This window comes from Chenopodium quinoa, unplaced genomic scaffold (genome assembly GCF_001683475.1).
Source record: "Chenopodium quinoa cultivar QQ74 unplaced genomic scaffold, ASM168347v1, whole genome shotgun sequence".
Taxonomy (NCBI): Eukaryota; Viridiplantae; Streptophyta; class Magnoliopsida; order Caryophyllales; family Amaranthaceae; genus Chenopodium; species Chenopodium quinoa.
In genome coordinates this window covers 1,750,541-1,822,629 of record NW_018742345.1, presented here as the reverse complement: position 1 = coordinate 1,822,629, position 72,089 = coordinate 1,750,541, and the positions used below count along the sequence as shown (strand labels likewise).

Genomic DNA, 72,089 nt, shown 5'->3' with positions numbered 1-72,089 from the left:
CTTGGAAGCGGTGATCTTGCTCATGGCGTCCGCTACAAAGACAAGATACCAAGTTAATAAAAAGATAAACAGTAACTCATGGCAAAAAAGAGTATTCGACAGACCGGCTACCTCTTGAACACCGACTGCTAAGGCCACAGGCGGCCAGAAAGTACTCATCATAGAGCCATTTGAAGCTCGGGACGCAGTGCAGGGGTACTTGCTCTCGTACCCCTGTAGTAGAGTCGATCCTCGACTCTACTTTAAAGAGTCCTTTATCCAGGATCTCTTTCTTGGCTTTGGGGGGAACAGGCGACATGCTGCGGCCGCCTGCAAGAAGAGGCGGATTCCTGTTCCACCTGTTGAAGCGTTTGTTCAGCTCTATGTCTGAACTTTCAATGATAAGGAAGGTGCTTCGCCAATCCTTCCACTTGTTTGCTTTACCTCTTGTCATGAGGTAGCCTCTGTGGCTCGTCAATTGATACCAGTCGGTACCGCCTGCCTTAGAGGTCCGGCAAAGGTAGTTCATGTGGGCGAAAGCCTCGAAGTTTGGCTCCACCCCGTGCAGTTCGCACCCGGCCACATAGCCGAGTACGTTGACCCAGGAGTTTGGGGCTAACTGCCATAACCCCAACTCATACCCATCCTAGATCCGCTGAACAGCCGGATGTAGTGGGAAGCGCAGCCCAGCCCTGATGGCCGCCTCGTAGCAGCCAAAGCAGGCGCTATCATAACTAGTACCAGCCGGCCAAACGACTGTGTCTTCTGGATCCGGCACGAAAACTAAAAAGTCGGGGCCCATTGTGTGGTTCGCAATAAAGCTCCCCGCTCTCTTTTGCATGGCCGTGATCCGGCCCCGTGGGACAGTGCAGTAGTAAGGGGTATTTTGCTCTCGGTAAGAGGCGAATGGCTCCGCCCAATTGTCCCCCTTCTCAACTGCGTGAGAAAGCCTCGCCTCTTGTAGGCGGTTGTATCTCTCTTCCGTGTCCAGAGAAGCATGACCAGAAGAACTAGACTCGGATTCGTCCTCTGACGAGTCCGAAGAGGACGACTCCTCCTCTCTCCCAGAGGGGCCCGCCTTCTCTCCTTCAAAAGGAGTAGGAGAGAATGTAGACATGTCAACTGTAAAATGGGAAGGGGTCACCTTGACCCCTCTCTCAGAACTGTCGGATGTCAAGCCGCCTTGGTTCACTTCCACATCTGGCGCCTGGTCAGATGATTCACTAATCGGCACCCTATGGGAGGAGCCGTCTGAGTTCGAGATCCTAGCAGTTCTTTTTGTTATGGCCATCATGTTCTGCATAGACACGGAGACAGTCGGACTTTGTATAAAGGGCAAAGATGGGTCCAGAAAAGGGCAGGCGGCACTCCTAGTCCTAGATTCAGCCGTCCCCGGTGACTGGGTGATCACTAACCTAGGTCGTGTCGTGTGCTTCCGTGGTGCCATTTCAAAAAAGAATAAAATAAAGAGAAAATTAAGAGTAAGAGAACCGACGGTTACCTGAACGAGTGAGGTTGACGGAGTTCTGAAAATCCTGAGTAGCCGGCTTGTCAGAGCAGGCGGTAGGCAGAAAGAGTCCAGAATGTCAGAGCAAATTCAGGGGTCCGAATGTTCTCTCTAAAAATTTCTCAAGTGTGAAAATGACTGAAGTCAACACACCCTTATATAGGCAAAGTGAGAAGGCGAAGGGTCACTTCCAAAATTCAAAATTTGGGTGGGAGAATCTCTCGGCCTTTCACCGAGTGACACCTGTAGCAGGCCGTCGCCTGTCACGGTGCGACACCTGTCACAGGTAACACGTGACCAGTCACGTGCCACCTGTAAGGGGCAAATGATTAGGGGATTTTTATCCACCAATCAGCATCCGACACGTGGGCCAGCCAGGTTTCGCCACGTGTCCTTCATGTAGGCCAATAGGAGCCTGCCACGTGTCATCAAGAGATTCGTCCTCCTTAGACCAATTGCAATGTGACACGTGTCCACCCATGCCAAATGGGAAAACCGGCCAACAAGGCCCAATCATTGTGGGAGGCCCAGTCAGCCTTAGGTTTAACCAAAACCTAGTACTGGCACGCATCCCAAGGCATATAAATATGCCCATTAATCCTCATTAGGGGGGATTACGCACATTTAACACTCTCACCTAGAGAGACCCAATTACTTTTATTTCCGCATTAATTACTCCTTAATCAAGTACTAACTTGACCGTCGGAGGCGGATCTCCAATCGTCCGGAGCATCCGTTTGTTTTGCAGGTACAGGCGTCCGGTTCCAGTCTCAGAATTGTAACTCTCCCGCAGGACATCAGAAAACCCCGAAACAGATTGTATATTTGAATGGTGAAAGGAGATATGATGTGGCTACAAAGGGGTGCCTCAAATCATTGGTATACCTTGTGCTTAATTCGACATGGATTTTTTTTTTATTTTTTTAATGCAATATAATGAAATGATCATATATAAGGAAATAAATGCTCATTTTGTTAAAAAAGAAAAGGAAAAAAAAACTACAGGAAAAGAAAAGGTGCCTATGCTAGACTTATTGGGGAAAGGAAAAAAAATTAAAAAAGAAATAGAAAAAGAGGTCATGAAATCTTGTCGTTGAAGCTCGCCTCTGTCTTGTGTTGTTTGCTCCGACATCATCTAGTCTTCTCGCTAGCTAGAGGCAATGGGATCTTATTTGCCTCTATGAGATCTTGAATGAGGTTTTAAAACAGTAGCATTCATCAGTAGTATGACCGCGCCCTCGATGATACTTGCAATAGGAGTTTGGATTCCATCTTGAAGATCGATTTTTTGGTGTTGGATCCTCGGTAGGGCCAATAGGTTTGATTAATACTCGATCATAGAGACGATCGAAAGCAGCATCGTAGGTCATTCCAACGGGTGTGAACTCTCACCTGGGTTTCCTTTTAGATCCTTGATTGTCCATGGATAAGACACCATTATGGTCAAAGATACTAACATTATTACTAGAGTGGGCGTTTTTGGAAGAAGAAGGATTGTCATTCTTCTTTCCTTTCCAACCACCGTGGTTACTATTGTTAGTAGCTTTTTGCTTTGCGAGGTCGTCTTTGATTTCAATTCCGATGTCATAAACGGCCTTGAAAGTATTCAAGTTGTGTTGATATTTTAAGTGATTTGAATACTTTTCTTGGAGATTCTTGATAAACATCCTCACAGACTCCTTTTCGGTGGGGACCTCAATCATCTTGGCGGAAGTTTCCCTCCATTTATTAAAGAGAGAAGTAAAGCCTTCATTCTCTTTTTGTCTTAGCATCTCAAGTTGTCTATGGTCGGTTTCAACTTGGATACTGCACTTGTACCTATCAATGAAAGTGTTTGCTATCGATTCCCAGGTAGAGGTTTTCTCTTTGTCAAGGGAGAAGAACCATTATTGGCAAACAGTTTCAAGAGATAGTGGGAACAGAGAGGGGAAACCCTTCTTATCGATACCCTTAATGTTCATTATAGTTTCGAAAGCTCTTAGACGAAAATAAGGTTTATCCGTTGCCTTGAATTTAGGGATGTCAGTGGCGTTGAACTTATGCGGAAGAAGTTCCTTGTCCAGCGAGACCCCTTGTGAACTCATGCCTTGAAATTTATAGACACTAGATAGCTTTCTTAGACTCTCTTGCATGAGGTTCATTCGTTGTTGCTTCACGGGATCATCGATCTTGAGTGTGAGTAGCTTCAGTGTCTCAGTCACGGTAACCAATTAGTTCCTAAGCTCGTTGACTTCTTCTTGACTTGCCATTATCTTTTTAGCCTTCCTCTTTTGACGAATTGGTTTATCAAAAACTGAGACTTGAACAAAGAGGTTGTCCTTGATTAATCGCCCTTCTCTCCTCGACCAAGTACTGTGGAAAAGGAAATTGGGGATATTTATTGTTTATTATTTGACTCAAACTTTACTCAACATGCAATGGATGGAGGAAGTGAAGAAATATTGGAATAGAATGTGAAAGAATATTTAGATGGAGGGATATACAGAATTAGGAATTGAATGTACCCCCTAACTCAAATGACGGAAAAGACCGACTCATGCATGAACCTAGGACATGGTCATGGTGACATATAAAAAGTGTGTGCGATGACTATTGAGTGTATGTGACATGTTAATACTTGTGTCATGACCATGTTGCTAGACTACTTGACTAGACTCAAGCAAAGACTAAATTAAGACCTCGCGTATATGCATTAAACTGAACAGACTATGGTATTTTAGTCATAACTTTTGTTCTGCGACTCTGATTGAGATGAAACCAACGCCAAAATAAAGATAAAACTCGGGGCTATAGATCCATAGGTTTTACGACTCTTAACTCTTCCTAGAACTCCGGCTATGACCAAAATACGTTGATGCTTGTGCAGTATACGGGAATAAAAATCCGGGTTGACTTAAAGGGACTATGACTCGATTTTAAGTTTATTTTTTTAGCTCAAATTAATTAATTAATTAATTAATTAATTAAACAAAGTCCTATAGTCATTAATTAGTTTATTAAGACTTATTTGCAAACACAAGTCAAACCAAACGATTAATTTAGTCACATAATAAGTATGCACAAGTAGGAGATGCACAAGTAGTCAAGTAGTCACAACATGATGCAATGAGTTTGCAACCTAACCATGGATCTAGTTCTCTAAAGTTCGGGATATGGTTTAGTCAATAGAGGGTCCATGGTTAATTGTCCGGATGCACCGGCGGAAGCGTAACCGTGAAGGGTTGGCGCGAGTGGATGGGACACCGCGAGTTTTAGAAAAAACTCGCTTCCATGGTTTGGTGAATTCGACATCTCGGATGTACCCTTTGTTGCACGGAGCGTTCAATCAGGTAGATGGAGCATGAATTCCCAGAGGGTTATGTTCATATGTAGAACACATATGGGTTTCAGAAAAGTGAGAAAAAATTCAATCTGGAAGTAGGATCAAGCAAACAATACGAAAAACTGGTCAAAATTAGAACGCATATTTCTAGCTCGGTATTGGGGAAAATTGGCGCCAGCAATCAGAGACTGGCGCCAGCTTTTAACCGTAGCGCCTGGCGCTAATACTGGCGTCTGGCACTACGGCTAAAATGCTGACGCCAAGCTCTGGCCTCTGGCGCTACTTCCCACATGCCTCAGCAGCTTTCTGTGCTCGATAAAATTTTCCAGTTTCGCGCGGTGTTATTTCAGTCCTAGTTGTGAAAGATATTTCTCAAATTTCCTACGTGTAAAATCCTATGTTTTTAACTCATTACGGATGGTCTTTCCATTGAAGATCTTTTTTATGCATATGAAAATAATGTTATTCAAAATTACGCACATGAAATACTTAGAACGTTTCGAGTCTCATCTACTCATTCTAAATCATTGCTGAAACAAATTCAGGAATTAAAATAGAAATCCTTCCAGCGGAGTCGCCAAATACTGTAGGGAATAAATTCAAGCATTAACCCCTAGCTTGAACCCCACTGTGATCATACACTAAAGTACGGTGGCGCCCAAAAGGGAAGAAGATAGAGAACAAGAGTCGCTAACAAGTTTTAGGAACTTGTAAACCGTTCACGAGGTGAAGGTTACACCCCTTAACGATCCAAGAGATCGTCAACTCCATAAGGTCTTGAACCAAATAAGGGTTCGGGGATGAAGGTACGAATCCAACCTAAAAGAGATTGAACCTGTCCTAATAATAGGCCTCTACTTTATTCTGATCGTATTCATGTGCGCTTTTAATTAACATGCAATCAATAGGTTTAACCCTAAACCTGTTTATCTATGTTGGTTGAATATTAATGCACAAATAAAACTATTATTGGCGATCACTTGAATTATAATCACATTAACCCTAAATAAGATTATAAAATATCTTATTAAGTGTTATTACAAGTACCGATTCCCTTTAAACATGCATAAAAGGTGTGATCAAGCAATAAAAATAAATAATAAGCATCAAGCAACATAATAAATAATCATAATAATAATTATAATCATCACAAATATAATTAAAAATAATCATCATGACAACACCCATATTAATCATAATAATAATTATTATAGCGATAACAAAATTATAATCATAATAAAATAATCATCATCAAAATAATAATAATCATAAATTATAACAATTATAACCATAATCATGTTCATGTTAATATTAAAGCATAATAAAAATAGCAAGATCCTAGGCATGATACTAATAAGGTTAATAACAAACCCTAGCATGTCACTAAGCAATATAAATCAAATCTTTAACCCGAACATGATACTAACAATCATAAATATTAGGAAGAACATAGGAAGCATCGTAGGAATCATATTTAATATTAAGGTTACCCTAGACAAGAAACTAGGAATATCATAATAACAATTTAAACATGATTTCTACGTCATAATATCAATAAAAACCAATAAAGCACTTACTTTGATGCCTCGTACCTCTTTCTAATAACAAAATACACACGTTAGTAAATTCAAGGAAAATAATAATCAAAACAATTAAATTAAATAATTGAAAGGGAGATTTGGGACCAAACCCTCAGAAATTAAACCTTTCATGTCTAGGGCGAAGGCAACTTTGAATATGGCTAGGTGTTTCTAGATCTTGCGAATGCGGAATTTTGTATTTGAAAAGCAAAGTTTAAACAGAGAGAGAGAGAGAGAGAGAGAGAGAGAGAGAGAATAATTAAGAAAACATGATGAGAATTAGTGAATGAAAACGGAGTTTTTACGACGTTATTTATAGAGAAAATCAGCCAAAAAGATAAAATTAACAAAACAGAGCATTGGCGCAACTGAAACAGAGTTGGCGACTACATTAGGCTATTGGCGCCAAGCGCCAACACTAGCGCCAGGCGCTACAGCTGGCGTTTGGCGCTGATTTCCGAAATTCACGCGTTTTTGTTTTTATCATATCTTTTGATCCGGAAGTTCAAATAAGGAATATGATAAGTCGTTGGAAAGATCTTAAAGTCTACTTTCCAACTCAATTAGAATCAGATTAAAATATTTTGTAGATAAAAATATATGGCCAAAATAGTGGAAGGGTGTCAGTTTTGGATAAAGTTTCATGTCTCATTCATATCTTTTTCGTTATAACTCGAATTTAATATTATAATATATCATTGGAAAGATAATTTCAAGATCTATCCAACCATGTAAAATTTGGATAAATATTATAAAGCACGAAAATAAAATCTTAATATATTCCACTTCGTACAAAACAAGGATTCTTAAAAGGAGTAGTTTTATTCAATTTCAAACTCTTTAAAACATAACTATCAATCCTAACTCCATTAGGATTTAAAAGAACCTCCTAGAGTATTCTAAAAGAATATAACTATCAATCCTAACTCCATTAGGATTTAAAAGAACCTCCTAAATCATTGGGCCGCATATAAAAACCAAATCGGACCCAGTTTAGTAATTTGGCCATAACTTCCTCGATATTCATCGAAATTGGGCTTATAATATATCGTTGGAAAGGTCTTTTCAAACCCCATACAACTACACCATTATTGGATCCTAATCATGGACTGACTATTTTCTTAAAATAAGTTTTCAAAAACAGAGAGAAGAGAAAAGAATTAAAACTATCCGCAACACTAAACTTTCCACACTTTCACTTCATTCGATTATGATTCGACGCGAAAGGTACTCATTACTGGGTTTGGTTTTGAGGAGACACAAATGGGTGTCTACACTCCCCCCAAGCAAAATGAAAAGTGTTGGTAGTATCCCAAAAAAACTCCAACAATGCGCGAACGACTGTTGCACCGCAACCCCGGGGGCTGCGAAACCCTACGACCGCCGTATAGAAATCTACTAAACCAGCCGATTCCCATAAGGCGTTCGTAGCAGGATCCCCCGTAATGATCTGGTGAAGTCGAGGAATCAAGTCTCCGTGGTGGCGAAGCGTGCCGTCGACTATACTAGAGAGTGGGCGATGAGAAACGTGGTTCTCACGACAGAAAACCAACTGGTCTGGAGTCCACAGAGGTGGAACCCACCTACTTGTACTCGTAGAAGCCCGAGGCTTGGACTCTAAGACATTGTTGTCCATACCCTCGGGAATAGTGGGAGTGTCCTCCCGAAAAGCCTGACGCCGGCCATGGGTGGAAAGATCGCGATCCCGTCCCCTAAGCATGCTATTGTAAAAATAAATATCTAAATGCTTAGCATCATTTCCTAAGACATTTAATTCGAGTTGCATTTTAATAAAAAAAATCTAAATGCTTAGCATCACTTCCTAAGTTATTTAGTTGTTTATCGCATTATACGCTAAATTTTTACCTCAAGGCTAAAAATTGGCAAAATTATGGAAGTATTTATAGTATTTAGTTTCTCCATGACAAACTAATACTACATTTCTCCTAGCCGCATGATACTATGTTCTCCATGACGATATAGTATATACACGAAAAATGTTTCGGAATTGCACAAAAACAATGAATCAACACATCATGACAAGATCTACACCAATATTTCACCATTTCAAGTGCAAAGAAGTAACATGAACAACAAGAACATCATTTCACAAAAAGTAGTACCCAAAAATGGTGATTTGCTCAATTCTCCATCAAATCATGCAATTTTCGTCTCAAATTTCTCACAAACACACATACATACATATACAAGTAAATTTATGGCAAGAATTTCAACATGAAACCTCAAAATTAAAAATCCCCAAATGAATTTTTTTCATGAAATTACTCATTTGAAGCAAATTAGAGACAAAAATCAAAGGAAACTTACATGGATCCTTGTGGAGAATCAAAAATGAGGGAAGTGGCAAAAAATTAGAGCAAAAGTGATGAGAATTCGAGCCCCGAAACTCGAGAAAACCGTGAAGACAGCAGCGCAGACCACCGCGACACGGTTAGTCAATGCCGTGACACAGTGAGAAGATCCCGTGTCACGGTGAATCTGGGACGCGACGGAGCTCCGGCGACACCAGCGGCGGCGTCAGGCAACAGTAGCACGACGATACACAGTAACGCGGCAGTGAGCAGCAAGCAACAAGCAGTAGCGGAAAATTTTGAAAAAAAAAAGGGAAGCGGAACCGCCGTGACACGGTAGGTTATGTCGGCTGACGGTAGAAGCTCCGAGCACCGATGAGAAGCCGCCGAGACACGACAATCCGAGCAAAAAGAATTTTTTTTTCTTTGGGTGAAAATCGGACAAGAAAGAGAAATGGTGGATGAGAAAAATGGGAGAAATGGTTGATATTTAAAGCCAAAAAATCCCGTGCAACGGATCCCGTTCCCATGTAACGGTAATATATTGTGTGGTGCACATGCTTTGACTGGTCAAAGATGCCAATTGACTAGTTTTCAGCCAACAAGATTCCCGCGTCACGGGAGTTTGCTCCGCGACACAGGAATTGATCTCGTCTGACGGCAAAATTTTACCGTGTCGCGGGATGCTTCCACGTGGCATGGGGTTCAGAATACTTTTGCACTTTTTTCTAAGCTAGCTGCGAATATTTCTGGTATTTTTTATCAAAGCTGCACGATTTTCCGCGCAAACTGGACAGTTATTTTTTCGGTAAAATTATGCGGAAAATTATAACTGGCGGTTCGAGGGTACCAAAATTACTATTTTGCCCCTAGAAGCATTAAAGTCATATTGTCGATATTTTTAAACACCTAATATAGTTGGATAATCGACTTGAAGGTGTGAATCATCTGCGGCCCGCGTTCGGGGATAATCGAACCATCATACACTTGCAAATTTCATTGATATAGTAGTCGTCGGCTTTCCTCAAGCATGGAAAAGCGTTATCGGTGGATCTTTCTTCAAGTATAGAAAACCGCCAAGTCGGCTTTCCTCAAGCATGGAAAGCGTTATCGGTGGATTTTTCTTCAAGTATAGAAAACCGCCAAGTCAGCTTTCCTCAAGCATGGAAAGCGTTATCGGTGGATTTTTCTTCAAGTATAGAAAACCCCCAAATTCCTTTGTCAGCTTTCCTCAAGCATGGAAGGCATTATCGGTGGATTTCTTCGAGCATAGAATGAGACCAAATTCATACGTCGACTTTCCTCAGGCATGGAAAGTATTATGCGGTAGGTTTCTTCAGGCTTAGAAAACTACCAAACTCTTCAGTCGGCTTTCCTCAAGCATGGAAAGCGTTTCAACAAATGTCACCCGATGGATTTCTTCAAGCATAGGAAGCTGCCAAATTCGTTTGTCACCGATACACAGGTGCCAGATACGTATTCTATCCTTTTACTCTCTTATCTGCGGAATTAACATTTTTCTGCAGGTATCGGCGTATACAGAGTGATTTAGGATCGCAGAACGTCTTAAATCATTCTTCGTCCCTATCGACTACTTTTACTGTCATTTTCGAAACTGACGTTTCTACAAACTCAGTCAAAGTGGGGGCTTCTGTAGACACCTAAAAATGTCTCCCCTAAACCAAACCCGATGATGAACAACCTTTCACCGCCACTATTGGTCGGGTTCAGTATTTAATCCCGAGAGTGCTTAAAAAATCGTATTTGATTAAATTCATATTTTTGAACAGTCCATGGATTAGTCTTGATGTTGGTAAAAGCATAGTTTTAATCTCAGCCCAAACTTATTATTTAATTTTAGCCCAAACCCTTTTTTATTTTATTGTTTTATTATTTATTTTTGGCCCAAACCTTTTATTTATTTTATTTCCTTATTTCAGCCCAAATAATAATAAATCAGAAAATGGCCCGAAATTATCAATCGGCACTTAAAATGCTGAACGAAATTAGGGTTTAAAATGTATTTAGACGGAAAAGCAGGCTGGGAATTCCCGCGCCACGGCAGGTACCCACCGTGTCATGGGAATTTCCGTGTCTTTTCCACGTAAACCCTTAACGCATTTTCTTCCCCGTTTATTGAAAATTTCCCGCGTCACGCCAAAAATGCACCGTGTCACGGGAATGATTCCCGTCTGACGGTGGGACTTCCCATGTTACGGTACATATTGTCGTGTCGTGGGATACTTTTTTAGGGTTTTTATCATTTTAGGGTTCTGTGTGCTCCCTCAGCACATTTTCTCTATAAATACCCCCTCATTTCTGATGTACGGGGCATCAATTAATTCTCTAGTTATATTTTTCTCTCTTCTATGCTTTAGCCTAAACACTAGCCTACCCTTCTCATTTCAAAATTCCTTCTTCAAGTGCTCAAAGGAGTCCATACTTTACTCGTGGTTCTGTCCTTAAGCCAAGGCGTGAAAGGTAGAACTGTTTGAGGGTTTGGCCCCAAATCAACTCTACTTTATTTAATTTAATTTAATTGTTGTTTTATTATTATTTCCTTGAATTTACTAACTCGTTTATTATTTTGTAGTTGCAAACAAACAGAATCAAAGTAAGAATTATGTTCCTCTTATTTCTATTACTTTTCTAACGATATTATATTGTTGGAATTATTGCTAAATTGCTTCCAATATTTATGTTTATTCTATTATTTTTATGATCACCATATTGCATGTTAAAGGAATATGTAATTGAAAACCACGCCTAATAAGATAATTTGGACAACCGGTTTAGGATCCTTTTTAATCTTGTTGTTTAATCAAGTGATCACAATATTTTAGAATTATGTGTTGCGTTAATATTCAACCAATTTAGCTTAAAAATAGTTTGGAGCGAATTGAATATTTTGTTTGTATGCCTTTGAGATCACAGGAATGCTTTTCACTGTAAGAATCGAGTAGAGGCCAATACGGGCGAATGTGGCTCCATGACTCACTTCGTACCATCATCCCCGATCCTCCTTTCGTGGTTCCGAACCATATGGAGTTAGTAATCTCATGGATTATGAATGAGGTGTAACCTTCACGGGTCAATCGCTGTTTCCTTCGTTGTCCCTTTATCGTGGTTGCCTTTTATGATCCGTGAACGGTTTACAAGTTCCTTAAAAACTTGTTGGCGGCTCCCTACTTTCCTTGTCCCTAATCGTGTCCCTTACCGTATATGTCAATTCCCACTTCCTATGAGTGCCAAGCATATTCACACATGCTTTTTACGTAGGCGCACTTTGAGCGACGCCTACAACTATCCGTTTTGAAAAGATAAGATGAAAGAGTTTGAAATTGAATAAAACTCCTCTTTTTGAAAATCCTATTTCTAACTGAATTGAAATATGTTCAAAGATAGACAGATATTATTTTCGTGCCTATTAGTTTTTATCCAAATTTTATATAGTTGGATAGCCCTTGAAATTATCTTTCCAATGATATGTTATAATATCAATTCCGAGCTATAACGGAAAAGATATGAATAAAATGTTAAACTCTATCCAAAACTGACATCGTCTCACTATTTCGGCCATATCTTTTATTCTATAAAATATTTTAATCTGATTCTAATTGGGTTAGAAATAAGACTTTAAGAGATTTCCAACGATATCTTATTTATCTCATTCCAATTTCTTGATCAAAATATATGATAAAAACAAAAACCGCAAAACTGCAGGCTATCGAGTTTTATTCCTATTTAATTCGGATCTTATCTTGTTTTTTCGACCCTTCTTTTTTTTCTCTACAAATAGAGGTCATATCACCCCTTTTCCAATCATCAATAATATTGATCATCAAATCATTCTCTTCTACATCTTTAGCCTAAACACCAGCCATCCTATTCTCTCATAATACTTCATTTAAGCACTCCAAGGAGTCTATACAATACGTGAAGTTCTATACTTTAACCAAGGCGTGAAAGGTATAAATAACTGAGGGTTTGGACCAAATCAAATCTACATTTATTTAATTTAATTTCATTTGCTTTATATTTTTATTGAAGTTAATAACAGTTTATTCATGATGTAGAAATTTAAAGGAACGCGCAGAATGTGAGTAATTAATTAATTTAATTACTCTTATTTTATTTTATATTGCTAGTATCATGTTTAGGGTTATTTTATATTTGATTTGACTAACGCTATTATTCTTTAATTTCTTCCAATATTAATGTTTATTTTATTATTATTTATTGATCACTATATTGCATGTTTAAAGGGAATATGTAATTGAAAATCACACCTAATAAGATAATTTGGACAACCGGTTTAGGTTCCTTTTTAATCTTGTTATTTAATTCAAGTGATCACAAATAATTTAGAATTATATGTTGCATTAATATTAAATCAATTTAGCTTAATAGTAGTTTGGAGAAAATTGAATATTTTGTTTGTATGCCTTTGAGATCGCAGGAATCACTTTTCACTATAAGAATCGAGTAGAGGCCAATACGGGCGAATGCGGCTCCATGACTCACTTCGTACCATCATCCCCGATCCTCCTTTCGTGGTTCCGAACCATATGGAGTTAGTAATCTCATGGATTATGAATGGGGTGTAACCTTCACGGGTTAATCGTTGTTGTCTATCGTTGTCCCTTATTCGTGGTTGCCATTTATGATCCGTGAACGGTTTACAAGTTCCTTAAAAACTTGTTGGCGGCTCCCTACTTTACTTTGTCCCTAATCGTAATGTCAATTCCCACTTCCTAAGGGTTCCAAGCATATTCACCACATGCTTTGACGTAGGCGCACTTCGAACGACGCCTACAATTTGGCAACTCCACTGGGGAGGATTCTTGGTTATTTATCGATTTGAGTGATCGGTATTTAATTGAGATGAGTGGATGAGACTTGAAATATTCTTGAATTGTATTCCTGCGATTTAATTGGCATTGTCACATATGCATATGCAATTTTAGGTCACCTATTTTGCCACAATAGTACGTGTTCTACGTATGTGGCTAGCCCGGGGGATTTAAGCTCTATCAACCCGAAAACGCTCATGGCAATAAGGGATCATCCGAGTTTTTAAATCCACCCAAACCATGGAGTCGAGTTCGATTTCATCACGAACTCGCGGATCCTCCCATTGGCATACACCCTCAAGGGAGGCTGCCTTGCTAACGCGTCCAAACTTTTAACCATGGTACCCTTTGACACCCAAAAGCTTGACCAGTGGAACATAGATCTTGACTTTAGGTTGCGAACTTCATTGCACCATTCGTGACAATGTGATTATATGTGAATTTTTTGACTTTTTATTTATTTATTTTTTATCAAACCCTTTTTTTATTATTAGAGTCGAGCCCTAGATTTTTTTAAAAAAAATTTGAGTCACCCGGATTTTTATTCTCGTATACTGCACAAGAGTCAACTTGTTTTGATCATAGCCGGAGTTCTAGAAAGAGTTACGTGTCGTGCCACCTATGGATCTGTAGCCCTGATTTTTATCTCTCATGTAAAGTTGGTTTCGTCTCAATCAGAGTCACATATCAAAAGTGATAACTGATATACTACAACCTTTCCAATTTAGGTGTCTTTTTAGCTTCGACTTTCTTTTTTTTAAAAAAAAAAATTATATCTTTTCTTGTCAAGCTAGTCTTAGTCAAGTTCTTTAATCCGTGTAAACTCGTATAACATAGGATTATAGATTTTTTATTTTTTTATTTATTTTTTATATCCATGAGTCCTAATTCTTCTAGAATTCTAGTCCTCTTCCTATTAGTTTCTTGTGTTTTTTGTGCTAACCTTAACGTGTGGTCTTTGTCTTTGATTGTGGTTGATCTTTTTTTTATGACTAATGATTTCCAATGGACCGTTTTCACCTAGTAAATAGCATAAACATTAAAATTGGACAAAATTAATCAAGTTAGTTTGTCTTTTAGTCTTCCGTGCTATTTGGTCATTGGGTCCTTTGTTTTTTCACAAAGTCTTCATGTCTAGCCATGCGATCATACCATGAGTCTTAATAAACTCACCTAATCACACATGTTGAGTCATTATATTGCACACACTTTGTCTTCGAGTAATGCACTATATTGTTTATGATCGTATATTAGGACCATGCATGCGTCGTTTTCCGTCGTAATAGGAATGAGTGGAGTTTTTCCCATCAGATTTCAAAATTGTTTCTTACACTCTTCCTTTCCAATCTTAGTATTAAGTGAATGCATTAAGTGAGTTCATCCTTACAAAGTACTTGAGTCTAAAATCACTAGGCAATAGTTGGAAGAATAAGGGGAACGTCACTTCTTCCTTCTTTCCTTCCAATCAAAGCATCAACACCAACAAACTTTTTTCCTCACCAGGCGGCAAGAAGTAACTCATAAACAATCATGAAGACAAAGCACGATGCAAGCTTCTCACCAAGATTTCATGTTTTCTTCTTCTTTGGTTTCAAACCCTCCCCTTAAAAAGTCTAGCATAGGCCCTCCTTATCCATGTGTCTATGTGTCACATTTCTTACCTTCTTCATAAATGAGCATCTCTTTCTTACATTCGATCACGTAATTAGCAAAAATAAATAAAATTCCGAGCTAAACACAAGGTACACCAATGACTTGAGGCACCTTTGGAACCCTGTCATTCCCTATTAACCATTTAATCACATATCCATTTCTTCGTCAACCACTTTGAGCCTAGTCTAATGATTGACCTTATTTATTCAACCCACATTCACTTAACCCTGGGATTAGGGGTGGCAATTCGGGTCAGCAGGTTGGGTTCGGGTCAGATTTCGGGTCGATTTCGGGTTATACTTAGAAACTATTAAAAATAGTGTAAAACTTAATATTATTACGAAATATGAAATTTGGGTCAAATCGGGTCGAATTCGGGTTGTTCGGGTTTGGTTCAGGTCGGGTTCGGGTCTCTCACAGTAACTTCGGGTCGGGTTCGGGTTGGGTTTTCGTGTCGGGTCAGGGTTTTCTAGCCGTACCTGGGATGGGAAGGTGTGCAATTTGTGTAACAATCAAAAAGAAAGTTCAAATTAAAAAAAAAAAAGGGAAAAGAATAAGTAAATAAAAAAAAATGTCTAAAGGCAAGTGTTCCAATGTCTCCGATATGAACATGTCTCAAATTGCGTCTCTCATTGAGTGCTTGGTACCGTGCCTGAGAAACATGAATGCTAAGTGAGCGATGGACCGCATGATCTGAGATTGCCTACATTGATTCACAAGAATGGAAAAAAGAAAAAAAAAAAAGAAATTCAAAACAAAAAAAAAAAATATATGAAAAATAAAACATGCAAAATCTAATACATAATTTCATATCTTGGGGGATTTTCTTGGGTCTTGAGCCTTTTACCCCTTTCTTCTTTAAACCTTCAGCTTAACCACATTACAACCCTTGAAAGACCTCTTTGAGGTGTACACACACTTGTGCAAAGTTCGGTTAGAGCTACGTTCGGCCTGATTCCTAATAGATACGTAGGCAACCTCACATCGAGGTGCGGCCACATTCATATTCATATCCATGCATATTGATCGAGTCAAAGAATATCCAATGCTTACCCCTACTTATTTAGAGCTAGACTTGGGGGCTTAACCCACATCATTTAGCCTATTCAGCATGGAGAGTCATCAACTTTGACTCTTCTCACATCTATTTCCATCACCATAACCCTTGCAGCCAGCCTTAGTATCACATTCACACACTTCACTCACACATCCATATCCATATAAATCATCCTTCCCTTTAAGAGCCCTTTATCATGAAATCTTGTTTAAACATTGTGCAAGTTTCATCGTCTTTCAGGACAACATTTATTAAAAGAAACATTGTATACTTGCTTAGCTTCCTGACCTGAGCAATGTTCATTGTTTCATGTATCGCATAATATGTTGAGAAACATTTATATACAAAGCATACCGTTCTTAGCTCCTTGACCTAAGCAACGTTCATTATGCAATAATCACTTCATCTATATATGTGCTTAGCTTCCAGACCTAAGTGACGTTTAAGATCGTTTCTTTACACCATATATGATGCTTAGCTCCCTGACTTAAGTTCATTCATCTATCGTGTCACATGATGTAACTGTCCTTAGCCTCCTGGCCTAAGAACATGCATCATGCATACATTATTTTCAGGACAAGCAATTTAATCCATACGATTCATTTCGTTTTGCTTAAGGAGGAAGTTCAAAACTTCTTTCCTTTTTCATTATTTTCTTTTGGGGAAGTTCAAAAACTTTTTCAAAATTTTTATCGAGGGAAGTTCGAAAACAAAACATCATTTTTCACGTCTTTCTTTTTCGGGAGAAAGTCAGTACCTTCCACTCGTCTCATGACAAAAATTGACGGAAAATTTTTGCTTTTGCATCTTCGTTTGCTTGTGTCTGCACACACACATATACACACACACAGTCACAAGTCATACACATGTCATTTCACATCAAGTCAAACTTGGTTAAGTCAGTGGTCAAGTCAATCACAATATATACGAGTCCATTGGCAAATTTATTTTTGCAAGTCTCATCTACAGCCCACGTTCGGGGACAAGCGAACCAACTACAACCCACGTCCGGGGACAAGCGGACCAACTACAACCCACGTCCGGGGACAAGCGGACCATCTACAGCCCACGTCCAGGGACAAGCGAACCATCTACAACCCACGTTCGGGGACAAGCGGACCATTTACAGCCCACGCTCGGGGACAAGCAAACCAACTACAGCCCACGTCCGGGGACAAGCGGACCATCTACAGCCCACGTTCGGGGACAATCGAACCACCATCATTTCATGACGCAAGGTTCTATAAGCCCAAATCCGAGTTATAACGAATAAGTTATGGCCAAAATATTAACTGAGCCCAAACCGAACCTAAGCCCACCTTACCTACGACCCAATGATCATGTGGAGGGTCCAAATGATTTAATCCAATTCCTAAACCAATTAGGATTAATTAGAAACTTCTATAAGTTTCTAAAAGATAAGATTAAAGAGTTTGAAATTGAATAAAACTCCTCTTTTTGAAAATCCTATTTCTAACCGAATTGAAATATGTTCAAAGATAGACATATATTATTTTCGTGGCACATAGTTTGTATCCAAATTTTATATGGTTGGATAGCCCTTAAAATTATCTTTCCAATGATATATTATAATATCAATTCCGAGTTATAACGGAAAAGATATGAATAAAATGTCAAACTCTATCCAAAACTGACACCGTCTCACTATTTCGGCCATATATAGACCATGTGTCACATTATACTGTTCTGACCAGTATCCCTGCTGCTTATGAAGCTGATCTTGCTGCTTTATAGGGGAATCATTTAGCTCCTGCTGGAGCTGTAGTTATGTGTTATGTAATCTCTCTTTTGCAAAAACATTTTCTATATTTCCTTCTGTTTTAGTTTGTTGAACTTGGCCTTGATTTGCCTTTTTTGTTATTCAAATTAAAGGACAATAGGCTGTAATTGTTGTAGGGCTTTGCCCGAGTAATCCATGATTCCTTTGTGTTAAAAAAAAAATATCAATTTAGCGAGTTGGTGTCAATTCAACGAGTGATACAAGTTTGTGTAAATGTTTTAACATACTCTAAAGTCGATGTCAATGTGTGTAATTTTGCCAATGAAATTAAGTTATAATAAAATAAAATAAGTTAAGATATAATGAAATAAATTTAGATAAAATAATTTAATATAAAATCAGATGATGCAATTTGAACCAAAAAAAAAGGAAACCATAATATGTGGTTTTGACTTTTTAATTGTTAGTTTATAAAATTATAATGATTCGAAAAAATTTGACTACTTTATATTTTCAAAAATAAAAAAAAAAATCCAAAAACTAAACACCGAGGTAATGCCAAAGGATGCACTTAATTATAGGTATCAACTAGGTTAGATCTCGTGCCATACACGGTAATCGATCTATAGTTATATGTAGCAATAGATTATTGATTGATAAGTTTTTTTTAATCATAAATTAGTCGAGAAATAATAAAAGTAAATTATATGTTGATTTGATGCTTGCATTTTTTAAGTGTAGCTTCTAATACACAAGTAAAACAAAAGTAGGCAAAAAATTTGAGCAATAATAATTTTTTCTAGGTCACAAATTATATTAAGAATATGAACTTTGGTTTAATAGTTGTCCAGAGAAAAATTTGTGAAATATTTTTATTTTAAATATAATAATTACTACGTATAAACATGGAATTTGTATAAAAAAAATAGTATTATTTTGGTAAATGATTGTTTCCTTAATTAACATATTTTTCTAAAAAGAAAAATAACTAAAGACACATTAGGAGATGACAAGTTCCATTGGTAGTGTGTCTTTTAGTACTTCGTATGTATTATTGATGATTATTGATTATTGATGGTTATTGATTATCGATTATTAAAAGACTCCGACATGGCCCAGAACGGCACGGCCGCCGACACGGCGGCCCACCTGTGGGCCGTGGGCCGTGTCGTGAACAAAATTTTGGATTTTGGCACGGGCACGATGGGCGGAACGTGGGCCGGCACGCCGGCACAGCACGAGGCATGGTCGGGCATGGCACAGCACGAGGCCCGCCAGGCATGGCCCGTGCCATAGCCGTTGGAAACTAGTCGTTTTAGAGCCATTATCCAATAGCTATAATAACGGCTAGTTTTTGGCAATTTTCCCACCCAAATTCCCTATAAATACCCCATTTCTGCCTCCAAATTTTTCACAATTCATAAACAAATCTCTTCTCTCTTATTCTCTAATTTTCTTACTCTCTAATTCCTACAAAGGCTACAATCTTACTCTCTTTTGTGAAATGGAAAAAAAAATTCCTACTCTCTTATAAATTTTACATTTTTACTATTATTACTTTTATTAGTCTACTACAAAAAAAAAATTGTTATATTTACATTCGGGAAATTATAAGTTCGGGAAATTATAAATTTGGAAAAGCATTGAAGCGTCATTATAAGATCTAACTCAACTTTATTTTAATTTGTTATTGTTGTTTTTATTGTTATTGTTATTGTTATTGTTATTGTTATTATTATTATTATTATTATTATTATTTTTTTTTTTTTTTTTTTTTTTATTATTATTATTATTATTATCATTATTATTATTATTATTATCATTATTGTTTTCTTGGAACAACTTAATTATATAAAAACTACTTTCAATTTTTATTGTGGATAATTTAGATTGTTATTGAAATCTGTCTAAGGCGGGACTTGGGCTCAGGACAACGTCGTTCCTAACCTCTCCTACCAGGGATCTCATTGACATAAGTAATCTACTATTATTATAATTATTTTTGAAAACTTAATTTGTATAAAAACTACTTACTAATTCTTATTGATATTGTTATTATTATTGTTGTTAATTGTTATTATTATTGTTATTGTTAATTTGTTATTTTTATTTGTATTATTATTGTTGTTTTTATTATTATTAAATATCATGGCATCAAATCCGAACACTTCCTCCTCCTCTAGAAAAGCCAAGTCAAAACGTAGAGAATCATCAAACCCAAACACTTCAATGGCCCCCCTTAACACCGTTCCCGTGCCTAACATGCCCTTTCACTCCCCTAATATGCCCTTTCCAAACACTTCCACCCCTTTCTTTCATCTCCAAACCACGGGAGGGTATGAAAAAATGGATGATATGGCTCCTTGGACTATGCCTAGTTCGGGATTTCAACAAAAACAATTCTCACCTCATTTATACGGATCACAACATGAATTTTCAATTCCTAATACCTAAGGTATCCAAACACAAGCCTCTGGGTCGAGTGAACAATCCACCCAAATTCCTAACACCCAAAATCCTAACATATTAGAGTGGTGTACCGAAGAGGAATTTTCTCAAACCAACTGAAAGAGTGAAGTTTGGGCACATTATCAATTAAGTAAAAATGGAACCAAAGCCTGGTGTCATACTTGTGGTAAAATTTTCTCGGCCGATACCAAGGGAGGGACGAGACACCTTAGTAGACATTCCAAAAAATGTGGTGGACCATCTAATGATCCAACCCAACCAAAAATTTCTCCATTCCATCCACAAGGCTTCGTATACAATTACAAGAGAGATAGGGATGAACTTGGGAGAATGATTGTACATGCCAAACAACCTTTTCTTTTTTCCAAAAATGATGCCTTCAACAACTACATTAACCGAGCACTACAACCAAAACACAAAAAAATCTCCCGAAAAACCATTTGATCTGCTGCCATGAAAAATTATCTAGAGTATAAATTGAAATTAGTAAATGAATTGGCTAATCTTCCTAGTTAGTTTCTTTAACCGCCGATGCATGGGATGGTGGATACGGACTTCACTATTTATGTGTTACTTGTCATTGGTTAACATGATTGGTTGTTACAAAAACGCAGCATTCATTTCAAAATGCTTGAATACCCTCACACCGGTCTTAACATTTCACATCATTTAATGGAAGCCATTGATGCATATAGTCTTAGGGATAAAATCATGTCTATGACTTTCGATAATGCAACTTCTATGATATATAGTGCGAATTTGGTAAAATCCCAATTGACCGATGTTATATTAGATGGAGATGCACTTCATGTTAGATGCATTTGTCACGTTCTTAACTTGTGTGTGAAGGATGGAACACAAGCAATTGGTCCATTTTATCACAAAATAAGGAATGTTATTATGTCTATTAATAGCTCTAACTTGAGATATCAAGAATGGAACGGTTTTTGCAGGCAACAACGGATTAAGACCATAAAAATAGCACCGGATTGTCCAACTAGGTGGAACACCACCTATGAAATGTTGAGTCGGGCAATCGAGTACAAGGTTCATTTAACACTTTTTTATAATATGAAATTTCCACAATGTGCTTTACTAGAAGATGATTGGGTTAATTGTGAAAAATATATGCAGTTTTTACGATTACTATATGGTATGACACATTGTTTTTCTTCTGTATATAATCCTTGTTCCCATTCTTTTCTTAGCAATGCATGTTTACTTGCACAACTTTTTGTGGAACACCGATCACAACATGATTATTGTGGATATCTTCCATCCATGGAAGAAAAATGGCGTAAATATTACACCGATATTCCTATGATTTATATTTTTGCTTCTATTTTAGATCCTAGGAAAAAATATGATGGCACTTTTTTATTAATTGATATTTATTATAGTAATATGAATTTTGAAGATGATGTTGAAACTTTTATAAATAAGGTGACTAATGAGTTTTTTTCTTTATATAGAGTTTATGAAAGTAAATATGGAATTGTGTATCGATTTGCCCCTTCTCAAACATCCAAAAATGTAAGTAAACGGGCCAAAGGTTTATTTGCACAAGCTAACATGATGTCCAAGTTTTCAGGTACGGAATCATCATAAAGTAAGAGAACACAAAGCGATGTTTCGGAGTTGCAAATGTACCTAAGTTACGACTTCATGAAAGGCATGGACGATGAATTGAAGTTTGGCCTCGACATCCTTGATTGGTGGAAATCACAAACCGTGAAACATCCAATTTTGTCGGCAATGGCTCGTGATAATTTTGCTATCCAAGTCTCCTCCGTTGCTTCCGAAAGAGCTTTTATTGCGTCGGGATGAGTTTTAGATGATAGATGAACCAGACTAAAACCCAAAACACTTGAAATGTGTGTTTTCTTCAAGGATTGGTTGTATGCCGAAACTCGTTCTCAAGATCGTACTTATGCACAAAACGACGACGACGACGAAGGAACGTTGACTTGTTTTAGTTCTCATACTTCTCAATCAACTCAATTGTCCGACGAACTTGAACCACAAGGAGACGAAGACGAAGATGAAGACGAAGGCGAAGACGAAGACGAAGACGACCAATAATAATTACATTATTACATATTTACATTATATACTATTGTATAATTTTTATATTATCGAACTTCGTATTCTGTATAATAAATGAAGTTATTCATACACTATTGTTCAATTTTAAATTATCATTAATTATTTTGTATTATTGAATTATCGTACCAGCTACCGCCATATAATAAAATAAGTTATTCTTCAATTTTTTGTGTTTTCGGATTATCGCACTCGTATTTTTTTTTATATGCATTGTTATTTTTTGCTAAATTAATAAAATTGTTTTTATTTATTTATATTTAAAGGAATGGTGTCCTTCGAACAAGTGTATTATTCTGATAGCGGGTTCAGAATTATTAGAAAGCTAATATATTCAGTAAGGTCAAGTGATCGGAATGCCTGGGTGGTAGCTTAATCTTGACTGAACCCTTCGGGTGACACCCAAGCAAAATATACGAACCGACTCGACGAATTAATTCGGAAGAAATTAATTCTTCGCCCGAGTGTTAAATATTTAGACGTCGGAAATTCGAGCTTAGAGCGTCGAAACCGAGCGTCGGAAGTCGAGTCAAAAATAATAAAAAGACGAGATGACAAATTAGTAATAAATCAACAATGACCAAAATACCCTTAGCATCGGATTCCCGAGTGCTAGGGGATTAGCCGAGCTAGCAGCCCGCACCATGTGCGAGACATGCTAGCAAGGCGTGGCTAGAAGCCCGCACCATGTGCGAGGCATGCTAGCACAGCACGGCCAGCAGCCCGCAAGCAGTGCGTGGCGTGCTGGCGTGCGCTGCTGCTAGCAGCCCGCACATGTGCGTGGCTACCTAGCAGCGCCCTCGGCATCAGCAGCCCGCACTGATGTGCGTGGGCGTGATGGGCCGAGCTGGCAGCAGCTAGCAGCCTGCACGGTGCGAGGCTAGCTGGGTCGTGGGCCTAGGTCGGGTAGAAAGGGGAAGCTAGTAAGTATGCTTGCTTTTTGGTGTGGACAAGTGTCACAAGGAGAGGAAGGAGTGGGGAGCAAGTATGGTCCCCTCCTCTCCAAGTGGTCCATACTCCTCTTTACATATGATTAGGACACTTGTTGATTTATTACTTGCTTATATATTTAATTAACTTAGCTTTAAATTAATTTGTGGAATTTCATGAATCCCACATTGATGGGATAGAAATTTCCACTCATACTTTCCACTATAAATACCAACATTGGGATTTGGAGTAAAGTGCTTGAGTGGGAGTTAGAAAGAGCATTCCATATTTTGGAAAAACTCTTAAACTCCATTAACACTTGGGTTTTGGTCGGACCTTGCTAACTCCAAGGTAGCGGACCTAAAAAGTCGTGTTCTTCCTTTGTGGGTGGATACCGTTGGAGGAACGGCATTTGTGGTGCTCAAGGCTTTCGAGTAAGAGCCCGTTTTGAGAGGGCGAATCTCGCTTCAAGGGTATGATTCGTTCTTCCTTTTCTTGTGTTTATTTATGCTTTATGGTTTTATTAATTACGAGTGGTTCCTTGGGTCGGGGTTGTTTCCGCGGTGAGTCAGACTCACCAAACCCCAACATATATAAACTTAAACATAATTAGATAAATAATTTATATAACCTAAATTAAAATAAAGTTGTTTAAAAAATCTAAACAAAATATATTAACATTAACATAAACATAAATTAATCACATATATTAAGTTGTACTAAAAAAAATATATATCGTTTTTTTCATTTATTAAAAAATAAAAAATAAATAAAGTGGCTTGGTTTGGCACGCGGCCCAGCACGGCACGGCCCGCAAGGCACGTGGGTCGTGCCGTGCCGTGCTGTGGGCTAGGGTGTGCCAATTTCAGGCACGGCTCGCCGCGGAGCCGGCATGGCCAGGCACGGCCCGTTGCCCATATTTAGTCACACCCAACCTTACTTGATTCAAAAATAACACAAAAAATATCAAATTTAGATTTCGACGTATATTGACACAATAATTTAGTCGGACTCAACATTATAAATTTACCCTCAAAACGGAGGTTTTCTTGGTCTCTACCTACTTGAGACCACTTTGGTCTCTACCAAGTGAGGACCAAATGTACTATAATCGACAATTTTGTTGCTACTGATTTTAACGTCGATGGTATACCAACAAAAACAAAGTTAAGCTTAGATGGTACTCTTCTTTGATACCAGCGAACTCTTAGATGGTATTTCTTTTGATACTATCGAACACCTCTTTGTTACCAACGAACCTATTTAAATACTAATATCAACTTTTTGTTTACTTTTTTTTTTATTAATGACTTTTATCGGTACTAGTTATCACAACTCTACTACTTATACATATAAATAAATTATTTTAGCAGTTTAACAGTCCACCATGCTCCGCAATAATAATTCTTTAACTTGAGAGTTTTGACCAATAATTGAACTTAGTCAACAATGGAACCTCCGGCATTTTGAGCTTCCGGCTTTACCAAGGTAGCTAACCCCAACCTTGTCTTGCTTAGGTTAGGCACAGCACAGATCTAATTCGTTTCCTACCTTAGAGCGTAATCCCTAATAAAACAATCCTTCCTGTGTTTATGATGTAACTTTTTAAACCGAAAGATAACTCATTTGATAAATAAGGTTCAAGGGGATAACATTCCCTTCTTGAAAGAAACTTTTATTTAATTTGAAAAGATTACAACACTCATATATTACAACATACACAAAAACTGAAAGCTTAAACAGACGTAAGCTGAATTAGAGTTTTCTCTACTTTAAGTGAGATGGAGAACCAATCTTTTCTTAAGGTGAGTATTTTTCTCTAGGAGACTCTCTAAATCTTTCAGAGTAATTCTCTAGCTAACTCTTCCATTTCTGTCTTCACTTCTTAGCCTAAGTCCCTTTATATAGGGAAGCAAAGTTACATAGGATCCTTATCCTGACTTAGCAAGCAATTCTACACCATTGCTTTTTACAAAGATACTTTAAGACAGAAACAATTAGTAAAACGTGGCTGCAGTGAAGATTCGTTGCATTATTGCTGGTGTGGGCTCAAGCATTCATAATTTCATCCATCATCATTTCTTGTAGGCTCCCCTCACTATATTTGTTGTTTACACACATAGGATTCTCTTTTTCTATGCCAAATTCTACAACACATTTGGTTGCATATTCTTCATCCCAACTCATGAATGCTTCAAACAAATACTCATCGCCTTCAAATGACAGAAACTTCCCACTTTCAATATCTTCTAAATATTTGTAGATTGAATCGGTGTTGTTTATGCCATCTACTAAATATTCTTTCATCTTGTTAGGCGCCACAATTGTTGTGTTACCAACATGAAATATGACAGGAGGATTTTCTTTCCTTTTTATAAAATCGTTAAGATATTGTGAAATGTAGAAGAATCCCAGTGCTCTGGCCTCAGTTGGATTTCTAACAGTCTTCTAACAAATCAGTATGGGATCTTTGCAACACCTCAATTCCCCAAACATTATCAAGTAATGCGGTGGACTAACTTTTCCTTCTTTAACTTTGATATTAGCACATTGTACCCTTGCTCCTAGCTGAAATTCGTCTTTTGTGTCATCACAATATTTTCAAACCTTGTTGAATGCGTACTATTGGAACTTTTTAAGTCTTGGAAAGAAAGCGTCATTAAGAGTAGGGAATTCATAGAAATCATGTACCATTCCATAATCCCAAGCCTTGTAATGTATACTAATGAATGGAGAATTTTGATTAAGAGGAAATGGGTAGATTCACAATAATACAACTTTAGAGTTTTTGGGAAACTCTATTCTTTCTCCCCATAGATCTCGAAGATCAAAGAATTTACTGGACCTTGTAGCCACCAACTCGTACCATGTTCTAAAATCATTATCTCTTATTTTGTTTAATATTATATTTTGTAAATCAGGAATGAGCTAAAATAACATAGTTGTTACTTCGAACATCAATAACCTTTGGACTGCCCGATGGCAACCCTTAATTAAACCATCTCGCGAACGTTGTTTTGCTGATATGATCAAGCCTTGTTTAAGGCCCAACTAGAGGGTGAAACCCACTCCATTGCCTTCTCGGTCTCATCAATGAGAGTTTTCCTCTCTATATCCATCTTTTGAAGTTGGTATGCTGGAGGTTTTTGTGTACTCTTGAGCTTCTTGGACGACATTAGCTGATTCTCTAGTCAAGCTGTCTGCCAAAGAATTCTTTGTTCCTTGTATATGTTCAACAGTAAAAGAGAATTGGTTAAGCCATAATTGTCAGTGCAGGAGTCTCCTTTGCTCTTGCATATTAGACAAACTCTTTTTAATAAAACCGAGTATGCCTTTTCAATATGTTCTTATTAAGAACTGATTAGGGGCTAAGAAGATTAAAAAAATTCTCAATCCCTCTAATAACTGCAAGGATTTCCTTTTGCATTGTAGGATAGTTTAACTCGGCTTTATTAAAACTTCCACTGCTATATCTGCAAAGTCTTTCTCCTTCTTTTATTTTTAACACATCACTCCAGTGCTCATTACTGGCATCTGTTTCAAGGATTAAATCATCTTCACTAGTAGATAGTGTTAGTACAGGAAGATCTTTACACATAGCTTTTAAATCTTGAACAATTTTGGAATCACTTTCCTTTTAGTTCCAAGTTATTTCTTTCTTGAGTTTTTTTTTTTTTTTTTGGTAATGGCTTTCTTAATAAATCAAGATTTTCTATGATATCAGAAGCATAGGTTAAACATCCTAGAAACCTTTCTAGCTGTTTTCTATCTTGAATTTTATCGGAAAATTTTTCAATCTTTTCTAGAATATGTTTTTGCAGTATTATTTGTCCTGCTTTAATTTCTATTCCTAGAAACTTAATTTCTTTTTTAGCATAAACACATTTATCTTTTCCAATAAGGAATAACCATGCTCTGCACATTTTTGAGTTAGTGCTTTAAGATCGTTCTTATGTTGTTCTAAATCTTTTGAGAATATTAGAATATCATCTATATAGACTAAACAACAATGATTAAGTTCTCTAAAAATATTATCCATTCTTCTCTGAAATATTTGTGGAGTTTAATCCAAAAGGCATTACTAGCCATTCATAATGCCCTTGAGGGGCACTAAATGCAGTTAATGGAATGCTTTCTTCTTCCATTTTAATTTTCCAGTAGCCACTCTTACAATCCATTTTAGAAAACCATGTGGCTCCTTGTATTCTATTAAATAACACAGTTTTATTAAGAATGCAATAGCCGTCAAAAACAACATTGTCATTTAGCTGTTTATAATTAATGACCATTCTAGCTTTACCTCTTTTTTCCTCTGCATGATTTCTTACCATGAATGCTTGACTATTATGAGGACTTTTGCTATTCCTAATTAGTTTTTTATTAAGCAATTCTTTTATTTGTTCATCAAACTCCTGAGTATCTTGGTAGGTATAAACCATTTGTCTCACTTTAATAATCTTATTAGGATTTGTTAGAGTTATCTTAGAAAATTCTTTATCCTTTTCCCAATGTTCTAAAGGATTTTTTGAATATAATTTTTTGCATAATTTTTCTTGTTCCTTATTTATTTGATTTATTAATGATGAATCACACTCAGAAATTTTAAGTGCAGCCTCTCGTTGTGTAGGAGTAACCCTATCACCACGCTGGTTGAGCGTAAATTCCATTGTATGATGAGTATAAGCCTTTGTTATTTTCTGTATAGGAACACAATGACCATTAATAGTAAAGATTATTTGATCAATAGTTTGAGTGCATGGAGAGTATAATATTTGAAAATTATTTCCTATTATCATATCATGACTAGGCTGATCAGTTGCCTATAAAATAGGAATAACACATTGAACTCCTCCAATTTCTATTTTTAAATCTTCAATAATCTTCGTATGCATCATCACACTATATTAGCGATTCTAACTTGCATAGGATTTTTAGCCTTTTTCCACATAAATTCTGGAAATAATGACCTCTTTCTAAAAACATGTAGAAGAACCACTATCAATATATGCGCATAATTTATATTTATTAAAATCTTCAATGCATATATCAATTGGAATATAAATACTATAAGGATTAGTACTTGATATTTCATTACAAGCTCCCATTTGCATATTAACTTCATCCTCATATACTGGTTCACTAATAGTTTTGACTTTATATCCAATTACCTTCCTTTTATCAATAGGATTGTTTGGATCTTCTTTAACTCAAAATTAGAATATGATCCCATATCAATACTATGCCATGCTGGTTGTTTTAAGACCTTTGTACTTTAATATTTTTCATTTAGTTTCTTTAGTAGTAATAATATTTCTTCTTCATCCTCATCTGGCTTTTCATTACCTTGTTTTTTCATTCTTATTATTGTTGAATTTTGTCTACTTAGACTTGGTGTTCTAAGACATAGATTTATCTGTATTTTAGGTTTTGTATTCATTCCAATATGAAGTAATCCTGATTCATCAATTAACATCTTACTTGATCTATTACTAATTGCAGGGTTCATAAAGAATTCTTCCTTAGTTTTTTCAATTTTAATTTCATTAGGATTTACTTTTATAGGTGTAATTTTCTTTTTAGGACATCCTCCTTGCTCATATTTCTGAGCATCGACTATTTATTTATTAAAAGATGAGTCTATAGTATTTACCAACTTATAAACCACCTTCCATCTTAATTGTATGGGTCGTGTTCCTTTATGCATTTTCACTCCTTCTGTTAATAGCTTGATAGCTAAAAACTTTGACGCAAAGGAATCCTCTAAGCTCACATAATATCTAGGTTCACATATATAGCTTACCGTTCCTTGACTTGAGTTACATGTGATACAACTAATTATTTGATCATAAAACACTTTATGTTTAATATCGCAAATAAAACTCAAGCATTTAACATCCTTTCTAAAATCTTGCAAAGGAGTTATGTATACTTGTACTGCACCAATACAAATATAGCTATAATTTCCTTTTTCTTTATGTTTTTTTAATACTTTTCCAGTTTATGATATTAATTTCGGCTGCCTTTTGTTCACAATCTTCGATTACTATACTTCCTTCCGATCCATTTCTTCACATACATATTTAGTTCTAGTTTTAAAGAAAGAAGTTTTAAATATTTTATCTTTAGTAATCTTAGAAAAATTTCAGCTTTCTTTATTTACATGATCTAGGTCGTTATCTTCAAACGAATACTCATCTCTTTTTAGTTGACCTATTGTCATTTTGCTTTTATCTTCCTCATTGTCATATGATTCTGAATTTTCTAACTCTTCTCCTTCCATCATATTATTTATTTCTTCATAATTTTCATCTTCAAACTCATCACTAACTTTAGGTTCTTCATTATACTCATTTTCCTCTTCTATGATTTCTACTATTCCTTTATTATTACTTAAAGCCAATTCTAAAGCCTAGTCTTTTGGTATTTCTATGTAATCCCAACTTCCTAAGACTTCCATTAGTTTATGATTAGCTTTCTTACATTCATTAGCATAATGTCCTAGTTCTCCACAAGACTAACACTTGCATGTCTTCTTTTTCTCTAGACAATAATTAAGTTACCTTTCTGAAAAACCTACTTGGCTTTCTATATTTATGTTTATAATACTTCTTCTTATTGGTTTCTCCTATTGATGGGTCAAATTTATTTTTATTATAGTTCCTTCTTTTATTATAGTTTTTTTCTTTCGCATCTGATTAGGGGATTTTTATCCACCAATCACCGTCTGACAAGTGGACCAACCAGGTTCCGCCACGTGTCCTTCACGAAGGCCAATAGGAGCCTGCCACGTGTCAGTCACAGATACGTCCTCTACGGACCAATCAAGGCACGCCACGTGTCCACCCATGCCAAATGGGAAAACCGGCCATCAAGGCCCAATCCAGTCTAGAGGCCCGGTCAGCCCTAGGTTTACCTTAAACCTAGAGAGTGGCACGCTTCTCAAGGCTATAAATACTTAATTAATCCTCATTAATTAAGAAGAATAGAAATCAAGCAGAGAAGAACAGAAATATTACGGAACACCAACAACCGGCTAATCTCGCTAACGACGCAGATTACCAACGCTAAGCACTCTCACCTAGAGAGATCTTATTACTTTAATTTCCGTATTAATTACTCCTTAATCAGGTACTAACTTGACCGTTGGAGGCGGAGCTCTCAGGAGTCTCCGTTATTTTGCAAGTACAGGCGTCCGGTTCCAGTCTCCGAATTGTAACTCTCCCGCAGGATATCAGAAAACCCCAAAACATTTGGCGCCGTCTGTGGGGAGAGTACTTCAGAGATGGCATCCAAGTCTGTACCGACTCCTGAAGAGAGGCGTCCCCTAGACGATCCTCAAGTTCAGTCGGACCATGATACCGAAAGTGAATTTGAAGTTGAAACTCATACAGCTCCAGACGTGACCCTAAGGGCCCGACGTACCCGTCATACCGAAAGGAGGGAACGGGAGCATCTTCAAACAGGAAGCGAGCCAGCAGGCGCACCGCCTGCTCGGCAACAGCCGACTGATGGGTCTGCTCCCATCACAAGGAACGAACTCATGACCTTCATGAGGGACTTCAAAGGAGAGATTCAAGAGTTGATCAACAAAAAACCGCCTGCTTCAGTCAAAGAGCAGTCGGCCAAGAAACCTTCCACTTCACTGAAGAGGAAGCCAGTTCAAGGGCGAGAGGCGACTCCTCATCCTAAATCTAAGAAGCGAGAGCCACCTGCTCTTGATTTCACAAAACTCCGTTATCCTACGGGAAATAGGAAACCGGTTCGTCATATTCAGGCGGACGGGTCAAAGCAAACGTTCACAGATGCTCGGCTCCTGCTAGAGCAGAAGAAGAGTGACCGATTATCAGAGTCGGCTTCTACTTCAAATTTTCAAGACAGTTTGCGAAATGCCTCGATGAGGCATACTCAGTCGTACCATGAGAGTCAGTCAGGCGGCACCTCCCGTCAGTCCGGCTTTCATAGTGCCCAGGCGGTACCAAACTTACCATTTGTGCCGCAACAGTATTTTATGCAGCCACCTCCATTTGGTGGACCTGCAGCAAAAAACGTCCAACCTATGGACTGGCAGCTACGGCTGCTTAGACTTGGTGAACAGCCGTCGGCCTTCTCCAAGGAAATTACTGAAGCCGCTCAGCCGGCCAAAGTAAAAAATGTTCTAGTAGGCGCCTATGACGGCACTACTAATCCAGAAGACCACCTGATGGCATTCACCAACCTGATGTACCTTCAAGGGTTGGATGATCCCACTTGGTGCAAGTGTTTCCCAGCGACTCTCAAGGGAATTGCACAGCAATGGTTCGGCAACCTGCCGACTGGTTGTGTAAACAGCTTCAGGACGCTTGCTTACTTATTTGCCTCCAACTTCGCCATGAACATCCCTGCGAAGAAAACGACCCTTGATTTGGGAACAATTCAGCAGGGCGAGAAGGAGGGGCTTCGTTCTTACATCAGGCGGTTCAATCTGATGAGAATACAGATTCAAGGGTTACCGGATGAGGTAGCTTATACTGACTTTTTTAGAGGTCTCAAAGACGGGTCTACCTTCAAATTTGATTTAGTTCGAAAAAGGGTGGCGACTCTTCAAGAGGCCTTGATTGAAGCAGAAGCCTATATACAGGCGACTGATCTGTGTACAATAAAACAGTCGGACGGGAAAAGGTTCGACAAAAGAGAGGGACGACAGAAACAGTCGTCCAACAAAGATGAGAAAAGAAAAGAGGTCTGGGCGGCTGATTCCTCTAAACAGCCGGCCCAGAAAAAGAAAAAAGAATTCAAACCATACTCCCCAAAGTATGTGTTTAACAAGGATAACCAGTTTATCCTAAAAGAAATAAAGGGACGGTTCTCAATTGAGAAGCCGCTCCCCATGAAGGGTTCTGCAAACAACCGGAACCAAGATAAAATCTGTGCTTATCATGATGACGTTGGTCATCACACCAATGACTGCATCAGTCTCATGCGGTACCTAGACCGCTTGGCTGAGCAAGGTGATCTTGACACTTATGTCAAGAAACCTACGGGGAACACTTCCTCAAAAAAGCAGTCGTCCAAAAAGAATCAACAGGCTGACAGTTCCGATACAGATGATGCAGTCGTCTACACCATTGCAGGCGGCTTCTCAGGAGGCGGTCCCACTATTAGGGGCAATAAGTATAATATAAGGCGGTTAGATGTAAATTCCGTTCACCAAGAACGGCCGTCCAAATATACATTCCCTGAGATTGTCATCACTGAAGAGGATCTAGGAGGGGTAAGGGGGCCGCATGACGACCCTCTCGTTATTGAATGTAAAGTGGCCAACCAAAGAGTTGGCCGAATTCTCATAGATACCGGGAGCTCCTCAGATCTCATCAGCAGCAAATGTCTGTCAAAACTGAAATATCAGACGGACTGCATACATCCGGCCTCCCACCCTTTAATAGGGTTTGGAGGAGGAGTCGTCCACCCACTGGGACGAGTAGATTTACCCATTCGCCTGGGCGAAAAAGGGGAAGGACGACACATGGTAGTCCGGTTCCTAGTAGTAGAGGAACTCTCGGCCTACAACATGATTCTGGGTCGACCAACCCTGAATAATTCCAAGGCTGTTATAATCCCGTCTCTTATGCTGCTTAAGTTTAAGAGGGATAATGGAACAGTCGGCTCCCTAAGGGGAGATCAGAGGATGGCCCGAGAGTGCTATCTCTCGGATGTCAAGCCCACTGTTATGGCCACTGGGTCAAGTGGAGAAAAAACAGACCTTGACAATGTCAAGGAGAGTGCGCCTGTTCAAGAAACAGGCGACAAAAAGAGAAAGGCGTCCCAAACAGAGTCCGCAAGAAAAGCAAGAAAATAGCAATCATTGGCAGAGGAGCGGCCGGATGAGTTCCGCCCTCAGCCGGCTGGTGAGCATGCGGACCTGATATTAGACGACTCACGTCCTGACCGAACAGTCAAAGTTGGGACGACTGCTCTGAGAAACCTTGGTGACAACTTTCACAACCTGTTGAAAGAATACAAGGACATCTTTGCATTTGAAGTCCATGAAATGCCAGGCATTAGTCCTGATCTGGCAGTACATAAACTCGCTGTGGATCCGAAAAAGAAGCCGGTACGGCAAAAGAAGCGGAACCATGGCGAAGAAAAAAGTCAGGCGGCAGCCGCCGAAGTCAAAAAATTACTTGATGCAGGGTTCATTCGGCAATGTTACTTCCCAGACTGGGTTGCAAATGTGGGGCTTGTTAAAAAGCCGAATGGCACCTGGCGAATGTGTGTAGACTACACAGACTTGAACAAGGCGTGCCCCAAAGACAGTTACCCTCTGCCTAAAATTGATAACCTGGTCGACTCAACAGCCGGCCATGCCTTGATGAGTTTTATGGACGCCTATTCTGGTTTCCATCAAATTCCTTTATGGAAGAAAGATCAGGAGAAGACGGCCTTCGTCACTGATCAGGGGTTATACTGTTACACGGTCATGCCGTTTGGTCTTAAGAATGCCCCGGCTACCTTCCAACGAATGATAAACACAGTGTTCTTTGAACAGATTGGGAGAAATGTCGAGGCATATATTGATGATATGATTGTCAAGACTAAACTTCAGAAAGATCATCTGACGGACCTCCGAGAAACTTTCGCCACACTCAGGCGGCACCATGTCATGCTCAATCCCAAGAAATGTGTATTTGGAGTTGAGTCTGGGAAATTTCTCGGATTCCTTATCAATCAGAGAGGAATAGAGGCGAACCCTGAGAAGGTACAGGCGGTCATTGACATGCAGTCGCCTCGTACCGTCCGAGAGGTTCAGAAGTTAACAGGTTGTCTGGCGGCCTTGGGGAGATTCCTAAGCCGATCAGGCGACAAATGCCTATACTTTTTCCAGGCAATTAAGAAAAAGGCAAGGTTTGAATGGGGGCAGGATGCTGAGGCCGCCTTCAAGAAATTAAAGGTTCACTTGCATTCCTTGCCGAGGCTGGTCAGCCCTTTGCCCAAAGAAGATCTCTACATGTACCTGGCTGTTTCTGATCATGCGTTAAGCGCTGTGCTCCTTGCTGAAAGGGACGGCTGTCAGCTCCCGGTCTACTTTGTCAGTCACGTACTGAAAAATGCCGAGTTGAGGTATCCCCTAGTGGAGAAATTTGGTCTTGCACTCTTCATGGCTGTTAAAAAATTGAAGCCCTACTTTTTGGCACATGCAGTCGTCGTGTATACCGACCAACCAATCAAGCGGCCCCTTACCATCATGGAGTCGTCAGGACGAATGATCAAATGGGCCATAGAAATACAGAGCCTCGAAGTTACTTTCGAGCCTAGAAAAGCAGTGAAGGGGCAAGCCTTTGCTGACTTTATTGTAGAGATGACTCGTCCTCCTGACTCTCAGGTTCCAGACCAAGTCTGGAAGGTATATGTGGACGGAAGCTCTACTTCAAATGGTTGTGGAGCAGGCGTCGTATGTCAATCTCCAGAGGGCGACAGGTTCGAGTATGCTCTACGCTTCAGTTTTCAGGCTTCAAACAATGAGGCAGAATATGAAGCTTTACTAGCCGGGATCCGCATGTGCAAGGCGGCAGGGGCAAGAAAAATAGACGCCTGTTCTGATTCACAATTGATAGTGAGTCAGTACAATGGCGAATACGAAGCAACCCATCCGGCCATGATCAAGTATTTACAGGCGGTCCGACAAGCAGTCGGCTCCCTTGAGGATTTCCATCTGATCCAAGTGCCGAGATCAGAAAACAACCAGGCAGATGCACTGTCAAAATTAGCATCATCCGCCTCCTCCGATACTCCTCGAACTGTTTTTTGGGAAGTAATGGAGAAGAGAAGCATCGAGGAAAACCCTATTGGAATCCTAGACAGAAGCTCAACCTGGATGGATTCAATCAGGGCATATCTGACAAACGGTACACTGCCGGATGATCCTCAACAGGCGGCAGCACTGAAAAAACGAGCCTCCTGTTTTGAAATGATACAGGGAGAACTTCACAAGAGGGGGTACCTTCAACCCTTCTTAAAGTGTGTTACTCCTGAAAAGGGACGAGAGATACTAGATGATCTTCACTCTGGTTTCTGTGCTTCTCATGTAGGTGGTAGGATGCTTGCTCAAAGGGCAAGGCGGCAGGGCTACTTTTGGCCTACTTAGGAAGCAGATGCAATGGAGATGGTGAAAAAATGTGACAAGTGCCAAAGGTTTGGCAAATTAATTCACCGTCCGGCTACTGACCTCACTACCATTCACAGCCCACTACCGTTTGCTAAGTGGGGCATGGACATTCTGGGTCCATATACGCCTGCTACAGGCGGCAGAAGGTATATACTTGTTGCCGTTGACTACTTCACTAAATGGGTAGAGGCGGAGGCTGTAAAGGGAATCAAGACGAAAGATGTAATTTCATTCATTTGGAAAAACATCATCACTCGGTTCGGGGTTCCCATGTCTATGGTTTTTCATAATGGTCCCCAATTTGAGACGCCTGTTCTCAAAAGCTGGTTGGGAGACCAAGGAATTGCACACTACTTTGCATCTGTCGGCCGTCCACAAGCAAACGGCCAGGTAGAAGCCTTTAATAAAATCATCTCAGACGGTCTCAAGAAAAAGATTGAACGAGCAGGCGGCCTATGGGCGGATGAACTACCACATGTTCTCTGGGCCATTAGGACGACTGAAAAAGGGGCGACTGGAGAAACTCCATTCCTCCTAACTTATGGTGCGGAAGCTGTTCTTCCAATAGAACACTACGAGCCGACTCTTCGAGTAATGCTATATGACGAAGAGGCAAACTGGGAAGCCATGCGCCTGGCATTAGACTCACTTCCTGAAAAGAGGGGCAATGCTGTTTTGCGTCATGAGATCTATCGCCTGAGAATGACTAGATCATACAACAAAAAAGTACACAGGCGTCCACTCAAAGTAGGGGACTTTGTACTTAGAAAAATGGAAGCAGTTGGTAGGGCTAATGAGTCTGGCAAACTAACTCCCAACTGGGAAGGACCCTACCGAATCTATGAGGAAGTCAGGGACGGTACCTACCGTCTGGAAACACCAGACGGACAACCGTTGCCTCGAACTTGGAATGTAGATAACCTTAAAAAATATTTCTTCTGAGAGATGTAAAGTAAAGAGCTACTTAATAAAGTTTGCACTTACTATTTATTACGAGGGGCATGCCGTCTGTACCTTTACAGTCGGCTACTCTCCATTGAGTTTTTCACTCTATCTTCTGAGGGGCATGCCGTCTGTTCCTTTACAGTCGGCTACTCTCCATTGAGTATTTTACTCAAAATACTTAGCTAAAAAGATTAGGGCCTGGCCGACCCTGTGCCTAACAGGCGGCTACCCTTCTTTTACTTAGCACCTACGTTCACCAAGAACTTACCAAGGCCACCGGCCGAATGATCAGACCAGGCGCCAAGCCAACTGATCAAATCTACAAAACTAATACGACCTGTCCCAACATCATAGCAGGCGTCCGACGGCATCCCTCCGGATGAAATTCGTCGCAGAGAGCAGCTCCCTTTTGGGTGGAACATTGTTCTATAAACTAATTACACGGCACCTATACGACTGTCCCCAAGGGCAACCACGTAGCCGTTTTTGAGACAAGGATAACTCTATCACTAACCAAACCAGTGGTAGCAGTTGACATCTGAGTCAGATGACCGCCTGTATTACTTGGGATAAATGCAGGGGGTACCTATTGAGTTAATAGCCAACAAACATTGGCGAATCAAGGGGTCTAGCCGGCCTACGCCGCCTAGCACCTCTACTTCTCAAACAAAAGTGACGGCGACTGAGTAACTCCAACGTTAACTCATAGTCACTCCTTCAAATTTGGTATAAAACCTAAAAAGTTTGAGTCGTCCGCCTGTTTCAAACAAACAAGGGCACTCAAACCCCTATTCCTACTAGGTAACCTATTGAGTTAATAGCCAACAAACATTGGCGAATCAAGGGGTCTAGCCGGCCTACGCCGCCTGGTACCTCTACTACTCAATCTAGATTGTGACGAAAACTAAGTGACTCCTAGGTTAATAGTCACCCAAACTTAGTATGGAGCCTAAAAGGTATGAGTCGTCCACCTGTTTTTAATAAACAAGGGCTCTCAACCAATACTCTTGCTAGGTTAACAAATTACGAGTTAAAAGCCAACATTGGCAATAAAGGGAAACAACCGGCACCCGCCGCTTGTTATCCTACTTAATTCCTTGGCAACTAGGTAATACTATTTACTTGGTCAGACCAATTGAATAAATAGTTCGAATACCGATTGAATAAATGGCCGACTGATCATCTACCCTGGAAACAGACCACCAGTCGTCCAGGGGCATAGGCGGCATACTTACTATTTGTACCTGTCTTAACGTTCGGCCATACACAACAGTCGGTCTAGTGAACAAAGGGATATTAGATATGGAATACTTAGACAAATTTGAACCGAAACAAAAATTTGATTAAATAAGCCGGTCATTAAAGACCAGCAGAATATTCAAAACCCCGGCCCCCTGGCCGGGTAATTACAAAGCAAACGGCACGCAGGCCGTGGAAAAAATACTTAAAGCTTAAGAAGGGGGCAGTTCAGTATCAGCAGCTGCCGCCTGGTCAGCACTCTTCTTGCTGGACTCGGCTTTAGCTGCACCCTCTTTTGATGCCTTACCCCCAAGTGGCACAAGCGCCACAACCGGCTCTTCCTCCTCCAACGCACCGTCCAACGCCTCTTCTTCAGCAGCCGCCAGGATCTGTTGATTATATGTTTCCGAACACTGGCGGTACGTTCTTTCCCATGAGGCAAAGTCGGCACTGGGGAACAGTCGTTCCCAGGTCATGCGCTGGATTTGAGCGTAGTCTTCCACCATCTCCCGGACGAGCTCTTTCTTCTCTTGCTCGGCCTTTTCCGAGAGCTCTTGGGTAAGACTCTTCTCTTGGCTTACCAGGCGTTCTTTTACGTTGGCCAAAGACTTCTCCATGGCTTCATAAGAGTGCATTTTTTGGCGAAGAGGTTTCAGCTCGGCCTTAAGGTTTGTGACGGTCGCCTCCAGCTCGTCAACCTTCTTTTGGGCCGCCTCTAACTGAGCCCGAACAGCGGCGGTAGCTTGCGCCTGATAATAAAGAAGATCAATGGTCAGTACTTCATTTTGGGCAATTTGAAACATTGCCTTATCACAGCTGGAGGCGGCCATAGCTTTTGCGGCCTTTACCTCTTTGTTTTTCCGATCAATCGGCTTGCGAAGGCTGTTGACTCGGAGCAGGGCCTAAGTACAAAGAAAAACAGGCGTCAGCTTCCAAACAAAAAAGATAACAAGCGTCCTGGAACTCAAAAACTCAAAAATATGCTAAGTATACCTCAGCAAGGACCCCTGAAATCCCATCAAGGTCAAGGGTGCCGGCACCCCTGACCGCCTCCCTTTCAGATGGAGGAACTACTTTAACCATGGACTTGGCTACCTCAACCAAGTCAAGCCCCTGAGGGCCGGCTGCATTAAGCGAAAGGAAAAAACAAGTTAGACCTAGTCAAGAAGGAAGCAAGTGTGAAAGTTTTTACAAGTGATTGTCCATACTTCTAGGCGGCCCCACCGGGGTTTTAGAAGACGTGGCCGGCTGCTTCTCAGCCGCCACTGTTTTCCTGGAAGACCCAGGAGAGCTTGCAACAGTCGTCCTCCGGGCCTTGGGGTCCGGCTGTTGCGAGGAAGAAGCCCTTGGAGTGCCAGACTGAAAACAAAAAGAGTTAGTATATGCATAAGACAACTAAAAGAGGAAGAGTTTTCGAAGCTTACCAAGGGTGCCCCCTTGTTGGGGGAGTCGGCATAAGACTGTTTCATGAGCGAGGCCCGCAACATGGCCGCCGCAGTCTTGGATGCTGTTATTTTACTCATGGCGTCAGCTGCAAGAAATAAACAGCAAAGTTAGTAAAAATCCTAAGTAAACAAGGCGTGAAAAAACAGAGTATTTGTCAGGCCGGCTACCTCTAGAGCACCGACTGCTGAGGCCACAGGCGGCCAAAAAGTACTCGTCATAGAGCCACTTGAAGCTCGGGATGCAGTTTAGGGGTACTTGCTCTCGTACCCCTGACGTAGGGTTCACCCTAGTCTCTACTTTGAAGAGTCCTTTGTCTAGGATCTCTCTTTTAGCCTTTGGGGGAACAGGCGGCATGCTTCGGCCGCCTGCGAGAAGAGGCGGATCCCTATTCCACTTGTTAAAACGTTGGTTCAGCTCCGTGTCTGAACCCTCAATGATAAGGAAGGTGTTCCGCCAATCCTTCCATTTGTTCGCCTTACCTCTCGTCATGAGGTAACCCCTATGGCTTGTTAATTGATACCAGCCGGTACCTCCCGACTTAGGGGTCCGGCTGAGATAGTTCATGTGGGCGAAAGCCTCAAAGCTTGGCTCCACCCCGTACATTTCGCACCCGGCCACATAGCCGAGTACGTTTACCCATGAGTTGGGGGCTAACTGCCATAACCCCAGATCATACCCATCTAAAATCCGCTGAATAGCCGGATGTAATGGGAAGCGCAGTCCAGCTTTGATGGCCGCCACATAGCAGCCAAAGCAGCCGTCATCATAGCTGGTACCAGCCGGCCAGACGACAGTGTCTTCTAGATCCGGCACGAACAGTAAAAATTCCGGGCCCATTCTGTGGTTAGCAATGAAGCTCGCCACTTTGTCTTGCATGGTTGCGATCCGGCCCCGGGGTACCATGCAGTAGTAGGGGGCGTTCTCCTCTCTGTAAGAGGCGGACGGCTCCGCCCAATTGTCCCCCTTCTCAACTGCGTGAGAAAGTCTCGCCTCTTGTAGGCGGCTATGTTTTTCTTCTGAGCCTAGAGAACTGTGGCCAGAAGAGCTGGACTCGGACTCGTCCTCTGATGAGTCCGAAGAGGACGACTCCTCCCCTCTTCCAGAGGGGCCCGCCTCCTCTCCCTTAGAAGGAGCGGGAGGAAAATTAGACATGTCAACGGTAAGATGGGAAGGGACCACCTTGGCCCCTCTCTCAGAACTGTCGGCCTGGCAGCCGTCTCGTTTCAATTCTACATCTGGCGCCTGGTCAGATGTTTCACTAAGGAGCACCCTTTGGGAGGAGCCGTCTGAGTTTGATATCATAGCAGTCTGTTTTGTTCTGGCCATCACGTTCTGCATAGACACAGATACAGTCGGACTTTGTATAAAGGGCAAAGATGGGTCCAGAAAAGGGCAGGCGGCACTCCTAGTCCTAGATTCAGCCGTCCCCGGTGACCGGCTGATCACTAACTTAGGTCGTGTCGTGTGCTTCCGTGGTGCCATTTCAAAAAATAAAAAGAAAATTAAGAGTAAGAGAACTGAGTTACCTGAACGGGTGACGGTTGATGAAGTTCTGGAAGTCCGGTGCAATCGGCTTGTCAGAACAGGCGGTAGGCAGGAAAGGTCCGAAATGTCAGAGCAAGTTCAGGAGTCCGAATGTTCTCGCAAAGTTCTCAAATGTGAAAATGACCGAAGTCAGCACTTCCTTTTATAGGCAAAGTGAGAAGGCGAAGGGTCGCTTCCAAATTCAAAATTTGGGCGGGAAAATCTCTCGGCCGTTTGCAAGGTGACACCTGTAGCAGGCCGTCGCCTGTCACCGTGCGACACCTGTCACAGGCGACACGTGACCAGTCACGTGCCACCTGTGAGGGGCAAATGATTAGGGGATTTTTATCCACCAATCACCGTCTGACAAGTGGACCAACCAGGTTCCGCCACGTGTCCTTCACGAAGGCCAATAGGAGCCTGCCACGTGTCAGTCACAGATACGTCCTCTACGGACCAATCAAGGCACGCCACGTGTCCACCCATGCCAAATGGGAAAACCGGCCATCAAGGCCCAATCCAGTCTAGAGGCCCGGTCAGCCCTAGGTTTACCTTAAACCTAGAGAGTGGCACGCTTCTCAAGGCTATAAATACTTAATTAATCCTCATTAATTAAGAAGAATAGAAATCAAGCAGAGAAGAACAGAAATATTACGGAACACCAACAACCGGCTAATCTCGCTAACGACGCAGATTACCAACGCTAAGCACTCTCACCTAGAGAGATCTTATTACTTTAATTTCCGTATTAATTACTCCTTAATCAGGTACTAACTTGACCGTTGGAGGCGGAGCTCTCAGGAGTCTCCGTTATTTTGCAGGTACAGGCGTCCGGTTCCAGTCTCCGAATTGTAACTCTCCCGCAGGACATCAGAAAACCCCGAAACAGCATCCATAGTTATTTGGGAAATCCCAACAAGTGAGAAATTGTCTCTTCATTTGTTGAGTTCCTGCAACCTCTCTACACTTATTTTCAATTTACTTTCTAAGGAAAGCAATTCTTTTACCTAGGGCGTCCCTAGCTAAGAATCTCTCTCTCCATTCTTGATATTTTTCACTAATTTCTTCATTAAGAGGACTGGGTAATTTGTCATAGAACATTCCAAGATTTGTTTCATTTTCACCAATTTTATAATAATATGTTTCAAATTCCATAACATAATCATCAACATATTTCATATTACAGATGGACAAATTACTTAATTTTCTTTGATATTCCATTCGTTTCTCATTAGGATCGACTCTAGGACCAATGAATTCTAACTCAATGTATTGACACAACTGTCTGAACATTCTAGTAGGTGATTCACTAGCTCTTAATGCAGTTTTGACTTCTTCATCTATTCCATCATACCAGTCTTCTACACTGCCGTAGAGACTATGTTCAATATAATTTAATAAATTTTCTGAAATCCATTCAATATTTAAATTAAGTACACTACTCATGCTCTTCTTCCATTGATCTAAAACGTCTTGTCTATCTCTTACACCATTTAATTTAAGTTTATAACCAATTTGACTTATAGGTTCAAGAGTCACTTCTTCTTGTTTAGGTATATGAGTAGGCATAACCTTGACACTAAACCCGGGTAGTCTTACCTGGTATGTATCTTGGTCGTGTGCAACTTCCTTCTCCTTGGTACCTCGGTCTTTGGATAACATTGTTTACATTAATATTTTCATTAATAATTTCTTCTCCAATATCATTATTATCCATTACTCTTTTCCCTAGTTTGTTTTCAATCTTTTGTTGGACAACTTCTATAGGTAGAAAGTCTAGATCATTCAACTTCATTAATCCCATTTGTTAATATAAATCTTCCTCTAAAGTAACATAATTATTTTCCTCTATTACATTATTAGAAGCAATCCCTTTTTTAGAAATTAAGTTCATAATTTCGTTAAGTTTATTAGGGTCTTCTTCTTTATCGAACAAGACTTGTAATTCATTTAGCGTTTACTCCTGATGATGAGGGCTCATGTTTAGTTTCTTTATTCTTTTCTTGGTTACTAATAGGTCTTTTAGGTTGTGTTACAGTAAACTTTTTATTTTTATCTAGATTTTGAAAAGGATATTTATATTTATATGGGGCGATTTTCTCTTTATTAGGTGATACTTTTTTCCAAATTGATGTCTAACTTCGTTTGTTAAAGCAAGTTGAACTTGTTTAACCTTTTCGTTTAGATCGCTTACTTTTTATTAATATCGGTTGTGGTTATTGATATCTTATTTTCGATATTAATACAACGAGGATGTATGTTATCAACTTCCGATTTTAATTCGCCAATTTGATCTACTAAATAATTAAGAATTGGGCCAAAATTACTAGTACTTTCAGGAATATGATAATAATGCTTAAAATCAGGTTTTCTCACACTCAGTAGAGGGCCTAGTATTCTCCAGTTTTACTTAATTATTAACAACTCAGTTTAATTCTTAATCGTATGGCTCTGATACCAATCGAACGCAGCTTGATACCAACAAAGCTATAGTTAGGATACCAACTAAACGTGATTTGATACCAACAATATTATTTGTTAATTTATTATACCACCCGCAGCAATACTATGATGATACCAACGTGTACTAGGATGGTATTTCGATACTACTCAAGATGGTATCGGCTATATATCTCGTTGGTAGTTACAGATAAGCTATTTTTTTTAAATTACAAAAATGACCTTACTAGAGACCAACCTGGTCTCTACCTACTTGAGACAAAGAATTTCTGCTCGAAACGACCAGACCCGACCCAATCGAACCCATCCAGACACCATTGACTCCTCTACACTTAGGGGTTGTTTGTTTGACATAAAAAACATGGGAAGTGAGACTTCCTAGGAATTGCAATTTTAGTGTGTTGATTGGTTGACAATAATTTGGTGAAATGGGGGAAGTGGAACTTCCTAGGAATTTTGAGTTCCCACAAAATGTAGGAACTTACTTACCTAACCCCCCTAGGTAAGTGGAAATTCCCATGGAAATTATTTCCCTCATTGTTAACCAAACAATTTTATAAAATTCCCATGAATTTGATTGTAGGAATTTAATTCCAATTTATGGAAAGTTCTAATTCTCAAGTGAACCAAACAACACCTTAATGCCAAGATTGTTATTGTTCATCTCTAGACTCTCCGGTACAGTAAAAAGATATATTCACTCCAATGCTCCTAACAGCCAAAATCCAACCAAACTTTTAGGCACTTTATTTAACCATCAACCTTTTTTTCCCAGCAATACTCATTACATTACTAACATCCCACTTTTGTTCCTCCTCCATTACACTTCACTTTCTTCTTCTTCATTCCCACAAACATCACCACCAAAACTTCTCACTCACCCTCCTTAAAGAAATGTCCCACCACCATCTTCCACCATTCCCCATTTTCCTCACTCTCATTTTCTCTCTCCTGCCCCAACTGCCCGCCCTACCCGTCCTACCCAACCCTGACCCTGCTTCCATCCAACAACAACAAAAAACCTTCCTCCCTAACCCTTCTCCTTCGGAAACTATCCCTTCCTTCCCCGAACAATCTGCCGTTGCCGGTTGTCCGCTATCACTCAACGATGAGATCTTTCCGGCCGTTAAGGCCTCATGTAATAGCGGGCATTTGCGGCGGGGAAAATGCTGCCCCGTCCTCGCCGCCTGGCTTTACTCCGCTTACACCAATACAACTCTTGGAAAAGGAGCGGGGAATGGCGAGGCGACATCGACATACGATTTGCCAATGCTACCTGATGACTCGGAAACTTGTGTTGATGGACTTGAGAAAGTGATGAAAGATAAAGGGGTGAATTTGGTTAAGATTAATGAGACTTGTGATGTTGTATATTGTTATTGTGGAATTAGACTTCATCAATTGAGCTGTCCTCAAGCTTTTCACGTTTCTGAAGACGGGATATTAGCTGGTGATAAAAGAGTAATGAAATTGGAGAAGGATTGTTTGAGCTCTCATAAGTCTAAGGATAATGACCATTCTACCCTTGCTACCTGTTCTAAGTGCTTGCATTCGTTGTACTCGGTATTCTCTTCTACCCGCCTTCTGGTTTTGATTTATTGTTTGATTTGTTGCATCATTTTAATTAGTTTCATTTTTGGGTTTATACTTGCTAATTGTATGAAATTATTTAATGTTTTTGGAATTGTCAAATTATAATGTTATGTCCTTTCAACAAAAAAAAAATAACAATATAATGTTATGTTGACATCAATAGGTTATGATTTTCCGTGGAAAATAAATTTCAAGAAATTACGAAATTGTAGAAAGGAAAAAGAAATTAGAGAGGAAGAGAAGAATGTGAAAATATGGATTGACAATGTGACATTCCTTCTTTTCGCCCTTCAAAACCAATGTAGCCCAAATTTGTTAAACAAATGGAGTAGGAGTTAAATTTGATTTTGAATTCGGAATTTTACTTTGATCTTGCACCATTAGAATTTGGCGAAGTTGATGATGATTTAAAATGTCTTTTCAATTTGTCTTGGTCCTTTTTGTAAGTTAGTTTTTTTTTTTTTTTTTTTTTTTTTTTTTTTTTTTTTTTTGTGTGTGTGTGTGTTTCATTTTTTCCGCTGGATCAACTCAATAATGGATAAGGCTGAAGGTGACTCATGATATATATAGGGATAAGGATAACTATATGCTTGTTTTGGGTTTTATTTGATGTATTATTAGTTCAAATTACGCTATAATCTGGATTACATGGTTACTAAAGATGATCATTTTTCTTTATGTTCCTGATTTAGTGTGCTTGCCTGCTTGGATATGTAATTATGCAATCGTGGAATGCTTATCGATGACTCTCGTTGTGTTCAATCCTGCATATTACTTATGATCTATTTTTGATTTGGAATTTGATACCAAAATGTTTCCTGGGTGCTATGGTACGTTCATAATACAAAGGCTAATAAATGCTAATGTTGGTAGTCATTCATAATTAACTTATTGTGAAAACATCTTAGAACTAACACTTGTGGAATTGTAATATAGTGACAGTTACTTGTCAAATGATGATGTGAAATCAAACCAAGGAAGATATATAATGAAATGTTGTAGTCCCTACTATTTAATCACTAGTAAATTGGACTAATTGACTTAAGAGTTGATTGGAAATGGCTTCCTGATCACAAGTGTAATACTGTGTGTATAGTTTGTCTAGGTCGCTCTTACATTCTTAGGTTGCATTGGGCAGGAGCCTCTTCCGGGGTATATTGGATTAATGATTATGATGATATTGATGTTAATGTCGTAGCGTTTTATTCTAGATAATACGAAGTAAATTTGAGGTAATATATGTTGCGGCCTCTCCTTTTCTTGGTTGTTGAAGTTTCTTTTAAGTTTTCACGTGAAACTCTTGCTACTCTGCAAGTCAGACATTTATGATATTTAAATTATGATGTGAAGAAATGCTATGCTTCCCCTTCAAGATTACGTGACAAGAGAATGAACTTATTTATTATGATTTCATACACTTCTTACATATTTTTATAATTCTTCTTGTTTGAATTTGGTCTATATTTATTTTCTTACTAAAAGATTCTACTGATTTAAATATACAAATTATTTTATTTAGTTTAGCCTTACTTTATGAGTACTCTCACTTTTGTGATTGGTACTTTTTCACAGCAATCACAACTAATCATGTTCTAATTGTCCCTAAATAGTATAATAAAACTAGGCAAAGCACCTTAATCAGTCTTTGATGATTCTTGGACCGTTTCTTACCACGAGGCTTTTGAGGTTTGAGGCTTTGCCTTGTGTGGATAGATTATTCTCGTTTTTTATAATCCAGAATGAAGTTTCAGGCTCGTAATAACATCAAGATGCTGATTGTTTCAATTTAGATGTAAGCTAATTTTGCCTCCTTTTACACATTCAGCTTAAAAAAGGCAACAACGCAAGTGGAAATGGAACAAAACTAGACATAAGGACAAATAAGATGCGCAGCCGAGACTGCGAACTAATGGGGTTGACATGGCTTCTCCACAAAGACAGAGACACATACATGTCTGCGGTTACTTCAGTCATGCGAGCCCTAATGCTGAATGTCGAAGGTGCTGATCCGCAATCGTGTAGCATTAGCAGCAATGGTTTGCCCCTCGCTGTTGATTCTGCCGAAATTGATGGCCAGTCTTCATCTGTTTCCCTTCAATTCCCCCTCCATCTCTGCTTATTCATGTTCTTCTTGCTAATCATGAGCTCGAGTGTAATATCATATTTCTAGCTATTTTCTCTTTAATCCCAATTTTTTGTTCGTTATTGGTTGTTGTTAGTGTTCACAACTTTGTTTTAGTGAAATGTAATATTATCTTAGGCTTAATTTCTTCTTAATCTTTTTAACATTTACAAGTAACTTTGAGAAGTTAAAACATAAAAGGTATCCTATATTAAGGAAGAGTCAAGTACTTCAATTAGTGTGTTTAACGTTTAGTGAAACATATGGACCTCGAGTAACATGGTGTTGGGCCAATGGAGTTGACATCGACACTCGTGAACTGTATCTTGCTATAATTTGCGACATCTAGATATGCTCTGCTGATGTGGCGCGTAAGTAAATGACACGTGGCAGCTGCAAGGCCTGCGACTGAGTGATAATGTTTTTTGAGCTAAAAACAAGTATGTTTACTGTGAAGAACAAGCACTTGAACTCAGTTACAGAAAATGATAGGAAGCCAAACACCATGGTACTACAGAGCTAATAGCTCGGTTTTTATGGGTTTTGTTTGGCATCAATTTTTTTTTTTTTTTAATTTATTTTATTTAGTGCGTAGGACAAAGTTAACAAAAAAAACAAACCATGTTTGGCATCATTTTTTGAAATAGAGTTAATACTTGTATATTGAGTAGAAATAAAGGTAGTACCCAAAATTAATAAGGTGTTATAGTTGATTATGAATTATTATTATGTTTTGGTAGAATTTTATTATTATGTTTTGGTAGAATTTTATTATTATTTTATAAGGTGGGAATATTATTATTTTATAAAAGGTAGTATATTATTCTAGTTGTTATTCTGTTTGTTGGTAGAACTAGTTAATGTAACTAAAATGTTTGGTGTTTTAATTGATACTCCATCCGTTTTTAAATACTTGCTTCATTTTTCCATGTGCGGTATTTTAGGAGAAATTGGAGAAAGTAATAAAATATGGAGGTAGTGGGGTGAGGGGAAGAATAAAAAATTATAAAAAGCAAAAGTAGTAGAGATTATTGGAGGACATAGAATATAAAATTAATAAAATATGGATTATGTTGGGTCAAGGTGAGAAAAATAAATTAAATATTGTAAAAGAATTTCAAAAAGGAAAACGGAGCAATTATTTAAAAACGGCTAAAAAAGGAAAAAGGAGCAAATATTTAAAAACGAAGGGAGTACTAGTAGGGATGTCAATGGGGCGGGGCGGGGCGGATGTTGACCTTCCCATCCCCATCCCCACCTAACATTTTCATCCCCATCCCCATCCCCATCCCCGCGGCGGGTCTAATATTCATCCCCATCCCCGCCCCGGCGGGTACAACTCCAAAACCATCCCCGCCCCACCCCCCCACTTGGATTTCCATCCCCGCCTAATCCCCACCAAATACCCGCCTAATCCCCACTCAAGACCCACCAAATTTCCGTGTCTCAAATACACAATCCTACATAATTAATACGGATTATAATATTAAAAAAAAATTCTTAATATTACATACATTTTTGTTTATAATATAAGTGTAGTACAAATATTATAATTAATATTTACTTCACGTAATTATTTTATAAAATAATATAAAAGTATATAGATGTGGGTATGAGGTGGAGATGGGGCGGGTACGAAGTGGGGCGGGTGGGGCGGGGCGGGGATGGGGCGGGTACAACTTAAAATCCACCCCCGCCCCATCACCCATGGCGGGTATCGTTTTCATCCCCATCCCCGCCCCACCACCCGCCAAACCGAGACCCATCCCCGCCCCACTGGGGCGGGGATGGGGCGGGTCTCCTACTTGACCCGCCCCACTGACATCCCTAAGTACTAGTTATTGGCCCGAGTGATGACTAATCATTATAAATTCATGAAAAAATTGCTCAGAATAATCCCACCTTTGGAACGTCTGCGCAAAATAATCCCACATTTGGGATATTTTTAAATAATCTGAACTTTGTACTCAATTCGCTCAAAATGGTGCCAAGTGATCTGTAACCGGCTGAATAGGTATTTTTTTTAAAAAAATTAAGCCTAATCTACACATGTCACAATGTTATTGGTAAACAAAAAGCTTTTACTTTTATTTTTTACAGAAATAATTATTACTAATTAATTTTTTTTGAAAGATTATTACTAATTAGCATTAATTACCTTATTTAAAACTAACTTTCTTAAAATAATTAAAAATTTAAAACCACCACCACCCCCAACCCTAGCCCCAGCACCAGCCACCTCTCTGCCTCACCATCGACCCCGACCGATCGCCAACTTTCGTCGCACCCAGATCGCACCTCCCTCATGGTTGTTGTCGCCCCTCCCCTTTCCCATTTTGTCACCTCCTCTTATCGAAATTAAGTCTAGGAAGTGGTGGGGGTCAAAATCGAGGCATGTGAAGGGTAGTGAACGCCGAAATCTGGCTGAGGAGAAGGACAGAAGGCCAAAAAAAGGACAGGAAAAGGGGGCGAAAACGTGGCGGGGGAAGTGGGAGGTCGGGATTAGGAAGGGTTTCGAATTGAAGGTGTTTGGTGGTTCAGGGGGACAGGGTGGGGGCTGGAATCGGGACGAGATAGGGGTTTTCGAGGGGAGAAGGCTGGATCCGAACGAGAAAGGGGTTTTTCAGGGAGGGAGTCGATGCTGGTGCCAGCGCTGGTTGGGGCCTAGGTGGACAAAGCTGCGGATAGGGAATTAGGCTCAGGTGGCAGTGGCGTTGGCTTAGGCAGCTAGTGGGTGGTTTTTTTAATTTTTTTTTTTTAAAAAAATTTCTTTAAAAAAATTTAACTATTTAAAAAATTTATTTTTATTTAGAATTTATTTTTTTAAAATAACATCACAAATTTTACAAAAAAATGGATTATAACACCACGTAATCTCAAACTTTGATTATAACACCACAAAAAAATCCAAAAATTGGATTTCACCACCTTCTAAGGGAATTTTAGATGAAATCCGTTAGTGGGACCCAAGATAGACACGTGGCAATAAGACATTGGTTTAAAAAGAAAAGGTAAAAAAATAAAATAAAATAAAATAAAAACACCTTATAACCCTAACCCAGCCACTAGCCCACCACCGGCGGCCGCGACTCCACAGCCGGAGACTCCTTCTGACGCCGGCAACCCTTCCTTCACCGGCGAAATCACCGGCCATCATCCCACCCACCACAGCCCCCCTCCCCCCGCGCAAATCCCACCAATCCGTGTAAACCCTTACCACTAACCACCGAAAACCACCCATGTCGTCGCCTCACCGCAAAATCGACCCAACTGGGGCTTTGAAAGTTGTTTTCGACCGATTTGAAGGTGAAGCGGAAGTACAGGGGTGATTTTTCGGGGAGGAAGCGAAGTGGCTGGGAGGTTTCGACTGGGTTGGATTTGGTTTCAGCTGACGGTGGTTCGACGACGGTGTGGGCTAGGGTTTCGGCTAGTTTTGGTTGGGGTTTCGATGGTGTGGCGACGGTTTCGGAGGTTTTGGGGCAGGGTATGGTGACGACGGTGGTTCAGCGACGGTCTCGGAGCTTCGGGGGTTGGGTTTGGGTGACGGTGGTGGGAACCCACCGGCGTTGGTGACTGGTTTAGCATTTTAGGATTTTTCTTTTTTTTTTTTAAATAAAAAAAATTTAATTTTTGTTAATCCAATAGATGAGTGACATGTGTCCAAAGTGAGCCCCACTAACGGATTCCATCCAAGAGCCCGTTAGTAGGTGATGGAATCCGTAAATAGGTGGTGAAATCAATTTTTTTGATTTTTATGTGGTGTTATAATACAAATTTGAGAAAAGATGGTGTTATAATCCATTTTTTTTTTCAAATATGTGGTGTTATTTTCAAATAAATCCTTTTATTTATTTTACCAATCACAGACCGCAACGTGTAATGATAACAAGTTACACGACCGGTTGTGATCATTTTGAGCGGATTGGGTGTAAAGGTCAAATTATTGAAAAATATCCCAAAGGTGGGATTAATTTTCGCAGACGCCCCAAAGATGAGATTATTCACATTAATTTTTCCTATATTCATAATTTTGATGAAATTTTATGTAGAAGACTAATGTTCAACTATGTTGATAAGCGAATGAGTTATAATATTTTTTTTTTAAAAAAAAAACATTGCAATTATGATTATATGACGCGGGATAAACCTAGGTCATTGATTTCGGATAAGTCTATTTTATATATATATTTTTATTCCCCATCCCACGGTCATATTTGTGCTTATTTGAGCTCTACGGAACTATTTTTATTACTAATATATGTTTTCTAGTGTTTTTGTAGAGTTGATATTATTTTGTAGGAATTTACATATTTATGTCAATTTCCTAGCTGATTGAGCCACTACAAAGATATTAGAGTCGAATCGTATTTTATGACCATATAATTAAAGTCCAAGGTCGAGTTAGAGAAATTTAATCCGGCAATTAAGGTCTTGATACGAGAGAAAGTCCAAAATTTTACAAGTTACACGACGGACCAAACAAGTGAATGAATTTGGGCTAATGAACTCTAAAAGACCAAGTCCAAGAACAAAAGAGAATGGAACATTGAAGCCCAACTGCTGCTGACCGTACTCGATCAGGCGAGGCCTGGCCCGAATCATGTGATTTGAAAGTCGGCTGGGCTTTGTTAATTAAAGCCCAATCCCTTAATTGATGGGCATGAATTATCGGGCTCAAAGAAATGGTGAACAGCTGCATTTGGAGTTCTACTAAGAGTGGGATTTGTGGGTTTCTTTCCTATATATTACGAAGTAGTACGTAGGCTTGGGTTTAGGCAAGTTTTTCTTAGTTTTAGTTTTTAGATTAATTTAGTTTCTTTTAGTTTTTCTTTCTATCTCTACTCTCTATCAATTTTATTATTTTGTTTTCTTGTTACTTTAATACTACTACTCTCTTTCTCTTAATTCTTGCTCTTTGTCATGCTTTCTTTAATTACTTTGATTAGTTTAGTTTTAATTATGTTTGAGTAGTCTTCTTTCTAGGGTTTGTTGGGATCCATAAATAATATGAAAGGGTAATTTATTGTTGTTGATTATCAATGCTAGATTAATTTCCTTTTGATTGATTTAATGCTCTGTGACTAGATTTGCGCAGATCTTTTATGCATGAGTTTGACAATATTGATTCGAGATTCGACAGATGAGAATTGATGTTTAGGTCTACTTTCAATAGGCAGGTTAATTTATAAATGGTTAAGTCGAGATTCGAGAGATGAGATTTAATACCGGTAAATTAATTGTGTGATTGTAATACGTAGCGAAAGCCCTTTATGATCTGATTAATGTATGCATTGATGATTGATTATTATGTTTTACCCTAGAATATTATTTATTGGTGAACCTATGCCCTAGGCCTTTTATTTATTGTTTCTCCTCCTACTTTTGTTCTTTCCCACTTTTACTCTTAGTAGTTTAGTTTCCTTCGACTATTATATTTTGGTTACTTTATAATCTAGATTATATCAATTAATTAGGAATAGAAAGACTCGTTTCTCTGTGGATTCGACCCTACTTCCCTATCTACATTAGTTAGAGGATTTAGGAATTACTTTTGATTAGGGGATACGACTTTACCCTGTCAAAATTTGGCGCCGTTGCCGGGGAAACGGTTTTATTTTAATTTCTAATTATTATTAGAGTCTAGATTATTTTTAATTTATTAATTTTTTTTTATTTTTAATTTTTTTTATGAGTTGAAAATATCCATGCTTACGACACTACAACAATTATATAATTTTTATGTAGCACCTAACTAATGTAGTTGTCAATGTCTTTGTCATGAAAATCCTGAATGCCTTATAGTGAGTTTTTTGTGCGTGCTCTGGATGATTTTAGAGTCTTTCCATATACATATGATCATATTCGGAAACGATTAGTTGCTAATGAAAGTTATTGGAAGACTCTTGATGAAAAAGTCTATGGACACTATAATAATATGAATGTTATTGAGGATGAAGAACCATCGATTATAGAATTTGTGGTTGAAAAATCATTGATTGACAAATCGGTAATTGAAAAATCATTAGTTGTAGAAACGGTGGTTGAAAATTCCTTTGATGATGATGAGGTTATTCGTAAGGGTGAAATTTTCAAGTCATTATTGGATGATAAAGACAATGACTACCTCCATGTTCGTTCTATTAATTCTAAATTTTTAACGGAGGAAGTAGAAGGTTGTGGTGTATTTTCATCTCTCTCTTTTGATTTTTCCTTCTACCTTGAGTTATCTTTATGTTCTCCTAACCTTTTCTTTGTAGGGATTAATGTGTTTGCAATTAAGACCTATATAGTGTTTAATGAAATGTTTGCAGGAGAGTTTGATAAGTTACTCAAGGCGTTAAATTCTTCCGATTGAGAGAAGGAGTATGGTCGAGCGGGACCTTGATAAACTAGCGCTTTGCGGGAGGCAACCCGTACTTTAATTTGTTTTTTAGTTTAGTTTTTTTCTTCTTTTTATGTGTGTGTGTTTTATTTTGTTTTTTTTTTTTTTTTTATTTTTCTCTTTTAGAGAGGTAAGGAGAGTGTAACTTATGCTTGTGGGAGTTTATTTTTGTGCATATTTTGAGCTAGAGAAGGCTTCATTCACGCTGGAACTGCACTTGTATTCGATCGGGCAGAGCTCGCCCGATCGGGCGCACGTAGCATCAGCAAAATTCGTCAACTTGATAGGCCATAACTTTTGCGTTTCTTATTCGATTTAGAAGTGTGACCTATTGTTGGAAAGCTCTTCAAGTGTACTTTCCAATGCAATTAGAATCACTATATTATCACTTATATATCAAAAGTTATGATCCGAATCGTGTACTTGACTCAAATTTGGACTTTTTCCCACTAACACTTTGTTTCATTCTTACCCAAATTTGTTCCAAAGAGATGCATTATAATCTTTGAGGATTTGGTGACATTGATGTGGTGATGATGAGGAGTAGTCACCTTGACTACTAGCTTCCCTTTAAGACAATGAGGACATTGTCTGATTTAGCTTGGGGGAGGTCTCCGTGTGTTCGTATGGTATATCTTTCACTCTCTCTTTTTATTTATTTATTTTTCTCGGTGTGCTTAGTATAGATTTTATTGCTTTTATAAGTTAGTTTTTATTGCTTTAAAATAAAAAAAAATCCAAAAATACATTCCAATGAATTGTAAATCATGCTTCCCTGTGCCCCATACTTGAAAAAATATTGTTTTGATTCTTGGTACATGATGATAAGCATTGTGGGTTAGTTGATCATGATTTGATGTTTGATTGTCTTGAAACCTTAATATGTGTCAATTTTGCCAACTACTTGTGAATATAGTGCTTGACTAGTTGATTTGGTGAGGAATGTGTTTTAGTTCCTGGTATGTCAATGAAGTTGAGTATTGATTTTTAACTTTGAGTAGTGTTTATATGACTCATTATTATGCACATTGAGGAGGACGAAGGCGTTCATTCTTTTAGGTGGCTTTCAGATGACATTAGACACATTTGTTCCCTTCTTGCTACCCATGTTATTGCCTTGACTTTTTGTTATTTATTAACCACATTACAAGCCTATTTTTCCCCATTGGTTACTAGTCCCAAGCTTGGCTTGGGGGAGCTATTAGTTAGTGAGGTGAGGGAGTTGTAGTGTGCTTATTTATTTGCACAATTTGGGTGAATTTGAGAAGTTATTTATTTGTTCTTATTTTTGTGGATTGGAAAAAATCAAAAGTTGTTCACAGTTGAAAAAAATTCCAATGTGAGATTTACAGAAAAAAAAAGAGCAAAAGAAAAAAAAATTGTTTTAATGTTCAAGTGTCCTAATTGAAGGTTGCTGAAGAGAAAGAAGAAAAAAAAAAGAGAAAAAAAAAAGAAAGAAAAAAAATAAGTTTCAAAAGGAAAAAAAAAAAGAGTTCAAGGTTTGTTAGTTCATTCAAGTTCTATATTGTTATATTTTTATGAGTGATTTATTGTAAGAGTTGAAAAATATTATTGTTATTATTGGTTGGTTTGTTTGGTGAATTTTTTGTAGAGTTGAGTTGGAGATGTTAGGTCATTATTTATTTTTGACCTTGGTTTTATTTATTAGGTTTTGGCTCCCTTTAAGCATTGCTTTTCTCTCACTTTTTCCCAAATTTATCCTACCCTTTACCCTAACTTTACATTACAAGCTTTGAAGACCTCCCGACCCTTGTGCATAGAGTTGTGTTAATATGAAACTAGTTGTTTATTAATGCAAAGAATGATTTGACATATTCCGTGTCGACTATATAAGTTGAGTGCTTATCTCTTTAAACACACGAGTGTTGTGAGTTTGGGAGGGCATTGTTCACATTAAAGGGGTTGGATGGAGAGCGATCGAGTACATCTTTTACTCGCCACATAAATGAGAGTTGAGTGTGTGAGCACTAGTCTTGAATTCTATATGCTCTTGTGGTTTCCTCTATTTGACAATTGTTAGGGAAGATTGGTAATTGGATGGATTTGATTGATTGACTTTGATACATGTTTGTCAGATTTACCTTGAATTATATTTATTAATTTAAATTATTTATAGGGTGAAATATTGATTTATTTATTCATTGCTTTGCTTAGGGACAAGCAAAGGTTTGGCTTGAGGGAGTTTGATAATTCTATTATATATATATTTTTATTCCCCGTCCCACAGTCATATTTGTGCTTATTTGAGCTCTACGGAGTTATTTTTATTACTAATATATGTTTTCTAGTGTTTTTGCAGAGTTGGTATTATTTTGTAGGAATTTACAGATTTATTTCAATTTCCGAGCTGATTGAGCCACTACAAAGATATTAGAGTCGAATCGTATTTTATGACCATATATTAAAAGCCCAAGGTCGAGTTAGAGAAATTTAATCCGGAAATTAAGGGATTGATACGAGAGAAGGTCCAAGATTTTACAAGTTACACGACGGACCAAACAAGTGAATGAATTTGGGCTAATGAACTCTAAAAGACCAAGTCCAACAACAAAAGAGAATGGAACATTGAAGCCCAACTCCTGCTGACCGTGCTCGATCAGGCGAGGCTTGGCCTGATCGGGCGCTGAACACTCACGCTGATTTGAAAGTCGGCTGGGCTTTGTTAATTAAAGCCCAATCCCTTAACTGATGGGCATGAACTATCGTGCTCAAAGAAGTGGTGAGCAGCTGCTTTTGGAGTTCTGCTAAGAGTGGGATTTGTGGGTTTCTTTCCTATATATTAGGAAGTAGTACGTAGGCTTGGGGTTAGGCAAGTTTTTCTTGGTTTTAGTTTTTAGATTAATTTAGTTTCTTTTAGTTTTTCTTTCTATCTCTACTCTCTATCAATTTTATTATTTTGTTTTCTTGTTACTTTAATACTACTATTCTCTTTCTCTTAATTCTCGCTCTTTATCATGCTTTCTTTAATTACTTTGATTAGTTTAGTTTAAATATGTATGAGTAGTCTTCTTTTCTAGGATTTGTGGGGATCCATAAATAATATGAAAGGGTAATTTATTGTTATTGATTATCAATGCTAGATTAATTCCTATTAATTGATTTAATGCTCTGTGACTAGATTTGCGCAGATCTTTTATGCATGAGTTTGACAATATTGATTCGAGATTCGACAGATGAGAATTGATGTTTAGGTCTAGTTTCAATAGGCAGGTTAATTTATAAATGGTTAAGTCGAGATTTGAGAGATGAGATTTAATACCGGTAAATTAATTGTGTGATTATAATACATAGCGAAAGCCCTTTATGATCTGATTAATGTATGCATTGATGATTGATTATTATGTTTTACCCTAGAATATTATTTATTGGTGAACCTATGCCCTAGGCCTTTTATTTATTGTTTCTCCTCCTACTTTTATTCTTTCCCACTTTTACTCTTAGTAGTTTAGTTTCCTTCGATTATTATATTTTGGTTACTTTATAATCTAGATTATATTAATTAATTAGGAATAGAAAGACTCGTTTCTCTGTGGATTCGACCCTACTTCCCTATCTACATTAGTTAGAGGATTTAGGAATTACTTTTGATTAGGGGATACGACTGTACCCTGTCAATTTCTAGATTCCTCGATCAAAATAAACAAAATTTGTAAAACCACACCTAACCCTAGGTATAGGGGTAAGTCCGGGTCGAGCCCAAGGAAAAGCGATATTTTCTAAGGTCTTAAGCTAAGCTATTCCGAAATCTTAAAACGATGGGTTGATCTATGTTATTGAATCAATTCAAAGCTAACAAATGGAAATCAATTATCAAAACACTAGGGAATTTAGGATACACATGCCCTGATGATAAACTTGCTAATTTGTCAGGAATTTGGTCCATCAAGCAATGTGAGGGAAAACAATATTTGCAATCAAAATCACTCAAAGAGCTATTTCTTAGGGTCAAGCTAGATGTTTCTACAAATGACTTAAAAGGAAAATCGTAAATCATGATCAATCGATAATAATAGCTTCCAAATCAATTTTTCGTGTCATTGAAAACTATGATGCAATATAGCATGATAATCAAGGTTGGCTACTCCTATTCAAATCAAACACATACACAAATTTCATCAACCAATTTAATCAAATCATCAAATCAATCCAAAACCCCAAATTAGCTATAGATTAACACTAAAACACGCTTCACCATATCCCTAGCAAAGGAACTACTCACTACTCATGGTAAAATTGGAAAGCATAACAAAAGTAATCATCAATTTCATCATTAACTTGGTAATCCAAATATCAACAATCAAAATCAAGCAAAACAATAGAAATTCAACAATATGTCAAAATCAAACATAAAATAATCTTACAAAACTTTGATCAATATCAAAGAGGAATGAAGATCACAATGTAATAATCATCAAACACCGTACCAAGTTTCTCTTTCTAAAATCTAAGAATAAGAATCAACCAAATCTTGAGCTTCTCTTGTAACACCCCAATAATTCTCTCTTCAAACCAGTGAGGACCCTAAATAATATTCAAGAGAATTATACCAGCGTGCTACCGCCACGTGTTCAAACGTTAAGGCTATATCAGAAATTAGCAGCGGAAAAACTAAATAAGTTTTAAAACCAACAGATAAAACCAAATTAAGTCTTACAACTTGGAACCATTAAAGCCCTTATTCAAAACTCAAACCAATAGAAGTAGTATAAAAGTGAAATTAAGTTTAAATAACTTCAAAAGTATATAGCAATAAAAATGAGAAAAGAAACCGACACTCCACTCCAGATCCCACCATCTAGATACGAATACTGCATGTGTAAGAACCTGTGGTTAATCTGCTCGCCAATATTACAAGTGTAAAAATTGGATCGTCATAGGGCCATTGAAAGGCGAAGACCATGACTAAAGAAGGACACACAAAGCACGCAATTAGCAAAACTGAGTACATACAAGTTGCGAGACATAATAAGAAATCCCTAGCATGCTACTAATAACCAATCATCACACATTATAAAATTGTAGATGTAACACCCCCAATTATATGTACATGAACCTTTTAAATTAATTTCTCATAAACATCATTAAAAATCTGATTTTATATAATTAAAACTACTCATAATAATTATTTATAAATCCTCCATAATAATAATAATAATTGAATAAGAGAACAGAATAAGAATAGATAAGAAACCAAGGAAAAGAGAAGAATTGGATTTGCGTTGGAAAGAATAGGCAGAAATTTCAGAGGTTATAACTCCTTTGATATAACTCCAAATTGGGTGATTCTTTAGCGTAACCTCAAGGATTTTTTGAGAAAAACAATCTACTGTGAAACGTCAATACCCCAAAAACTGACTAGAAGTGCCCAAAAATTGGCTTCAAAGATAAACGAAATGATTTGTGTAAAAAGAGGAGAGGAAAATAAGAGAATTGGTGTGAAGAATGTGAGAGGTATGAAGGGGTAATTTATAGGCTAGCTCATGCAAGAATTATGGCAAGAGAATGCGGGAAGAATTATGGCAAGTAGGGTTTAAGGGATTACTTTGAGAAGTGAGTAAACGAATTAAGGAAAGTTTGGATATTAGGGTGATTGTGTATACTTGAATATGGAAGGTATGCATGTCATGAAAAATAATAAGGAAATTAGAATTACTTGGGGAATAATTAAGAAGAATGATGGCAAGAAAATATGATGATTAGATATTAAAAATATGGAGAATTAGAATTAAGGAAAATAAGATATTTTGGAAGATAATTAAAAATATAATTTTACCAATTAAATTCCCCCAAAATAATTCAATAGGGCCGAAAATATTGAGCAAACCATAGCTCAAACTTTCGGACTCCTATACATATATACCAACAAAATAACTAAGAAAAATCAGATTTCCAACACATAGGAAATCCAAAATTCCTAGATAATTAATGGAAATTTTCGGACATATTAATTAATTAATAAAATATAGTTTTTTCCTTAAATAAAATATCCAAAATATATAAATAATCCGGTTTTAAATAGGATAAATGGATAATAAATCTTATCCAAAATAATGATTAGTTTTCAAAATACTTTTGGCTCCAAAATTCAAATATTACTTTGGCTCCTAAATTTACTAAAATACCATTTTTATAAAATAATGTCTAATTAATTAATTAGAAAATATGTATGAAAATATGGGGTGTTACAGTAGATTCAACACACGACTTAACTATCAATTTACTAAGACTTCACTATTTCAAAGTAGTTAACTCATCATTTTTATTCATTGTATTAAGCAATAGACAAGGTTGTCCAAACCATGCTCCATTTGGAACATTAATAAAAGAAAAACCTCATGCCTCCTTTCGGAAACATCAATAAAACATCCAATGACCACGGGCGCGACTCCGTGACCGTAGCTAGTATGCGATCTCATCTAACTCCTAATTTTTGAAAAGTATTTGAAATAAGAGACTCGTAGATCAGACGACCTCAAGAAAAGTGCACGACTAATACCCCGTGTACCCCAACCCGTGATTGTCATTACTCCAAATGTGCACAAATCCAGAGTTTTATTGCTCATCATCTTGCACTTTACGTGATTTACAAGTTTAAAATTGGTGAGGACTCATATGCAAAACAATATAATCAATCAAATATCACACCATTCCAAGCAATCCAAAGTTCCAATTCAATTCTTGATTTATTAGTGGCAAACAATATTTAAAATTGAATCCCTTAACTACCTCGGTGTATAAACACCTTAAGTGCATAGGGCACTTCAAATCCTGAACCTCGTCTTAAAAGACTTTAATGAACTTCCACTACTCAAATCATAATTAATTCATGAAAGAGTGTTAAAAATTAACCTTAAGGAACCATTATGAAAATTAATTCCACTTATAGACAACCAAGAATCCATAACCTTTAATTAATCATAACATATCCAATTGATAAAACAATCACTTATACATTACCCACAACTGTAGTCATATACTTATATCTCAAACATGCCTCATACACAATATACGGAAATCAAAATGTATAACCAAACAATCTAGCCTAGTCTTCTCTATACATGATACTAAGTTCTCGATAAATCCCTAAACATGCATCTAAAGGCAAGGTTTCGTACCTCGTAGGTACCTTGAGAAATGAATTGGTATGCCACTTTACTAACTAGAAATCACCTTTAATAAACTCCTCTCCTAAACTAAACAATAAAACTTCAATCAATACCCAAACAATCAAATTTATAGCAATATTAACTTACTTTAAGACCTTTAAAATCCAATTAATAAACAACATTAAACTTTTCCTTTACATAAAATCAAAAGTTTATATATTGTTCTTTAAATTTCCTTCATGAAAACCTTAAAATACACTTTTTGTTTTCATGGAATTACAACAAGTTTAAAATTTTATAAAAATCTGAAAAATATTTTTAAACCCTTAATTAATCTCTCTTTTAATGGGTAATTAAACACCTTTTCATTAAAATCACAACACTACTTCTTTAAATAAAATTCCAGCAATATAAATTTGATTAAAACTCCTTAAAAATTCCTTTAAAACATGTTTTTATGTTTAATTAATCAATAGAAATTGAATAGGAACAAAAGCCCCAAATTAATTGATCATAAGAACCGTAAAATCTTAAATTAAATAAATTAAAACCCTAGGTTGATATTTATAAAATCTGAAAAATTAACAACAATTATAAATTTGAAATTATAATCTTTATACTATCAAAATATAAATTTTCATACTAATTTAATCAATTTCAAACAATTAAAACCAAAACCCAAAACAATTATATTAAATATTAAGAAAAATAAATAAAAAACAAAGGAGGAGGAAGAAGAGGGGGCATCCACGGAGGGCCACGGCTAGGCTTGGTGGTCGCGGGGCGATGGTGTCAGGTGGCCGGCGGTGGTTAGGGAAGTAGGCAACATCAGCTTGAGGGGAGGAAGTGAGCTTTAAGAGAAAGAAAGAAGAAAAAAGAAAAGAAAGAGAAAAAAATAAAGGAAAAAAGGAAAAGAAAATAAAATAAAGGAGAAGGAAAAATAAAACTAACCTTTTGTGAGGGAAAATTTTGGGGATTAATGGGGTATTTATAGTAGAGAAGGTTGTAGTGTAAGTAAGAAGATTAGGCCTCATAAAATAATGGGTCAATTAGGTAAGTGAAATGGACTAGGCTTTAATTTGTTTGTATGATCATGAATTGTAGAATATAGGTTCATAAAATAGTTTGTGGTAAAATAATTTTTGACCTATATTAATAATTTGAATTTTTTAAAATTAAATTCCGAAAAAGTACAAATAAATATTATAAATAAAATAAAAATTTCATTGATAAAATATTTAAAAATACAGGAGATTACATCACTCTCTAAAATTCTAACCAAAATTTCATCAAAAACTAAATCTAAAGCTTATTATCTCTTTAGAAATGAAGGAATTATATATATTGTAAAACTAACTAAGGATAAGTTAGTTAGATGTCCAAAAGAAACCTCAATTGGCGCGACCTCTCATCCCTAAGCGCGGCCGCAACAAAATGGTGCTGAATAAGGGGGAGAGAACTGTGCACCCGCTCATGGCATTTACGCGGCCGCTCCTCCCTTGCGCGTGGCCGCGCCTGGGAGCTGGGGAAATTTGCTTCGTGAGCTCGATGAAGTTCCTGATCGTACGACATGATGCATGTTGGGGAGGCAGTCACTTGAGGCCTTTACGGTGGGTTCAACATCGTATTTAATGTCCACGCGGCATGAGAGCGCGACCTTGAAGACTTGACTCTTGCACTCCAAAACCTTTTATTTACCTCGAGAGAATGCCAATGAGCTTCTCAAACATCACCATTCTCCTAAAATCAAAGAAAAGAAAACAATTAATAAAGGAGAAAAGGCAAAATAAACTAAGAAAAGCAAGAAAATACAGAAACAACTAAAGAAAATACAGAATAGCGAAATTACAAGTAAACTAGAGAAAAGGAGATAAAAGAGACGTGATTTAATTTTATACCCTGCCAAGTGGCCCAATCAGAGCATGACACGTGTCACTGGAAGGGGCGCCAATTTGGACCTTCCAGATGGTGACACGTGTCAAGCGGATATTGCTGATCTAGGGCGAGACTAGGTCGTTGAAAACTAATCTACCCTTGGTCAAAACAAAATTTGTAATCTCTTAACACACTCCTATACAAAGCATAGATTAAGTCAAGGGTCGAACCACTAGGAATGGGAGGTGAATGCTAAATTCAAAACTAAGCTATTTCAAAGCAATAAAATGAGGTGTGTATATTCAAAACAATCAAACAATCAAAATGAAATCAAATTTATCAAGCACTAGGGTTAGGATCCGCATATACTCGGAATGGATAAAGCTAATTGGGATTGGAGATGAATAAGTCAAGTGTTGTGAGGGAAAATCAATTAAGCAATCAAGAGAGTAAGGTAGGCTAATCTCCTAGAGGTCAAGCTAGCGCCAACTACGAGAGAATCTAACTAGGAACCTTGCAAACCTACTCAATCAACAAAATCAAGCCACAAATCAATTTTCCGTATCAATGCAAGCTTACAATGCATTCTAGTGTAACAATCAAAGTTAGCTACTCTTCAATTAATCACACACATGCACTTAATCAATCAACCAATTTAATCACAACATCAACTCCATCAATTCCCCCCAATTAGCATCAATCCATTACTCATACATGCTTCACCATTCCACTAGCAAGAGAACTACTCACAATCCATTGAAATTAAGATCAAAACTAAGCCAATAAATAATTTCATCATCATCGTATCAATAGAACCAATTCAGTCACAAAGTCAATTCAAACTTGAACAATCAACAAAGCAATAAAAATGATAAGCTAAAGATTGCATTAAAGTAAAAGAAATCCTTACAAACTTGCTTCAATTCAATGGAGAAAATTCTAGAATTACCTAATCTTCAATCATCAATCAAGAACTTCTCTCTCTACAATATAGAGTTTCTCTCTCTAAAATTCTAATTTTAATTCTATTCTAATTTCTGAATTAATTACCCCCTCTAAAAATAGAAAGAAAATCTATATATAGTAATACTAACTAAGAGAAGTTAGTTAGATCATCCCCAAATAAACCCATGCAGGCGCGGCCAACTATAAGGAGAGCGCGGCCGCGCAAATCTGGGTACGAAACAAAGACCGAGAGAGGCGCGCCCGCGCTTGGGAACAGGGCAGCCTTCTTCCCTATCATGCCGATGATCCTCGTGCATTCCACTAAATTCTCTTGATAGACACGGGACCTTGCAGTTTCTAAACTCCATGTTTGCGGGTTCAACACTATAATCATGCCCGCACGGCTTGAATGCACAACTCAAGGACATTAGGAACTTGCACTTCTCCATGATTGAGCTTAAAATGGAGAACATTAGACATCCTAATAAATTCCAAACTTGGGAAGAGGCCTCGGGAAACTTGGATAACGACCTTAACCTGAAAAATAAAGGAAAACAAGTAAATAAAAGGGAAAATAACAAAATTAACCAAGAAATGCATAAAGAAAAAAATCCAACAAAGAAAATGCAAACTAAAAGAAAAAAAGAGTAAAAATAAGGAAAAGCTAAGTAAAAGAGCTATATAATAGCATGAAATTCGCCCTAAAAGGAATCAAATGAGTGCCATAAATGACACTCATCAAAATCCCCCAAGCTAAACTTTTGCTCGTCCTCGAGCAAAACAAAGCAAGAAAGAATAAGGATGAAAGACTTATTCAAAAAGAAAAAGAAAGACATAAGACGGGAATATAAGACTCACTAACGTAGGAATCGTGGTTGTTTTTACCTACAACAAGCCCTTTAAACCCAAAAGTCGCCTATGAGGACGAGGGAGGTCTTGTAAAGGTTTCCTAAGAGCTTAACCTATAACTCTCCACCAACATACATGAGGAAACCACAAAAAGAAAAGTAAAAGAAAGATAAACAAATTTGAAACCTTTACGAATTGGACTTTACAAAATGACCACATTTCAAATGAATAAACATCTTTCTTAAGCAATAGGGGTATGCACGTTTCAAGATATACGAGGTTGATTAAATCATAGAGTATGCTAAGCATAGAATACTAGTTCTCACAATTCACCTTCATCCCGTTCGATCTTACCACGTTCTTCCTATAGTCTCAAATCTCCCTCTAATGAGCATCTCAATAGCTCCTCGAAGGAGCCGGAAAAGAAACACTTTTAGGCTACACGACGTCTTAACTATGCATCCCCTCTCTTTAGGCTTTAACTCATAATGCCCTCCCTCGAAATGTGACTCAACCTCTAGGTCGAAAAGTCTTTCCCAGTGGTTATATTGTAAGGGTAAAAAGAGTTAGAGGTAGGCTAAAATTTTAAAATTTGGTGGTATCCCTAATAGTGAAGCGAAGAACTGGCCCTTTCTTGGAATCACAATCAAGTAGTTACCAAACAAAAACAAACTTACTCCCCCAAGCTTATTCAAAGCCATAACCACAATCATATTTACAAAAAGCGTAAACGCTTCTCCCCCAAGCTTAAAGGAAGTATTGTCCTCAATGCTTGAAATGGGAAAAATAATCACATCAAAATATTTTTTATTTTTCTCATTTTCAACTTTTTTTTTTTTATTTATTTTCAAATTTTTCAAAGCAAATGTCCATGCCTCTTTAACTTAGGACGACTTTTACAAATTTGCATTTATTAAGTCCTTGCCTTTTTGACACTTGGGACGGCTTTTTCCATCAATCATTTTCCATTATCCACGAAATATTCACAAAAATATAAGCTTGCTTACAAAAGGAACCAATATCCATACTTATAAACCACAAACTCCAAAAACATGACCATTTGCTTCACAAAAACCAAAAATGGAACAAAAGGAAACAAAAGGCTCAAAGTTCTAAAGATGTGGCTTGAAAAGAAGGGAAAAGGCTCAAATGGTTAGCAAGAAGGCAAATGTAAACCCAAAGAACTAGAATAAAAAGATTAAACCTAGAAAAAGAAAAATTACCACCGCAAAAGATGCTTTTGTCTTCCTTAGATGGTTCGGTCTCGTGTTTGAGAATTATGAGTCAAGATTCAATATTAGGTCCGCAATAGTCAAGGATCCATGCCATTCATGCACAATATGTAGAAGGCTTGAAAAATGATGAACCTCACATGGATGTAGCAAAAACTCACTATAGGTGTCAAATCGGCCATAGGAAGCAACTACCAACATGCGACAAACAAGTAGAATCCGGTTTCATGATCCTCCTAGTTCTAGAACATGCTACCTTAGCATACACCTATCCTAGAGTCAAGCGAGCATATTCTCAAACCGTGCATACCCATACCATTTAGGAAGATATTCATTCAAAAGCAAAAATCAGTTGTATATAGTCCAATTCAAAAGAAACACAAAATGTGACAAATAAAGCCTCAAAACATACCAAAATCCAAAAACAAAAAGAAAAAAAATAAAAGATAAGAAAGGAGAAAAGAAAAACATAGATAAAGGAAAAGAAAGAAAATAAAGAATGGAACGAATATGGAAGTAAAACATGTAATTCTCAATCGACAAACAAGTGATCAAATGACAACATCACCAATGATCCCAAACACTCTAGGTGTTAAAAGCATCCATTCAACTTTTCCTAAAACTAATCCTAAACTGTGCATCCAAGAAAATAAAAAAGAATAAAGAAAAATAAGAAAGATCTTACCGGCATTCGAGCAATGCTAAAATAGTAAGGTGAAGAATCAACCACCTCATGAAGCTCCAAGAAACAAAGCATCATAATCAAAGCCATATGAGAACAAAAATGGAAAAGAGAACTATGGATAAAGAAAATGGTTAGTAACTTCAAAACAAAAGAAAAGAAAACGAAAACGAAAAGGAAAGAAAATAAAAAGCAAAAATAAGCGAAACTAAACTATCAAGAAAGAAAAAAATAAGAAAATAAGACCTAAAGAACCAACTAAACATCTAACTAATTAACAAAGTACTAAACTACAAAATTTGGATTCAAGGGTTTGGACTCATGGGATTCGGATATTAGGGGTTTGGATTCTAGGGAGCAAATCACGCATCATCATCACAACAACAAGAAGATCAAGAATGAGCAAACATCATCAAAGAAGAATAAAAAAAGAGATCATCATGCAAAGAGGCAAAAGAAACAAGGTGAGTTTCAACAACAAATTGGCCACCGAGACAAACCCCTAAGAAAGGAAAAGTTCCCCCAAGCTAATCATAGATATATCTTAACATCCCAACAATACAAAGCAAGCACATATAAGACAAGGGATGGAGGCACATGGCACAAAAATGAGGGAACTAGCTACCACTACCACTCGGCCCGGAGCCTTCATTGTTGTCCCCATCATAGGAAAACCCAGATGGGGGACCATAAGGATCCCATCCCCCGGTGTAACCGGGTGGCCAACCATAATGCCCCCTACAGTTATCTTGTTTCCAAGTGGCAAGGGGAGTGAATCTCTCGGGCAAGGCGAGCGGTAGTGGGTGATTGGCGTGTACATAGGGGTAGTAAGGATAACCCCTATAGTCGCTCCCACCAGGAATACGGTAATCATAGTTACCATGCTCATCGGGGAATGAGAAGGTCTCGGTGTTGGACCCCGGGGGTCCTTGCCAATATGGGTACGTGGGTACCCCATCACCTCCAAAAGATGGTATAGGACCATATTGGGGTGGAAAGTAAGGGTAGTTAACCGGGGGAGTGATGTTTCCCCGGTTAACACCCGCATCATACAAATGTTGTTGTTGGAGAAACATACCTTGTTGCATCTCCGAAATCCCTCTCATATGAGAATAGAGGGCCTAAAAATCTTGATAATACATACCCTCCAATCGGATTTGCATGCCCTTCATTTGAGCACTAAGGACATCTAAGTCAAAGTTAGCAAATTGGTGATGTTGCTCTTGATGTTGTTGTTGTTGTTGTTGTTGTTGTTGTTGATGTTGTTGTTGCGGCTCTACTTCCTCTTCTTCATCCATCTCCTCATCATCATCATAGTAGGGAGGGCGGTGACTCTTGGAGACATGCCAAATGTTTGCCACATTCTCGCGGTGGAGATCAAGGAGGGGTTAGGGAGATAGCACCAATATTCATTATCCCTTATCCAATCAAACACCTCGTCGTCATCATTCTTTGCTAAGAAATGGATTTGCTTCAATTTCCGGACGTTGAGGTAAAAAGAATCAACATCCCCCACCGGAGTGCAAGATGGTAAATAGTGCCCGAGCTCAAGGTTGGTCACTAGCCTTGTGATCATGCTCCCACAAGGGATCTCACCGAAATCCCTATCTTGCAATCCTTGGTAATAGCTAGCAAAAGTGTACCCCAAATTTAGGCGACCCTTGTACTCCGCACGAGTAGCCACCCATAGAATCTGAAGTTCCAATTGGCTCATCTTTCCCAATTCTTGCTTCGGAAACACCGAATACCCCAAAAGCCTATGGAGAACCTGGAGACATGGCTGGTACACCTTACTAATCTTGGCATACCTGGTCACAAAGTCACCACATCCAGATATATTGTCCCACCACGAATTCTGATCATATTCATCATTGTAGAAGAGCTCGAGATCCAAAATATCTGAATTTGGATCAAAGACTAGAGCCGCATTGAACTCTTCTAGGGATTGATCAAATTGAATGTTGATGAGCTGAAATCGGACACGGTAGATACCACCCTCGACCACCACAAGATCAACCGTGGCCAAGAACTCCAAAGTCGGTTGAACATAGGTACGGAAGCTTCGGCTCATAAAAGATCCCATGCGAAGGTTGCTAAGGAATTCCCTTAAATCCTCATCAATTCCCAACTTAATCATGTCCGCTTGAAAGTAGTGTCGGGAAGGTTTGAGGGAGCGGTTTGCTTTGAGTTTGGTGTATCTAGATTTTTGAATAGGGTCGGTAATTCAAAGTTTGGGGATAGGGGTAGGTTGACGATGTTGTGAGGTAGAGGGAGAAGGAGCAGGTTCTTCAATAGTGACATTGGTTTTTCGTTTCTTGAGGAGGCTTTTGATGTATTTGATATGATGAATTCTCAAAGATAGTAACTTAATACACCACAATCACAAAAAGAAACTCCAACCAACAATATAGAATGCCTCAATCAAACTCCTTTACCAAAACCGACAAGCGACAACTCACTACCAAAGTCGAGAAATCCCAAATGTACACAATTACCACCAATTCAAGCCAACAAATGCATTCAAACCATAAACCAAGCACAAAGGAACCAAGAACCAAAGCTCAACATTATCAATGTAGCACTACCAATAATCCGACCACAACAATTCTCAACAATTACGATCAATATAGCTACACAAACAACAAACAACACAATGTAAGTAATAATCAATCATCATAAATCACAAATAACCAACCAAAATCCAATTTCAACCATCAAAACCTCCAAAATACATACTACTACTATTCATACCCATGAATTACCTTAATCATGCAATTATATGGTATAATAAAGCAATTAAGAGTAAGAGTAGATGATTATACCATACAAGAAGCAAGTTAGAGCAAGCTTTAGCCACCAATTTCCACCCACACAAAAATTCCCAAATTAGCTTCAACAAAGGAGGAGAGAGAATGGTGGTTGTTACGGATGAAATTTAGTATGAATTTTGTTAAAAATGGGAGAATTATAAGAGGATTTGATGAATTGTAATGGAAATTTGGAGGAATTTGAGTGAAAATTGATGAAAGTGAGTAAGGTATGGTGCGGTGCAGATGAGGGTGAAGGGTTAAGAGTGCGTGAGAAATGAAGGTGAAGGGGAAATGTGGGAAAAGAAAGAAGAAGAAAGAAAGATAAGCTTGGCTGGGGGGGTTGCGCGGCCGCGTGACCTGGCAGCGCGCCCGCGCCCGCGCACGGGCTAGGCGCGCCCGCGCCAGCTGATCCCCCTCATGCATTTCTCCTTGGTGTGTTCATGCGTGTGTGCTTCGATAACTATCATTCCGGGATTTTTTTACCCCATCATAACGATCAGTTTCTAAATATGTAGAATGTGGGTTCAACACCCCTAAAATAATTGTAGTACCACGATGAACTCACCAAGTTCAAATTTTCTTCAAACTTAAGCACAAATTTCCTATCTTACCTTACTAACAATTCTTACCCCTTTTACCTCAAAATTTCGATAAAATTTGAATATAAACACATCAAAAACCACGAAACACCATTCCATTGCTTGTTCTCACTTGATGTAATCCAACTCCAAGAATTCAACCTATAAATCCAAAATAAAAACAAGTGAAAGAAATAAAAGAAACTAAAAGAAAAAAATTAAGAAAAATATAAATCAAAAGAAAAGGTTAGAAATCTCCGGGTTTCCTCCCGGGAAGCGCTTGCTTAAGGTTCTAAGCTCGACCCTTCCTCCAAATCATGGAGGCTGAAAGAACACCACCTTGTCCAAGGTAGCGGATAGAACAACTTCTCCTTCATTTTTAAGCAACCTCTCGTTGTTTCTTGACAAGATTTCACTTGCTTGCACATTAAAAACAATCTTTTCATTTCTCCACTTCAATCTCATTCTCTTCTTCCTCGAAGCTCTTGCTTTCTTTTTGACTTTGTTTCTTTTTGTATACGGCTTTACACCATCTACATCCATGGAATCCTCCTCCTCCTCCTCTTGAGGGTAGAGCTCAAACCAATGAGGAATGTCAATCTCCTCTTCGTTCATAGCCTTTGAAAGCTCCTTCTTATCTTCACTAACTTTCATGCAATCAAAACTCACAAGCACATCATCAAAAATATCATGAACATTGTTAGATGAAGAATCAATCACATACACATTATCAAATGAATGAAGGGAATCATCACTCTTGATTCCTTTCACAAGGGATAAGGACTCATGCATTGGTTTTAGCTCAAATCTCTCTTTCTTGTTACCAACTCTCAAAGTAATACGACCTCCCTTAACATCAATCAAAGCTCCCGAAGTAGCTAAGAACGGTCTTCCTAAGATAATAGGAATGTGGTCATTTTCTTCTATTTCAAGCACATTGAAATCAACGGGAATTTTAAAACCACCTATCTTAAGGGGAACATCCTCAACTCTTCCCTTTGGAAACTTTATGGACCTATCGACCAATTGCAAAGTCATGTTGGTAGGAAGAAGTTCTCCTAGCTTTATCTTCTTGAAGACCGAGAAGGGAATTATGCTCACACTAGCACCCAAATCACACAAAGCATTCTCAAACAACTTACTCTTGATTTTGCAAGGAATGGAGAAATTATCCGGATCTTTCATCTTCTTTGGGAGTTCATTGTGAATCAAAGCACCACAACACTCACCAAGCTCTACCAAATCTATCTCATTACAATTTCTCTTGCCACTCAAGATATCCTTAAGGAATTTGGAATTTCTAGGCATTTGGGTCATGGCCTCGGTAAGAGGGATAGAAAGAAGGACCTCCTTCAACATTTCAAGAAATCTCCTAAATTGTTCATCTAGTTTGTTCCTCATAAACTTTTGGGGATATGGAAGGTCGGGTTTTCTCACTTCTCTTGCTTTCTCTCAACACTCTTCTTTTTCTCATGGCTCTCTTCTTTGATCACATCTTTTGACACACTTTCTCTTTTTGCTCCCTTGAAACATTCTTCTTCTTGTCCCCTTCATGATTCCTAGAAACTCTCTCTTCAAGAACTCTTCCACTCCTTGTGGTGATGGAATAAACGGGTTTCTTAGGATCAACTCCTTGAGAAGGAAATGAAGAAGGACCAACACAATCTTTCAAAGTGTTTGCTAGTTGTGTGATTTGTGTCTCAAGCATTTTGTTATGTGTCATGATATCATTAAATTTCTTATCGCTCACCGCCATATAGGTATTCAAGATTTTTGTTTGATTTTCAATTATCTCCTCCAAATTGGACTTGGACGATTGAGAATAGGAATTTTCACCAACTCCTTGAGATTTTGGACCAAATCCGGGTGGGGGTCCCCTTTAGTTGTTTTGAAAATTCCCCCTATTTTGATTGTTCCAATTGCCTCGATTTTGATTGTTGCCAAAATTTTGGTTTTGGCCACCAAAGCCTTGAGATTGACTTAGATCTCCATAACCTTGGCCTTGGGTTTTATTACCATAACCTTGTTTATTATAGTTGCCTCGGAAACCTTGGTTTCCTTGGTTCCTATAATTACCATTGTTATAGTTATCAAATCCACTTTGTTGGTGAGAATTTCTATTTCCAAAGTTTCTTGGTCCATCAAACCTTTGACCATTGTTATTGTTTGAGACAAAATTCACATGTTCACATTCACTAATCTCACCATCATCAAGATTTTCAAACCCATTTGAACAAGTAGAAGCATCATGGTCATAATACCAACAAATATCACAAAACAAGGATCCATTGGGCATATTGTTGGAAGTAGAAGGAGGAGTAGAGTTAGAAGATGTACCTCTCCCTTTAATGTGGGAGGGATGACCTTGTGCATTGGAATTTGCACTCTCAAGCTTGGCCTTGATTGTTGTCATCTCCTTCCCCAAACTTGCAATTTGAGAGGATAGATTGTTGATGGCATTAAGGTGATCCATCGAATAAACCGTTGATCCATTCTTTCTCGAAGACTCTCTTTCTCCTTCTTACCAATCCATGTAATGGCGCACCACATCTTCTATAATGTCCACAACCTCTTCTTCGGTTTTGTTCATGATTGGGCCTCCGGCTCCCGCATCAAGACACGATTTGCCTTG

At 38.3% G+C, this 72,089-nt stretch overlaps 2 protein-coding genes across 2 annotated transcripts; one reads left to right on the top strand and one right to left on the bottom strand.

Moving 5' to 3' along the window:
• Positions 1-41,780: 41,780 nt before the first annotated feature.
• On the bottom strand, positions 41,781-42,464 carry LOC110693658. The gene has a single exon (XM_021870805.1). It carries the CDS (start codon positions 42,462-42,464, stop codon positions 41,781-41,783), a length of 684 nt encoding a protein of 227 aa, XP_021726497.1.
• A 1,503-nt stretch (positions 42,465-43,967) lies between these two features.
• Positions 43,968-47,121, top strand: LOC110694078 (uncharacterized GPI-anchored protein At4g28100-like). Its single transcript, XM_021871239.1, has 2 exons — positions 43,968-44,825; positions 46,681-47,121. Exons 1-2 carry the CDS (start codon positions 44,157-44,159, stop codon positions 47,023-47,025), a joined length of 1,014 nt encoding a protein of 337 aa, XP_021726931.1. The 5' UTR covers positions 43,968-44,156; the 3' UTR covers positions 47,026-47,121.
• The last annotated feature ends 24,968 nt before the right edge of the window (positions 47,122-72,089 follow it).

Bases quoted from the DNA above. Each gene is read 5' to 3' on its own strand.
- LOC110693658 (XM_021870805.1), bottom strand. From the start codon at position 42,464: ATGTTATCCAAAGACCGAGGTACCAAGGAGAAGGAAGTTGCACACGAC.
- LOC110694078 (XM_021871239.1), top strand. From the start codon at position 44,157: ATGTCCCACCACCATCTTCCACCATTCCCCATTTTCCTCACTCTCATT. The intron at 44,826-46,680 runs GTATTCTCTTCT...TTACACATTCAG, and splicing joins GCTTGCATTCGTTGTACTCG to CTTAAAAAAGGCAACAACGC.